Source organism: Salmo salar, chromosome 12 (assembly GCF_965601325.2).
Source record: "Salmo salar chromosome 12, fSalSal1, whole genome shotgun sequence".
In the NCBI taxonomy this organism is placed as follows: domain Eukaryota; kingdom Metazoa; phylum Chordata; class Actinopteri; order Salmoniformes; family Salmonidae; genus Salmo; species Salmo salar.
In genome coordinates this window covers 41904100-41976188 of record NC_138302.1, presented here as the reverse complement: position 1 = coordinate 41976188, position 72089 = coordinate 41904100, and the positions used below count along the sequence as shown (strand labels likewise).

Sequence of the window (72089 nt, the reverse complement as noted above, 5' to 3'; positions counted from 1 at the left end):
GGATGAATTCATGGCAGAAGTGAGGAAGTTTTTTGATTCTCCGGTGCCCAGGAGGGAGGTGGCTCAACTACTGCAGGTACATCAGAACTCCCATAGTGTGACAGACTACACAGTAGATTTTTGCACATTGGCCACTGAGAGTTCATGGAATCCGGAGGCTCTGTTTGACACCGTCCACCATGGACTGTCGGAGGGGATAAAGGATGAGCTCGCAGCTCGGGAAATATCACTGGATCTCGATTCCCTTATCACCCTTTCGATTAGGATTGATGGGCGCCTACGAGAAAGCTGGTGTGAGAGGAGGTCAGGCCTCGGGAACACTCGTTTGTCTGATGCTGGCACTCGTCCTAAGGAATCCGGAAATCCTCGAAGTGTGTATTTCCGAGGAGAGCCGAAGACACCCGAGGTTCCCCGAGAATCATCAACGACGGGTGAGTTGGATACTCCTGAGCCTATGCAACTGTGAAGAGCTAGATTATCGGTTGGGGAACGCTCACGTAGGCTGAGTTCAAACTGTTGTCTGTACTGTGGAGGGGCAGGACCTTATATAGCTACCTGCCCTGTTAGGAAACCTTTGTCTCTGGTGGGTACAAGTACTCTGGTGAGCCAGACTGGGTTCCCTAATTCCCATCACCCGCACACCTTTTTTTGTGATTTTGCTGTGGGGAGACCAGTCTAAGTCTCTCCGAGTACTCATTGACTCTGGGGCTGATAAATCTTATGGATGCCACGATAGCTTCGGAGCTTGGTATTCCCACTCAGCCTCTCTCTGTGCCCATGGATGCTAGGGCACTGGACGGCCACTCTATAGGGGAAGTCACCCATAGTACTGTGCCCGTTCAATTACGGGTTTCTGGTAACCACAGTGAGACAATACAGTTCCTCATTACATCTCCCCATGTTCTGGTTGTTTTGGGATTTTCCTGGCTTCAAAACACAATCCGACGATTGATTGGACCACAAGCTCCATCCTGGGTTGGAGCCTATTTTGCCATTCCCACTGCCTTCAAGAAGCACAGCCTTCCTCAAGTCATCTTCCTCAGGATGTTAGCAAGTGGATGTCTCTGCTATCCCCACAGAACACCTTGACCTTCTGAAAGTGTTCAGTAAAGCACGTGCTACTTCCCTTCCCCCGCACCGTCCTTATGATTGTGCCATTGATCTTCTCCCAGGCACTACACCACCTCGGGGTCAATTGTGTTCTCTGTCTGGACCAGAGACCAAAGCTATGGAGGAGTACATAGAGGAGTCTCTGGCCACTGGGGCAGTCCGTCCGTCTGCATCTCCTGCCGGCACAGGGTTTTTCTTTGTGGAGAAGAAGGACAAGACCCCACGTCCATGCATTGACTACCGGGGACTTAATGACATTACTGTCAAGAATCGCTACCCCCTACCTCTCCTCGGTGTTTGAACCTCTCCAGAGGGCTACCATATTATCCAAGTTGGACCTTCGAAATGCCTACCACCTGGTTCGGATACGTGAGGGGGATGAGTGGAAGACAGCCTTCAACACAGCCAGTGTTGAAGTACAAGGTCATGCCATTTGGACTCACCAACACCCCCGCTGTTTTCCAGGCTTTGGTCAATGATGTGCTCCGGGACATGCTAAACCGGTTTGTGTTTGTGTACCTTGACGACATCCTGTTTTTTTCCTTATCTGCACAAGAACATGTTCTTCATGTCAGACAGGTCCTTCAGCGCCTCCTGGAGAACCAACTGTTCGTGAAAGCTGAGAAGTGAGTTCCACCGCTCTACCATCACCTTTCTGGGATATGTCATTGCTGAGGGGAATGTTCAGATGGATCCTGAAAAGGTGAAAGCAGTGGTGGATTGGCCTCAACCAACATCCAGGGTGCAGTTGCAACGGATTCTTGGTTTTTGCAAACTTCTACCGCCGTTTCATTTGGGACTACAGCACCCTGGCGGCCCCCCTCTCGGCACTCACCTCTCCCAAGGTACCGTTCAAATGGTCTCCAGCTGTCGACAAAGCCTTTGTGGACCTGAAGCATCGGTTCGCAACAGCACCCATCCTCATCCATCCGGACCCCTCGTGTCAAATTGTGGTGGAAGTGGATGCTTCAGATGTTGGAGTGGGGTCCATCCTGTCCCAGCGATCTGCCCAGGACCAGAAGCTTCATCCCTGTGCCTTCCTGTCCCATCGTCTCAATCCTGCTGAAAGGAACTACGATGTTGGCAACCGAGAACCCCTGGCGGTGAAGATGGTGTAGAAGAGTGGAGGCACTGGCTGGAAGGAGCAGAACAGCCATTCCTGGTCTGGACCGACCATAAAAACCTGGCATATCTCCGTACAGCCAAGCGCCTCAACTCCAGGCAGGCCCGGTGGGCCCTCCTGTTCACCAGATTTAACTTCACCATCTCCTACCGCCCAGGGTCAAAGAATGTGAAGCCTGACTCCCTCTCCTGCCTATACAATTCCTCTGCCACACCCTCGACCTCTGAAACCATTCTCCCTACCTCATGCCTTGCTGCCACTGTGGATTGGGGTATTGAGAACCTGGACCGCGAGGCACAACGCTCCCAGCCTGAACCTGAAGGAGGCCCGGCTAACCATCTGTTTGTCCCTAATCCAGTCTGGTCCTGGAATGGGCTCATTCCTCCAGGCTGACCTGTCATCCAGGGTCCCGTCGTACACTAGCCTGCCTTAGACAATGTTTCTGGTGGCCCACAAGCTCCTTCTGGCCTCCTGCAGCCACTGGAGGCCGTCCCTGGTCTCATATATCTCTGGACTTTGTCACTGGGCTCCCTCTGTCTGGTGGCAACACTGTCATTCTGATGGGAGTCGACCGGTTCTCCAAGGCCGCCCATTTCATCCCTCTCCCCAAACTACCTTTTGCCAAGGACACGGCCCAGCTTATGGTGCAGCATGTCTTCCGGATCCATGGACTCCCAGTAGACATGGTCTCCGATTGGGGTTCTCGTCTCAGTTCTGGAAGGCATTCTGCACCCTTATTGGGTCGTCGGCCAGCCTGTCATCCGGATTCCATCCCCAAACTAACGGTCAGTCAGAGTGAGCCAACCAAGACCTCAAGACCACCTTAAGGTGCCTGGTCTCAACCAACCCAACTACCTGGAGCCGTCAACTGGTCTGGGTGGAGTATGCCCGGAACACTCTTCTCAGTTCTGCCACGGGACTCTCCCCTTTCGAGTGCTCCATGGGGTATCAGCCTCCACTCTTCCCTGAACAAAAGCAGGAGGTCAGCTTACCCTTGGCCCAGATGTTTGTCCGCCACTGTCGACGTATCTGAAGAAGAGCTAGGGCGGCTATTCTCAAGACCAACTCCAGGTATCGTCAACAAGCTGACCGTCGCCGGACCCCAGCTCCTCGCTATCGCATTGGGCAGAGGGTATGGCTGCCCACACGGGACCTGCCCCTTCGGGTAGAGTCCCGCAAACTGTCCCCTCGTTTCATTGGTCCTTTTCCCATCTCCAGAGTCCTGAGTTACACTGTCCGTCTTGTGTTGCCCCGTACCCTCCGTATTCACCCTACCTTCCATGTGTCTAAGATTAAGCCTGTGTATCACTGTTCTTTGTCTTCTGTCCCCAAAAAAGGTTTTGTAAAACAAACGTATCTTGTTTTTTAAGGCCTCTGACAACAACAGGAGTGCCACAGTCATGGAGTCATTCGAAGCAGCCATCACCAGCTACGGAGTACCATCCCAGGTGAGATGTGACCGGGTGGTGAAAACAACTGTATCTGTGCCTTCATGGAGCAGTTCAGGGGTGGTGAGAGGGGAAGTGCCCTAAGAGGAAGGAGCACTCACAACCAGAGGATAGAGCGGCTGTGGGGGGGACGTCTGGCATGGAGTCTCCAACGTTTACCATGACCTGATCACCTTCTTGGAGACGGAGCAGATCATTGACATCAACAATGAGGTGCACCTGTGGGCACTGCACTTTGTGTTCCTGCCACAGGTGAACAGAGATCTTGCTGTGTTTGCCAGTCAGTGGAACCACCATGGGCTGAGGACTGAACAACGACAGTCACCTCTGCAGTTGTTCGTCTTGGGTTCCCTGGCAATGCAAAGGGCCAATCTGACAGCAATAAGGGATTTGTTCACCCCAAATTCAACCACCATCAGCTCTCAAGCCACCACCTCAGGTCCTCCAACCACCACCTCAGCTCCCCCAACCACTGGCGCCGCAGCTCTTTATTGGTCGGAATGGGTGATTGTGCCACAAATCCAGCTCACCATCAGCAACACACAGATGGAACTGTTGCGGACAATAATTCCATTGGAAGGCCCCAGAGGCAGCCTGGGAGTTGACAATCTACATACGGTTATGGCAGTTATATCTTCAGCGCCACTCGTTCCTACTCCAACCTGACTTACTATACATACACCCCTGATACTCCCACACTGGGATGAGGGATTGGACACTATATCTTCAGTGCCACTCGTTCCTTTGAATCAGTTCATTTTTATAATACTAACATTCCCCTTCTTTCACACACTGTATGATTTGGTCTCTAGAAAGGTACGATAGACATCTTCAACTCTAAACGGATGGGGACCAGAGTTTAGACACAGGTGGCCTTAACAAAAGTTAAGTACTTCCCCATTCCAGTACGATTCTGTCTGGTCATATTTGGAGGGAGTCAGGTACTGTTAAGATATACGGCCTATGGTTATTGTATTTTGCTCTATGGCGCTTTAGCACAGCATTCCATCTGCTGACACAATATTTTTCTTCCACTCAGTACAACACGACCCAGGAGAGGCCTACTGCAAGCACTAGATTGGAGCCTTCAGAGCGTGCCTGCCGTGGGAGGACAACAGAACATTCTGAATGGACATTATTAATACAGAACTTACATAATGCCCAATTGGGATTTTTATAAATTGTTAAAATAAATAATTGTGTGGAGAACGCCCTATAGTTATAAAAAAAAAAAAAATATGACGATAATGGTCCGCCCCCGTTACATTTGATATAATTGTGATTAACAGCAACCTATTACAGTTAGTAACATAATATTGTTGACACATTGTGACAGCTCAAATTATGTGGTTGAAGATGGACTAGTGCAGGGCTCCTAACCTTGTTTGGAGAGCTAATGTCTTGTAGGTTCACTCCGACCCTAATCTAGTGCACCTGATTTTAATAATGACCTGCTTAATAAGTTAATGAGGTTAGTTACAACTGAGGTTGGATTGAAAACCTACAGGAGGGTAGCTCTCCAGGATTGGAGAGCCTAGGACTAATGGATCTAGTTCTTAGATCAATGCATTTGAAATTCAATAAGTCACTACGAAGGTGCAGTTCCCAGAAGTGGAGCTGTCACTTAATTCAGTGGATGGGAAGCCTTGTTTCATGTAGTTCTAATTAAAATGATAATGGCTGAAGTTAATTTGTTCTTAATGTAGGACATCAAATTATCAGATTTGGATGAGTTGGCTGCAATATGGCAGCAGTACTTCAGTCAATATCAGCAACGGATATTGGTTATTAGCGAAGTGTCAGTAAAGTGTTTCTAAAAAAACTAAACCTTAACACCGAGACAAGCAATATGGATTGGATAATTTAATTTTAATGATCATTAAGTGAACAATAACAGCCAATATGGAAATACAGTGCATTTGGAAAGTATTCAGACCCCTTGACTTTTTCCACATTTTGTTACATTAGAGCCGTATTCTAAAATGTATTAAATAAAAATGTAGGGTCATACCCAAGAAGACTCTATGGTGTAATCGCTGCCAAAGGTGCTTCAGAAAAGTACTGAGTAAAGGGTCATAAATGTAATATTTCATTTTTTTTATACATTTGCAAAAATGTCAACCTGTTTTTGCTTTCTCATTATCGGGTATTGTGTGTAGATTGATGAGGAAAAAATTATTGTATCCATTTTTGAATAAGGCTGTAACGTAATAAAATGTGGAAAAAGTCAAGGGGTCTTAATACATTCCGAATGCACAGTAAAAACAATACAGATGTAAGTAGATAATGCTTAAATGTTGATGTGCAGTTACATTTTCAAACACTCAATTGCTACTGTAGTTTAGTGCTACTAGATACAATTATGTATCGTAAAAATGTTTTTATGCAACACTGAAATGTGGGGAATTCACAATACCGGAGGTCATGAATTCCCTAAAGGCATTGTAGGTGCTATGAAGAGGGAGCCTTAGTGTCACAGCACACGTGTTTGCCTCTGGGTACTTTTTCTTCTGCTGCCCAGCGAGACGCCCTCGCGCTGTGTGGAGGAATTCGATGGTCGGGGTGTCCTCAAACCCAAGGGGTGGCACCACCGTTGCCCCAGTAGCAAACTCCAACACCATCGCCACTGTTAGAGGAGGACATTCTCTATCTGAGGAGTACACAGTAAAACATTTAAAATACACATTTAAATCACAAAAGTGAATAATATGCAGTTACCGATAAACTTGAACAATTTACTATTTTACCTTGCACCTCAGCCAGCCAGTTGAACCAGTTGGAAATGGTGTCGTTCTCCAAACACCGCCGGTTGCCGCCAGGTATGGAATAGGTTACTTTAAACAGGTTCCGCAGGTCCCTGGCAATGGGAGGCTTTATGGAGTCCACAAAAAGTGCTCGGAAGCTGTCTGGGTGGTTCCTCAATGCTTCGAGCAGCCCAAGAGAGTTGAGACGATATTTGAACCTGTTATGGTTTAGAGACAGTATTTATATTTAAAATAAGTGTTAAGGACAATATAGTGATGTGTATTGATTTAGGGAGGTGGACTGATTAATAATACTTATGTTAGAGGAGGTAATGACAAGTACTTCACAGATTTATGACAGTTGACTTACTGCTCCAAGGCCACCTGCATGCTTCCTTGGACAAATTGTTGAGCCACCAATTCAACCACACCATCTCTGTCCTCCAATGTCTTGACAATAATCCTTTTTTTGAAGGGGAACGAGCCTCCTGTTTGTCTTAAAGGCCTCTACATTTGGATTAATCTGGGAGAATGTTTCCCCCAAAACCTTCAAGAAGCTGCTCTACTCCTGACCATAGGGCTCTTTGATCTGCCTCACAGGATACTCTAAAGATACTGAGATATGGAAACATTTAAATCTAATAAAACAGGGAAATAGTCCATGATCTTTAAATCAGTAAAATAACCTACAATAAGTCTATGTTTAATCACAAGATAGATTCACACCTAGCTTACTTACAAAGCAAGCACTGTGCCTCATGTACTACATGGATATAGGGAAAATGTTCCTATCCTGTTCAGCTGCCGGATGGTAGGGTCAGTTATCATAGTTATCCTCATAGTTATCATCCTGCTTCTCCCGGTTTGCCGCCTTTGGACTCCAGCATTATTCCGTCTCCTGAACGATTGAAATCTGACGTGCAAACGTTATAAAAATTAGAATAATGGCACTCAGCATAATCAACGCCGCCCATACTCGCACACCCCACGGTAGCTGTTGCAATTATTAGCAAGCTAACATTACTAGGTAGTTGTGCCAGTTAATGTTGACTTTTGCCAGGTATTACATTTACATTACATTACATTTAAGTCATTTAGCAGACGCTCTTATCCAGAGCGACTTACAAAATGGTGCATTCACCTTATGATATCCAGTGGAACAACCACTTTACAATAGTGCATCTAAATCTTTTAAGGGAGGGGGGGGGGGGGGGTTAGAAGGATTACTTTATCCTATCCTAGGTATTCCTTAAAGAGGTGGGGTTTCAGGTGTCTCCGGAAGGTGGTGATTGACTCCGCTGTCCTGGCGTCGTGAGGGAGCTTGTTCCACCATTGGGGTGCCAGAGCAGCGAACAGTTTTGACTGGGCTGAGCAGGAACTGTGCTTCCTCAGAGGTAGGGGGGCCAGCAGGCCAGTGGTGGATGAACGCAGTGCCCTTGTTTGGGTGTAGGGCCTGATCAGAGCCTGAAGGTATGGAGGTGCCGTTCCCTTCACAGCTCCGTAGGCAATCACCATGGTCTTGTAGCGGATGCGAGCTTCAACTGGAAGCCAGTGGAGAGAGCGGAGGAGCGGGGTGACGTGAGAGAACTTGGGAAGGTTGAACACCAGACGGGCTGCGGCGTTCTGGATGAGTTGTAGGGGTTTAATGGCACAGGCAGGGAGCCCAGCCAACAGCGAGTTGCAGTAATCCAGACGGGAGATGACAAGTGCCTGGATTAGGACCTGCGCCGCTTCCTGTGTGAGGCAGGGTCGTACTCTGCGAATGTTGTAGAGCATGAACCTACAGGATCGGATCACCGCCTTGATGTTAGTGGAGAACGACAGGGTGTTGTCCAGGATCACGCCAAGGTTCTTAGCACTCTGGGAGGAGGACACAAGGGAGTTGTCAACCGTGATGGCGAGATCATGGAAGGGGCAGTCCTTCCCCGGGAGGAAGAGCAGCTCCGTCTTGCCGAGGTTCAGCTTGAGCTGGTGATCCGTCATCCACACTGATATGTCTGACAGACATGCAGAGATGCGATTCGCCGCCTGGTTATCAGAAGAGGGAAAGGAGAAGATTAATTGTGTGTCGTCTGCATAGCAATGATAGGAGAGACCATGTGAGGATATGACAGAGCCAAGTGACTTGGTGTATAGCGAGAATAGGAGAGGGCCTAGAACAGAGCCCTGGGGGACACCAGTGGTGAGAGCGCATGGTGCGGAGACAGATTCTCGCCACGCCACCTGGTAGGAGCGACCTGTCAGGTAGGATGCAATCCAAGCGTGGGCCGCGCCGGAGATGCCCAGCTCGGAGAGGGTGGAGAGGAGGATCTGATGGTTCACAGTATCAAAGGCAGCAGATAGGTCTAGAAGGATGAGAGCAGAGGAGAGAGAGTTAGCTTTAGCAGTGCGGAGAGCCTCCGTGACACAGAGAAGAGCAGTCTCAGTTGAATGCCCAGTCTTGAAACCTGACTGATTAGGATCAAGAAGGTCATTCTGAGAGAGATAGCAGGAGAGCTGGCCAAGGACGGCACGTTCAAGAGTTTTGGAGAGAAAAGAAAGAAGGGATACTGGTCTGTAGTTGTTGACATCGGAGGGATCGAGTGTAGGTTTTTTCAGAAGGGGTGCAACTCTCGCTCTCTTGAAGACGGAAGGGACGTAGCCAGCGGTCAAGGATGAGTTGATGAGCGAGGTGAGGAAGGGGAGAAGGTCTCCGGAAATGGTCTGGAGAAGAGAGGAGGGGATAGGGTCAAGTGGGCAGGTTGTTGGGCGGCCGGCCGTCACAAGACGCGAGATTTCATCTGGAGAGAGAGGGGAGAAAGAGGTCAAAGCACAGGGTAGGGCAGTGTGAGCAGGACCAGCGGTGTCGTTTGAATTACTATTATTACCTAACCTACCAGAATTAATCCTACCTTTGAACCACCCGATCCTCCTGGGGTGGTTGTAAAGGTGGTTGCACTTGGCTGGCAAAACTTAAAAAGCGGTCTCTCATGTTGTCAAGGTTCGACATGACTTAGTTGTTTGTTGGTGATGATGAATGAGAGGTTTTTCATATAGTGATTGGCCAACATTTGCAAATAGTTTACATATTATTTGACGCAATAGTGTTATTTGACGTGTATCTTTTGGCACGCAAAAGACCCAAATGGCGTTCCATAGGATACTACAGTTATTAAGTCTTATTGAAACATTCAGTAAAAGTTAGTAAAAAACCTCCAAATAACCTTTAAATGTCATTGAAAACACTCATAACATTTGGAGAATGTCCTCTGAAGATTATTTAATTACCTTCAAATAACTTATAATTTTCTGTCACGCCCTGACCTTAGAGAGCCTTTTCATTTCTCTATTTGGTTAGGTCAGGGTGTGATTTGGGTGGGCATTCTAGTTTTTCTATTTCTTTGTTGGCCGGGTTTGGTTCCCAATCAGAGGCAGCTGTCTATCATTGTCTGATTGGGGATCATACTTAGGCAGCCTTTTTCCCACCTTAGTTTGTGGGATCTTGTTTTTGGTACTGTGCTGTATGCCCTACTGAACGTTACGGTTTCGTTTGTGTTTTGGTGTTCATTTAATACATTTAAAATGTACGCCTACCATGCTGCACCTTGGTTCGATCCTTCCATCAACGAATGTAACATTTTCATTCTCAGAACGTTAATAAAACCTTCCAGGACAACTTTCAGGGAACCATAGTGAAATGTTATCAGAACCTCCCTGCAATCTAAAAATGTACGTTCCCAGAACAGGCAAAATGTTCACTTCTGTTCTCAGAACATTTCAAAAAAACGTTCCGTTTTACCGGTCAGGAAACATATGGCTTCGTTCCCAGAACCAATGGAAAACCAAAAACATCTGTTCCCATAATCTCCAAGGAACCAAATGTGCGAGCTAATTGGCCTACAAATGCATAGGCCTAAATCATATGCATTGTGACAGCACTGTTAAGCCATTGGCACATTGGGATTTTGTGTCCGAGAATTTCGATGGAGCCAATACATTGTCAATAGGAGTCATCCATGCTGGATGAATGACAACAGATGATGTCCGACAAAAAACTCACAACACTTGAAGATTCTAAAGTCGGATGACTTTTCAGCAAGGTAGCATGCCCAGTAAAGTCAGATCAGGGGTCCAGCTGCAGTCAGAACAGCAGCATGGGATCAGTAGCATGACCAGGTGGATTGGGGACAGGAACAGCCAGGAATCCTCAGGCTAGTTCGTTCTCAGGTTGGGCTCAAGGTGGGTTGATCGAAATGCAGGGTAGAACTCGCACGAAAAGCCAGGCCCTATAGCAGGGGTCACCAACCTTTTTGAAACTGAGAGCTACTTCATGGGTACTGAGTCATACGAAGGACTACCAGTTTGATACGCTCTTCTGAAATAACAAATTTGCTCAGTTTGCCTTTAGTTATACGTTATTAATAATGATTAATGATACTCATCTATGTGAAGACACTGATCACATTAATAATTTCTCACAATAATTATCAACAATGACAATAAGGTGGGAAACAGATATCAATATTCAGCACTTTAATCTCAGTAATTGTTAAATTTTCAGATGATCACTTACATCACTACATTTCATAGGAAAAATGTCCCATTTTCACTAGCCACTGACAAACCCTTTTAACAAATCATGAGCTATGTTGCACTATGTTTCAAAAAGTTATCAATTATGTAATGTTAGAAAAATCAACTTATTTTTAAATAAATCTTGTCACATTTTGAACTAATGACCAAATCTGCTGCATTTTTTAACACACTTTTAAATTGAACACAATTCTTCAATATTTTAATTCAACTTCGCCATGGCACTGCCATGTTGCCACTGACAACATCTGGTATCTGTTTCTTTGTTAGTGGGAAGACTGGCATTGCATGCTGTTCACCAGTGCATTGTAATCTGGTGTGTAACTTGACACTGCAATTGTGAGTGAGTCTTTCAGATGTACATCAGTGAGGCGTGTTCTGTGTTTGTTCTTGATGAAGTTCATGTCAGAAAACGCTGATTCACAGAGATAGGTTGAACCAAACAGGCTAGTAACCTTCATAGCTGCTGTGCATACTCCACTGTACTTCTCTGTGTCAACAAGGCACCAAAAGTTTTGTGCAGCCTGGTAGGCTTTGAGGTGGAGGTCATTTTGCAATGTTATGATTTCAATCTCCACCTGTCCAGCATCCAAGTTGAACGTTGCACTTAGTTGCTCAGCAAAGAATGTTGTGTCCACATTCATGAAAGGATTGGAAATGAATGACACACATGGCTCAAGCTGATGAAGGTCACAAAACCTATTCTCAAACTCTTGCCCATGCCTGTTTATGACTTCACAGTACTTTTTCTGCAACTTTGGCAAACGTCTCAGATGCAGAAGCATTGTCTTTCAGCACCGACTGCACAGAGGGAAAGTGCAGCACCTTTTTTTCTGTAAATCCACAGAGAAAATGTTCATCTTGGCTTTAAATGCATTTGAAGCACTTATCAGATCAACAACAGTCTTACCTTTGCCTTGCAGCTTGCAGTTCAAGTCGTTTAGTTTCCCAGTAATGTCCGTCAAAAATGCAAGGTCAAGTGTCCACTCTGTGTCCTCTATCAGTGAGACGTCTTCGCCTTTGGACTGCTTGAACTCTTTGACTTCACCCAAAAGTGACAAAAAACGAAGTAAAACTCGTCCTCTGCTGAGCCATCGGATTTCTGTGTGTAGCAGCAGGTCACCATATTCAGCTGACATCTACTCCAATAGCACCTTGAAAATCCTGTGCTGTTTTGCTTTGGAGCGGATGTTGTTTATGATTTTTACAACGGGAGTCATCACGTGCTCAAAGCCGATCACTTTTGCACATAACGCCTGCTGGTGAATGATGCAGTGGTAATGCAGAAATGTTGGGAAGTCTGGGTCACTTTTACAGTGAGCGATGAAACCTGTATGTCGGCCGATCATAGCAGGAGCCCCGTCTGTAGTCACCGCTACCAGCTTTTCCAATGGTACCTTTTTCTGCACGAAAAACTCCTTCACCGTGTTATAAATGTCAACTCCCCTCGTAGTTGTCTTTAAGGGCAGTAGTGCCAGGATTCTTCTCTTGTGGAGAAATCTTCAAACACCATCCGGAGTAAAAAGAATAGCAACAGAATACAATTCAATTTCAGACGCGGCTCACTAGTGAGTTGTGCTATTTTTAGACCAGGCCTGCAGGCGACTCATGTGGTCCCTGGGGGCGACCGTGTTGGTGTTGGTGACCCCTGATCTATACCATAGACATCAGTGGAGGCTGCTGAGGGGAGGACGGCTCATAATAATTGCTGGAATGGCATAATGGAATGGTATCCAAAATATCAAACATGTGGTTGATGCCATTCCATTGACTCTATCCCAGCCATTATTATATGCCGTCCTCACCTCAACAGCCTCCTCTGATAGACATTAAAACCAGTACATTTGATATTTTAGTCATTTAGCAGACACTCTTATCCAGAGCAACTTACAGTAGTGAATAGATACATTTAAGACATTTTTTCCCCCATACTGGTCCCCCGTGGGAATTGAACCCACAACCCTGGTGTTGCAAACACCATGCTCTACCAACTGAGCCACACGGGACCAGTAGTTAATGACAGCGCTGATGGGGCATGATGCAGGAAGTATTTGAATTTGAAGCGTGCCATATTGCTGAATGGAATTGAATGGCACCAAAAAATCACTAAGGATCATGGTGAAAGTGGCCGTAACTAGCAAAGGATGATGGTCGATGTAGTTATTTTCATCCTGCCTGAGCGACACGTGCAAAAAGCGTGCATGGGGGCGCAAGCCCGTGATTGGTGTGTGTCAGCACGTGGTCCTGTGTGACTAAATGTAGTAGCCAGAATGTTTCACTATTTTTTTTAAATATCTCGATTTGTAGCGAATTTTAAAATGATTCACCGTGTGGATCGAACTTGATCATAATTATTTCTTTAATTGCCCAAAATGCGTGTCATTTTTGGGGGCTTGGAATTTCTGACGATTGTAATTTACATATACTTTCTAGGGCAGAACAGGGCTTTTAGCACCGCTAGGTTGCTACGCAGTAGCCGACCAGCAAGAGCTCATGATTTCACTCTCCAGACCAGACACTGGGGGCCTGGTCTATACCAAGGGGCCAGGTTCCAGTCTAGAAGCACTTACAGTTTTGCTTCAATTTCCATAAACGGTCACATAGAGAAGTCAGATTTTAAAATTCCTAATAAGACACTTTAGTCATCAGCTTTGTCCACCAAACATCCATTGAAATATTTAAATAATTGTCGCTGAGGCCACACATTTTTTTTCATCACTCACACTGACGATATTAACATTATATATTAATCCAATATCTGACATGTTTTGGGATGACGTGATGATTACATAGCTGCTCGTGCAGCTCGCTGTGTGCACCGAGTGCTAGTGCGCATGGGATGTTGGACGGTATAAACAAGATGAAACCCGGATTTAGAAGGTCCATGAATCGACCTATGCAAATATGAGTAGATTACCTTGAAAACAAGGTCGGATCTTGGACATAGTCTCCAATTAACATTATACCTCTATGGTCTATACACCATGAGTCATTGATGCCAGTAAAAAACGTCAGCAATGACATCATCAGGTATACTGATATATTTCATGTTTTTTTTTTTAAATGTTATGTTAGTTTATTGCACCATAAAGAATATAAGTAGGAATCACTAGGGCATCTCTGATGATCATTCTTGTGCGCTGATACTTCTATCGATGGATATTTCTCGAGTCCTGGGTTTTTCCCGTAGTATTCCTTCTGCAAGATTGTCGGTCTTCACTAGTTACCACAGCCACAAAGTCATATACCCTGCATATTTCTACAATCTTCTTAAAATTTGATTTTAAACCTAACCTTAACCCTAAACTTAACCACACTGCTAACCATATGCCTAACCCTAACCTTTAAATTAAGACCAAAAAAGCTCATTTTTGTTTCCATTAATGTATCTCGTAAAAACCAAGATTGTCCCTTCGCAAGACCAATTCCTTACATCACCCGTCCCTTTCCCTTTCCTTTTGTGCCACAACGTCAAAGAGTTTCATAACTAAACCAAGATAGACCACAGCCTGTCGTTTCCAATGGGAACAGATTAGTCATAGTGGGCAGAACAAGCAAGGAGGTGGGCAGAGCCAAGCACGAGTTAGCAAGATCCTATTGGCCCGTTCTAGCATACATCTGCATATATCTATTTAGAGAACGGAAACTGTATTGAGATCAAATGTTTCATCAATGACAAAATTTGCAGAATCTAGGCCAAAATCCATCTTCTCCCACTGCCCATGGGCTTCCTCTCACTACCATATATATGAATATGAATAGGGAAGCCGACCGACCGACCTCCAGTACAGTAAGTGGCGGTGTATGCGCCTTTCAGTTGGTTGCGATCCGCCAATACAAATTTAAAGAAGAATAAATATTCCATCCTCATAAATCCGAAAGATCAACGCATCAGAGGTGCGTTAACACATTTTGGTGAAGGTCGTGAGTGCTTGTAAGTATTTAGTAAATGTGAAACATGTACAGACAATATATACTTAAAGTTGTTTAAATGTTATGATTCTCTCCATTACATGGTAAATTTGTAATTGTCGACATTACCCGTTAGTTTGTTGCTAAGTTTGCTAACCTCTCGATAGGTTCTCTTTTCAATGTTTCAGTTGTTGGTGTAGTACTTTTACTGGCAGAATACACAGATATATATATCTAGCCAATTGCAGCTAACATTTAGTTAATTATGTTGACATTCTTTTCTTTACTAAAATTAGCGGCCGACACCTACGTTAGCTAGCTAAGCTAAGGAGCTTGTTAGCATTACATTTTACATAAGTCATGACATTGATAGTTTTAATGGTTCTCAGAAAATGTCACGCTAAGGTAAGTAAGTAGGTAGGTAGGTAGGTAGGTAAACATTGGCATAACTAGCTGCCAGTAGTTAACGAAGGTAGCACTTGATTCTGTACCAGCACACACATTGGCTAGACTGATATAGCTAACCATACATTTTCTAAGGGGCTATTTCTAAATAGAGGCATTTTACATGTAATATATATGGATCATATATGGATCACATTGGCCAATGTCAATAGCATCACCAGATGGAGATATTCAACCATGTTTTTCTGAATTGCCAATCCGATTGGTGTCCTTTCTTTTGAAGGGGAATCTGCTAGCTACCACTTGGGATTGATCCAAATGTGACTTGGATGTTGGTCACACAGCTAAATGCCTGATTAAACTTCACCACACAGCAAATTCATTACAATCAACCTAAGTACGATCATAAGTACAACCAATATATTTCTTGACATAAGGACATTTCTGAAAGCAGCATTGTTGTACTTCAACCCAAGTAAATTATGTGCCATTTCTCTTCTGAACATTCCAGGAATTCCACAATGACTCTGGCTAAGCCTGCAATGCGAGGACTCCTTGGGAAGCGTCTGCGGTTCCATTTGCCCATTGCCTTCGCTCTGTCATTGGTGGCTGCAGCAGCTTTCAAGGTCAGCTGACAATCTTGTTTTTGTTTTAGGCGTCCCAGGATTTCAGCAAGGCGGCCACCTTAACATTTTCTATGTAGGAAAAGCCCTGGTGAGAGAAGTATGGAATGGTTAAAGTCCATCATGGACTTTATCACATTGAATGGATATCGTCAGCAACGGGCATGTTTTTGTATTCATAAGTAAATACTTCCTTCTGATGTAATTTTGTCTTCTCAGTACGGTGTAACAGAGCCCAGGAAACAGGCCTATGCCGATTTCTACAAACAATATGACACCACAAAGGAGTTCAACAACATGAGGGAAGCTGGTGTTTTTGAAAGTGTCAGGCCAACTGGCAAATAAACCCCTGTGAGTATTTTGCAACCAATGAGGCATCATTTTATCTATCTATTAGGCCAGTGTTCTTCACTCCTTGTCCTGGAGAGCTGCAGTGGGTGCAGGCTTTTGTCCCAGCCAGCCCCACATTGGCACACCTCGGTTGTGTTCTGTAGGCACAAATCAGAACATTTGTCAAAATGTTCAACTTGTCCTGTAAGAGTGCAAATGTTTCTAAAATGTTTCAGAACATTGTTGCCTACTGAACAAGCCCTTGAATTTGCTAAACAAGGTCTCACTGATTTGTTGAGCCAAGTTTTTTTGGTGCTAACCTTAACAAGGAGGATAAAAGAATGCTGCAATCCTCTTGGACCATGAGTGGATGGGTTTTATAATAATTTGTCAATGTTATAGCTGCAATTCTGCAATGTGTTATTTCCCTTTCTCTATTACAGCTGGTGTCCCATTGTGCATTCCTGGTCTGATGTTCCAGCTCTGTGATTTACTCATCAAACACTGCGGTTATGTTCTCAAGAATAAATGATTCTCTATGCGTGCCAGTGCCTCATTATGATTAATCTGTTATTGTGATAAACTGTTTTAAAACATTTTTGATTAAGAATGCTTTCATTCCCAAAGAATACCGGGAGTGTATTCATTACGTCTTGCAACGGAAACCATTTACGAACCAAACCGATGCAATCAGAAAGATTGAGCAAAACATTTTTTAGCAACCGAATCGGCATAAATCAAAATACACTTCAGTTGAAGTCATGCGAGTAAAGTTGTACCATAATAAAAAAATCATGACAGCTGTGATGGAAACTAGAACTTTCAATTTTATAAATGGCAACAGAATTTGATTGTTTGACATGGTGGGATGTTTTTGTGTTGGGTAAAAACAATTATGTGAGAAATGCTGGTGGGAACACCTTTATTCACAAACATTGAGAACGAAGTTAAACTTGTAGTCATGCGATAATGTGTGTGTGTGGTCCTCCCACTAAGACTCAGGGAAACCATGCTGTTTATTATTAGGCTACAGATTAAATATATGCTTCTCAGGGTGGTGAGCCTGATGCACCTTTTCAATAAATATCGAGGGTCTTATTGTGGAGACAGTATCGATGCTTGACTGCATTTTTCACAAAGTCTGCTCTTATCGATAATCTCATGTAGACTAGCCTACCCACATTGTGCTCTAGCCAACAGTTTACAGATACAAGTGCCAAACTCAGAGTAGGCATATTTGCTATTTAATGCAACAGTTTTTGTGACGACGAGGTAGAGTTGAAAATGCGATGGGAACACATTTAACTTTTTTATTTTGTACATGACAGTACATGTGTGCTATTCGTCATCACGCACTGCTTTTTATCCACAAGTCTGTTTGGTGGAGGATACACTGGTGGGAAAATGTACATTTTCTTCACACTGGTTTTATAATATTCACATGAAAGTCTGTCGCCAAATGGATGGAAACCAATTGTGTGATTTCTATAGGTCGTTATCATAAAAATGTCACAAGGTGCTGAGCGTTAGATTTGCCAGGTGTGTGGGGAGGGGACACCCAGCTCCAATAAAATCATTGACTGGAAAAAAAACGTTCATTTACAGTGTCAAGTAACACGTGAGAATATTTTTTGTGAACAAATGTTTAATTTTCGCGGTAAGGTTGGTAGCAACATGGAACATCGTTGTGGAAATCAGTTGCAACTCAAATCGACAATGAAATGCTAGCAAGCAAGCGTAGCCACACGCATGTAACGTAGCTAGTTGGCTCTAAAATCGCTTTAACAAACTGCACTATCAATGTAGGGGTCTACAATCTCACCATGTTCAACCTGCAGATCAATGCCACTCAAGAGTTGCACTCTAACATTAGCAACTGCAGGTATACTTTTGAGGAGATGGGAAACGTATCCCATTCTACGTTAATGAACCGCGCTCTCCTTCAAGTTTTGAATGAAGGTCTTTTGGGCGCTAAATCAGAAAACCAACATTAGCACGAATTTCGTCAACAAGAAGTACAACATTACAAATATTTTCCTGGATGTGAGATAATTAACTTGCTATCTGTAGTATTGTATAGCTCTGGAATCGTGACATTACATACGTTCGAGGAAAAATAGGGACGTTTCGCGACATATACACTGACTTTGAGAAGGGATTGCGTGACGATTAGTTTAAAAACTGCATGACAACGTGAACGCGATTAGGTTGACCGGCTGGATATCTCCTTTCAATAATATCGCTGGCAATGGTACCATGCAATGCACCTTGGACTAAAGAGGCATATAAATAGGAAACGTGCTAGACACACCGTTAAATTAGACATTTCTCGAGGTAGGAATGTCGAAAAAATATGATCAACGTCTCATTCGAGAGATGACATCCTCCCGATTTATGACATCGGCCATTATTGAAATCTGACATGTATGATATGCGTTTTAGGATCTAAAAGCCGAATTCCTATTAACTTAAAATGTAGTGAGAGCGACTTTTATCACGCTGCTGCTTCATACCGGCCGGATGTCTGCCTGCTTGAACGCCAATACTTCAGATATACATGAAAACATGCAATGACCCAGCGATTCGATAGAACATCACTCGGAGATGCACAACAACAGTATAACATTCAAAACGGGTGAACCATTCCTTTAAGGGATTGTTAAAACTGCAATATGTAACCTTTTGGGCGACACCACAATATTCACATATTTATAAATAAGTTATAGATCTGTCACTTATTGAAAGCAAGTCTAAGAAGAGGTAGTTCTGATCTATATGCGATATTTCTATTCTTTCCGTTGTTAAATTTCGTTTTTGCATCTTTTACTTTCTGTTTTGTACACCAGTTTAAAACAGCTGAAACTATATTTTTGGTTATGGAAAGTATATTTCACCGCGGTTTAGGTGGTATGATTATCTGCTTGTTTTGTCACAAACTGAAATTAGGCGAACTATTAGAATTTTAGCAACCAGGAAATTGAGCGATTTCTGCATAGTGCATCTTTAAATAAATGTGAATTATTTGACTGTAATATCATCACATCTTGAAGAGCATAGTCAGAACTACACATTTCCGATTATTCCATGGAATATAATTACACACATTTAGCTAAATTAAAGTTATACAGCAAGTAACTGCATGCTTTTCATGATCAGTAAACATCAATTGATCATGTAATTTCAGATATGTGAGGGTTGCCTCACGATATCTCTCAATATTGGCCACCGTTAATTTGATATTTCAGTGATATAAATGCAACATGCAACAATTTCATTGTTTTTACTGAGTTGCAGTTCATATGAGTCAATTGAAATAAATACATTAGGCCCTAATCTATGGATTTCACATGACTGGGAATACAGATAATTAAAAAATGGACCTCACAATGGGCCCCAGGATCTCGCCACAGTATTTTTGTGCATTCAAACTGCCATCGATAAAATGAAATTGTGTTTGTTGTCCGTAGCTTATGCCTGCCAATACCATAACCCCACCATCATCATGGGGCACATCAGCAAACTGCTCGCCCACACGACGCCATACATGTGATTTGTGGGTGTGAGGCTGTTTGGACCTACTAAAAATTCTCTAAAATGACATTGAAGGTGGCTTATGGTAGAGAAATTAAAATGTAATTCTCTGGCAACAGCTCTGGTAGACATTCCTGCAGTCAGCATGCCAATTGCATGCTCCCTCAAAACTTGAGACATCTGTGGCTGTAATGGGGTGCGTAACTGGTGGCAGGGAAGTCAGACGCAGGAGAGCAGAACTAGGTAATAGCCAGAGCAGTTTAATAGTAAAACCAACGGCATAAGAAATACAAAATATGGGCACAATAACCCGATGCGCACCAGTCAAACAAGTGTGCACAAGCACTTACAACAAACAATACAACACAAAGACATAGGGCGAACAGAGGGTTAAATACACAACACGTAATGAGGGAATGAAAACCAGGTGTGTGGGAAAACAAGACAAAACAAATGAAAAATGGATCGGCGATGGCTAGAAGACCTGCGACGTCGACGGCCAAACACCAACCGAACAAGGAGAGGCACCGACTTCGGCAGAAGTCGCATTGTATTGAGTGAAAACTGCACATTTTAGAGTGGCCTTTTATTGTCCCCAGCACAAGGTGCACCTGTGTAATTATCATGCTGTTTAGTCAGCTTCTTGATATTCCACACCTGTTAGATGGATGGAATATCTTGGCAAAGGAGAAATGCTCACTAACAGGGATGTAAAAAAAATATGTGCACAGAATGAGAGAAAAAAAGTTTTTGTGCATATGGAACATTTCTGGGATCTTTTATTTCAGCTCATAAAAGATGGGACCAACACTTTACATATTGCGTTTATATTTTTGTTCAGTGTATATGTGCCTGACAGGTTTGAGGGGTTTAGGTTCATTTCCCGTCCTTTGTGGGCTCTGCCTGTCAAGCAGAAGGGCGCATTTGTCGATGTATTGTCAGCTGATGTTAACTTTGCAAGCTACCGGTAGAAACTTTGTAGTTGTCTAAACATAGTGGTAAGAAGACCTAATCTACTTTTTTCTTCAACCAACATAAGCCTACCTAGTGAAGTTAGCTAACCTTATCCCCTTTTTAACATTGTTTTAAGATTGTTTAATTACGATGGCTGCTGACAGACATAATAAGCTACATTGATTGATGAACCACGTCAAATTAGCTAGCTAGCTAATAACATATTTGGTATTTTTGGTATTTTATTAGGATCCCCATTAGGTGTTACAAAAGCAGAAGCTACTCTTCCTGGGGTCCACACAAAACATGAAACATGACATAATACAGAACATTAGTAGACAAGAACAGCTCAAGGAGAGAACTATATAATATTTTTAAAAAGGCACACGTAGCCGACATATCAATGCATACACACAAACTATCTAGGTCAAATAGGGGAGATGCGTTGTGTCGTGAGGTGTTGCTTTATTTGTTTTTTGAAACCAGGTTTGCTGTTTATTTGAGCAATGTGAGATGGAAGGAAGTTCCATGCAATAAGGGCTCTATATAGTACTGTACGTTTTCTTGAATTTGTTTTGGATTTGGGAACTGTGAAAAGACACCTGGTGGCATGTCTGGTGGGGTAAGTGTGTGTGTGTCAGAGCTGTGTGTAAGGTGACTATGCAAACAATGTGGGATTTCCAACACATTAATGTTTCTTATAAAAATAAGTGATGTAGTCAGTCGCTCCTCAACTCTTAGCCAAGAGAGACTGGCATGCATAGTATTTATATCAGCCCTCTGATTTACGATGAAGAGCAAAACGTGCTGCTCTGTTCTGGGCCAGCTGCAGCTTAACTAGGTCTTTCTTGCAGCACTGGACCACATGACTGGATAATAATCAAGATTAGACAAAACTAGAGCCTGCAGAACTTGGTTTTTGGAGTGTGGTGTCGAAAAAGCAGAGCATCTCTTTTTTACGGACAGACCTCTCCCCATCTTTACAACCATTGAATCTACAGTTGAAGTCCGAAGTTTACATACACCTTAGAGCCAAATAAGAAAAAGAGAGAAAAAAAGAAGCCATATCTCAGACTGGGCAAAATAACACAGACACTGGACAGGGATATGGCTTTTTTTTTGCAACTTTGCAAGCTTAAAAGGGTGTAAACGATGCTGAATGGGTGTAGACAAAGAAAAGCTCTCCAGTAGACGCCGCACAAGTCCTCAACTGGCAGGTTCATTAAATGGTACCCACAAAACACCAGTCTCAACGTCAACAGTGAAGAGGTGACTCCGGGATGCTGGCCTTCTAGGCAGAGTTTCAAAGAAAAAGCCATATCTTAGGCCAATAGAATAAAATATTAAGATGTCCAGACACTGGACAGAGGAACTCTGCCTAGAAGGCCAGCATCCCGGAGTCGCCTCTTCACTGTTGACGTTGAGACTGGTGTTTCGCGGGTACTATTTAATGAAGCTCCCAGTTGAGGACTTGTGAGGCGTCTGTTTCTCAAACTAGACTCTCTAATGTACTTGTCCTCTTGCTCAGTTGTGCACTGGGGCCTCCCACTCCTTTTTCTATTCTGGTTAGCGCCAGTTTGCGCTGTTATGTGAAGGGAGTAGTACACAGCGTTGTACGAGATCTTCCGTTTCTTGGCAATTTCTCGCAATGAATGGCCTTCATTTCTCAGAACAAGAATAGACTGATGAGTTTCAGGCCATTTTGAGCCTGTAATCGAACCCACAAATGCTGATGCTCCAGATAGTCTAAAAAAAGCCAGTTTTATTGCTTCTTTAATCATGACAACAGTTTTCAGCTGTGCTAACAATTGCAAAAGGGTTTTCTAATGATCAATTAGCCTTTTAAAATGTATGTAGAGATCCCATTAAAAAAATCAGCCGTTTCCAGCTAGAGTAGTCATTTACAACATTAACAATGTCTACACTGTATTTCTGATCAATTTGATGTTATTTTAATGGACAACATTTTTTGCTTTTCTTTAAAAAACAAGGGCATTTCTATGTGACCCCAAACTTTTGAACGGTAGTGTACGTTTTTTCATCAGCAAACTATGATCGATAATGTCAAAAGACGCACAAAAGTCTAACAAAACAGTAAATCATAAGTCATTTGTGTAAGTGCCATGCTTGTTGAATGTCCTTCCCTATAAGCATGCTAAAAGCCTGTTGTCAATTTGTTTACAGTAAAATAACATTGTATCTGGTCAAACAACATTTCTTCAAAAAGTTTACTAAGGGTTGGTGACAGACTGATTGGTGTCTGAGAAATTCTATAGGAAGGGAGAGACTGCAGATTCTTTCAAACAACACTTTTATAAGATTAGCAAAAATGAAGCAATCAACCATAACCAAGAAGGGCTTAAAAGCTTAACAAACATAGCCGGGTCTCTGCTTTAATAGAGAAAATACAACCCCTTTCGGTATACGTGGCAGTCAGCAGAGAGTGTGTAAAAGGTAATTAGTTGTCAGTGCAGACTTAAGATAGCACGAGGTTAATAGCCCGAGGGTTCAACCATCTAACTGCATTCACAACAACAAACACTATAATGTACTCCTTTCTGCAAGTTTCCATACATGTGACTTTCTGTAGATAGTAAACCCACGGGATGTCACATACTACGGTTGCACCCAAACGGCTCTTATCTGTAAGCCCAGTCTTATGACTAAGTCACACCAAGACAAGTTTGTATCAGGTTAGAAAAAAACACTAGCATATAACAAGAGACTATTCTTTAAGCAGTAAAACACAGAATAGCATGACTAATTCTGTAATTTTCCATGACATAACCTCCCTTTTGATACTAAGTCTCAACCTAATAGAAAATGACTTAGTTTCAAAACTTTCACATAGTGCAATTTATTCTCAGAAGGGGAAAAGGAACATTTGAATTTAAACATCAGTACATACTTTATCACCACACACAAGGCAATTGCTTCGTTGAGACTGTCCATATTGCCTGTTGTCAATTTGTTTACAGTAAAATAGCATTGTATCTGGTCAAACAAATTTATTTCTAAAAGTTTACTAAGGGTTGGTGACAGGCTGATTAGGCAGCTACTTGAGCCAGTAAAGGTGGCTTTACTATTCTTAGGTAGCGGAATTACTTTTGCTTCCCTCCAGGCCTGAGGGCACACACTTTCTAGTAGGCTTAGATTGAAGATATGGCAGATAGGAGTGGCAATATCATCCGTTATTATCCTCAGTAATTTTCCATCCAAGTTGTCAGTCTCCAGTGGCTTGTCATTGTAGATAGACCAATAAAAATTCACCTCTTCCACACTCACTTTACGGAATTCAAAATTACACTGTTATCTTTCATAATTTGATTAGTTATACATGGATTTGTTGTGTCAGCATTTTTTGCTGGCATGTCATGCCTTAGTTTGTTAATCTAAAATCATTAAAGTAATATGCAATTTCAGTGGGTTTTGGGATGAATGAGCCACCTGATTCAATGAATAATGGATCTGAGTTTGCCTTTTTGCCCTTCATTTTAAGGTGCTCCAAAGCTTTTTACTATCAATCTTTATATAATTTCTTCTTGTTTCATAGTATAGTTTATTATTTCTATTCCGTTTAGTCACATAATTTCTCAATTTGCAGTATGTTTGCCAATCGGTTGTGCAGTCAGACTTATTTGACATTCCCTTTGCCGCTCAACCATACTTTTGCCGCTCAACCATACCATTTTTCAATTCCTCATCCATTCACAGGGATTTAACAGTTTTTACATACATTTTCTTAATGGGTGCATGCTTATTAGTAACTGGAATAAGCAATGTCTTAAATAAGTCAAGTGCAGCGTCTGGTTGCTCCTCAATACACACCACAGAACAACAAATATTCTTTACATCAACAACATAGGAGTCACTACAAAACTTTGTATTACCTCTTATACACTACATTAGGCCCAGACTTTGGAGCTTCGGTTTTCCTAGATATGCCTACTATATTGTGATCACTACATCCGATGGATTTGGATACTGTTTTAAAGCAAATTTCTACAGCATTAGTAAAGATGTTATCAATACATGTTGATGATTTCATTCCTGTGCTGTTTGTAACTATCCTGGTAGGTTGACTGATAACCTAAACCAGGTTGCAGGCACTAGTTACAGTTTGCAGCTTTTTCTTTAGTGAGCAGCTTGATGAAAGCCAGTCAATATTGAAATCACCCATAAAATATACCTCTCTGTTGATATCACACACATTATCAAGCATTTCACACATGTTATCCAGATACTGACTGTTATACACTTGGTGGTCTATAGCAGCTTCCCACCAGCATGGGCTTTAGGTGAGGCAGATAAACCTGTAGCCGTATTTCTTCAACAGTATTTAACATGAGATCCTCTCTAAACTTTACAGGAATGTGGTTCTGAACATACAGTAAACAGCAACATCTCCACATTGGCATTCATGTATTTTCTGTAGATGTTATAACCATGTACCACTGTATCATCAAAGGTATTATCTAAGTGGGTTTCAGAGATTGTCAGAATATGAATGTCATCTGTTACTAGCAAGTTATTCATTTCATGAACCTTGTCACTTAAGCTACATATGTTAACATGGGCTATTTTTAGCAATTTTCTGGGATGCTTGATTGTTTTCATTGCTTTACTGGGAAGCTTAGCAGAAGTAGAAATGCTCATAGGCACATGATTACTGCATAAAATAGCTGTAGGCGAAGCAGAGGCATTCAGGGCAGCTAGAGGGACATAAATTAGGTTACTTGATAAGTCATTGTCTCAATGCAGCCTTATAATGCTGTGAAAGAATCCAGGAACCCAAATGATTTGGGTAGATCCCATCCTCCTTATAAAATTAGCTTTGTTTCAAGAAGGTAACAAAATTGTCAATAAATGCTGCAATAGTCACTAAGCCAGTTACGGAGTGCTAAAAGACTGTTGAAACGTTCAATGCCACGATTTAGGGAGGGTACATGGCCAGATATTATGGGGCATTTGTTGGTGTCAAGCAGAGACCCAATCAGTTATTTATAATACATCTTCAGCTGTTCTGTGATGCCCTTCCTAATGTCATTGAATGCCACATGAACTATGATATACTATATTTCCTGATACAGGTTTAAAATGTTTGGGAGCAGCTTATTGATGTCCTATACTCATGATCCAGGATAGCACAAAATATTTGCTCCAGGGACTGAGACATTTCTCACCATTGAACTTCCCAATAAAATGGCCGGAGAAGGGAATGGAAAAATCTGCCCATTCCTACCCCTCACACAATTTGTGGAACCTTTCACAGGCCCACAAGAAGCAGGATAGCGTACGCCCGCAGCTCTCGGCAATAGGTCCAGTCCTCCCACAGCAGGCAGAGCCCCTTCAGACCCAGAGAGAGGGAAAGGAGCCAAACTCAAAGACAAAGTCGCTGTTAGAGTCATCACAGTTGGAGTCAGCACAGCTGTCGCAGACACAGGCAGTCCAAGCAAAGAAGGCGCTGGTAGATTAGGCACCAGGCCTGCAAAGTTATTCTTCATGTTGATCTGCTCCAGACCTCTCTCAGACACTCTACTCCATTTAGCAGCATGCCGCTGCCTTCGGTTTCCACGACTTGTGACATGGGACCAGCACTGATTGGAACAATCCTCTTGCTGTTCTCCGTCTACTCCACTAGAAGATGGAGGAGAAGAAGCAGATGGAGCCAACTTCCTTGGCAGACAAGTTCCAGCTAGCACAGGCCATCTGGATAGGGACATATGACAAGAAGGGGATACATCCATCAAGCCCAAGCAAAGTCCAGCCACAGGAGTTGAGAATCTTCCAGTTTGCGTTTTCCCCATAAGTTCACGCAGAATTGACTTTTGCTTGCTAAGGATAGCATCCTCATTCCTGTAATCCTCCGCAAGCAAACAATTGGCGCATTGGAACTCAATTAGCGCATTGGAACACAATATTGTCCCGGACAAGAGTGTAAATTTCGATTTTTTATTTAACCCAGTAAGTTGACTGAGAACACATTCTTATTATTTACAGTAACAACCTGGGGAATAGTTACAGGAGAGAGGAGATGAATGAGCCAATTGTAAGCTGGGGATGATTACAATTGGCTCATTCATTCAGGTGTTGGTATGAGGGCCAGATTGTGAATTTAGCCAGGACACCGGGGTTAACACCCCTACTCTTACAATAAGTGCCATGGGATCTTTAGTGACCACATAGAGTCAGGACACCCATTTAACGTCCCATCCGAAAGCCGGCACCGTACACAGGGCAATGTCCCCGATCATTGCCCTGGGGCATTGGGATATTTTTTTTTAGGCCAGAGGAAAGGGTGTCTCCTACTGGCCCTCCAACACCACTTCCAGCAGCATCTAGTCTCCCGTCCTGGGACTGACCGGGACCAACCTTGCTAAGCTTCAGAAGCAAGCCAGCAGTGGGATGCAGGGTGGTATGCTGCTGGCAATAAACATAGCTTCCACAGCGCTGGAAACGTTTGTTAGCTATTCCAGACGAAGCGGGCTCCATTGTAACTTTGACCTTCACATGCTGGAGGTAACAATACAAAAACTCAGGACTAGCTAGCTGGCTAGTAATATTGTCCTGGACATACAGTCCAAACCAGCAGGTTTTGACACAATAGCTAGTTATGGTCAGTAGTTGTGGTCAGTAGTGGTCAGTTGTTTTGGTCTGTAGTTTTGGTCTGTAATTGGTAGTTCATTGGTTGTGGTCAGCAGTTGTGTGTTTGTGGTCAGTAGTTGTGTTCAGTGGCGGTCAGTAGTTGTGGTCAATAGATTTGTGGTTGTGGTCAGTAGTCATGCTTTAGTGATTGTAATCATTTGTTGTTTTGTTTAGTTTGTTAGCTGTGGTCGGTAGTTGTGGTCAGGAGTAGTGGTCAGCAGTTGTGTGGTTGTGGTCATTAGTTATGTGGTTCAATAGTTGTGTGGTCAGTAGTTTTGTGGTCCGTAGTTGTGTGGTTGTGGTCAATAGTTGTGGTCAGTAATTGTGTGTTTGTGGTCGGAGTTGTGGTCAGTAGTTGTAGTAAGTATTTGTGGTTTAGTAGTTGTGTTCAGTAATTGTGGTTATGGTCAGTAGCTGTAGTCAGTAGTTGTGGTTAGTAGTTGTTGGCAGTAGTTTCGTAGTTGTGGTCAGTAGTTTTGGTCAGTAGTTGTGTGGTTGTGGTCATTTGTTTTGCGGTTCAGTAGATTGTAGTTCAGTAGTTGTGGGGTTGTGGTCATCAGTTGTATGGTTCAGTAGTTGTGTGATCAGTAGTTGTGGTGAGTAGTTGCGGTCAGTTATGGTCAGTAGTTGTGGCCAGTAGTTTGTAGTTGTGGTCATTAGTTGTGCTCATCAGTAGTTGTGTGGTCAGTAGTTGTGTGGTTGTGGTTAGTAGTTCTGGTGAGTATTTTGTGGTTGTGGTCAGTAGTTGACATCAATAGTTGTGTGGTTGTGGTCATTAGTTGTGTAGTTCAGCTGTTGTGTGATCAGTAGTTGTGTAGTTGTGGTCAGTACTCATCAGTAGTGTTGGTAAGTAGGTGTGTGGTCAGTAGGTAAGGTCAATAGTTTTGGTCTTGTAAGGGCTGTCTGAAGAGAGAGTGGACCAAGGTGCAGCGGAGTTAGTGTTCATCATTTAATATTTAATTGAACAACTTGAACACTATACAAAAACAAGAAAAGAGCAAACCGACAGCCAACAGTTCTGTCAGGTGCAAACACAAACAGAAACAATTACCCACAAAACCCAAAGGAAAAACATGCTCCTTATGTGTGACTCCCAATCAGCAACAACGAGCTTCAGCTGTGCCTGATTGGGAGCCACACACAGCCCAAAACAAAGAAATACAAAAACATAGAAAAAGGAACATAGAACGCCCACCCAATGTAACACCCTGGCCTAACCAAAATAAAGAACAAAAAAACCCTCTCTATGGCCAGGGCGTTACAGGTCTGTAGTTTTGGTTAGTAGTTGTGTGGTTCATTAGTTGTGGTCAGTAGTTGTGGTTAGTAGTGGTCAGTAGTTGTGGTCAGTAGTTTTGTAGTCGTGGTCAGTAGTCCAGTATTTGTAGTCAGTAGTTGTGGTTCAGTAGTTGTGGTTCAGTAGTTGTGTGGTTGTACTCCAGTATTTGTAGTCAGTAGTTTTGGTGAGTAGTTGCGGTCAGTAGTGGTCAGTTGTTTTGGTCATTAGTTGTGGTCAGTATTTGTTGTGTTCAGTAGTTGTGGTCAGTAGTTGTGTGGTTGTGGACAGTAGTTGTGGACAGTAGTTGTGGTCAGTAGTAGTCAGTAATTGTTGTCTGTAGTTGTGTGGTTGTGGTCATTAGTTGTGGTTGTTTTCATTAACAACCAGCCTTTTTGTTTCGCAACTTAAGAACCCCAGAACTAACAACTGGCCCAAGCTATATATTCTGGTGGAAGGATAAAATAAAATCGAATTTACTCATTAAAATATTGTTTTCAATGAAAACGTCATTATTCTTTAAAAAAAATATGTTGGCAACCGTTTTATAAAATCAGTAAGGCCCACCAACCCGGGAATTATCGTGTGATGACTCCCTCCTAAGGGCTGTTTCCCGGCCCTTGTCTTCACCTAGGGCCTAAAAACAAACATTATTCGGAATTTACACATGATAATCCCTGGGTCGTCATGCCTAATTGCTTAATACTACAGTATTTTTACTACAGTATTCATACTATAGTATAGTGTAAATACTACAGTATAATCTGCAAAAACACTATAGTAAATACTACAGTCCGCAAAAACATTAGTGTGCGCGCAAAAACACTACAGTTTTTAACTATAGTAATACTACAGTATTTATATTCTAGTAAACTATAGTATTTTTGCATGTGGGAGATCACAACAAGCAATCCCCATTAACATTATTCTCATATTTCTCTCTTTGGGATTCCTTTCAGACAGCATATTTCACCATCACCAAGCTGTGCGCAGCTTCTCAATTGATCTGCGATCCCCCAGTCTCCAGCCCAGAGGTACAGTTTGCTGTTTGATACGAGGGTGATGAGTTATTGGAAAAGGCCTCTGCTATAAGAGCAGACCGGCTGGACAGTAGCCTATTTTATCCTCACAGTGGAACACACAGAGCCAGGGGGCTCTGAACTTCACTGTATGGAGCAGACCTGTTGACACAGCCAGAAGAATCCTCCAGGGGCTTTATCACTGGCTCAACACTGCAGGATAATACACGCACGCTGGGCTTGATGACTTGTTTTTATGAGGACGAAATGGACTTCTCGGGTTCCTTGAAGACCCGTTTTATAAAATAGGAGGGGGAAAGATAGAATGGGGGAGTGGGGTCTTTCTAGAAATAATGGGGCCAATGTGTAACATTCGGATCAACATTTGAAACAAAAATACAAATTATTTTCATCCACATGTAAGGAATAAAAGTGAATATATGCAGATTAACCTATAACTCCACCTACACAAAAACATATGAAAACATGAGCACATTACCTTGATGCTTTCTCTGCTAAATCTAACAAGCCCCTGCTGCAAATCAAGCACACAACAACAGATGATCAACCTCAATTCACTATGGATACTAGATCCAACGTGGATCCAGGCACAACTGTCTTCACTGGTGAAACGAATGAGACACCAAAATATTCTGGACATTTGTCACAAACACCTTTGTTCCAGCACTTGGGCTGTTGTTGCATTACATGCGGTATCACAACAGCTGTTTGTCACTTGACTGTCATTCGTAAAATTCCTTTCTGGATCAGATGAGGATGTGTGGAAATCACGGCTGTCACGTCCTGACCCTTGTAAGAGGTCATTTTCTATAGTAGAGTGGTCAGGGCGTGACAGGGGGGTGTTTTGGGTGGTTTTTCTATGTTGTCTATTTCTATGTTTAAGTTCTAGTTTGTCTATTTCTATGTTGGGGTTGATCTCGAATTGGAGGCAGCTGATCCTCGTTACCTCTAATTGGAGGTCATATTTATGTTGATGTCTGTCCCACCTGTTTTTGTGGGTGATAATGTTTTGAGTAGTGTGTTTTCCTCTCTGCGTCACGGTTTGTTGTTTTTGTGTTTCAAGTATTTAGTGTATTGCATTTAGTTTCACGGAATAAATAAATATGTGGAACTACGAAGACGCTGCATTTTGGTCCGATCCTTTGAACAGCCGTGACAGAATCACCCACCAAAATTGACCAAGCAGCGTGCCCAGGAGGAGCAGGGATCCTGGGCCAGGGAAAGGAGAGAATGGAGGACGTCCTGGACATGGGAGGAGGTAATGGCAGGGGACAAGACCCTGCCATGGAAGCAGGTGGAGGCAGCAAGGGAGGAACGGCGACATAACGAGGAGCTAGCCCAACGAAGGAAGCATGAGAGGCATCCTCAAATTTCTTTTGGGGGGGGCACACGAAGTTTGGCAGAGTCAGGGTGGAGACCTGAGCCAACTCCCCGTGCTTACTGTGGGGAGCGGGTGATGAGGAAAGCACTGAGCTATGCGGTGATGAACACTGTATCGCCAGTGTGCATTCACAGGCCGGTGCGATCCGTGCCCGCACCCTGCATTAGTCGAGCTAGGTTGAGCATCCAGCCAGAACGGGTTGTGCCAGCTCTACGCTCGAGAGCTCCAGTGCGCCTTCACGCCCCAGTATATCCTATGCCAGCCCCACACATCAGGCCTCCACTGCGCCTGCCCAGTCCGGGGTGTCCTGTTCCTGCTCCCCGCACTCACCCTGAGGTGCGTGTTACTAGTCTGGCGCCTCCTATGCCAGCCCCACGCATCAGGCCTCCAGTGTGCATCCTCAGTCCGGAGCCTCCAGCGACGCTCACCAGTCCGGAGCCTCCAGCGACGCTCACCAGTCCGGAGCCTCCAGCGACGCTCACCAGTCCGGAGCCTCCAGCGACGCTCACCAGTCCGGAGCCTCCAGCGACGCTCACCAGTCCGGAGCCTCCAGCGGCGCTCACCAGTCCGGAGCCTCCAGCGGCGCTCACCAGTCCGGAGCCTCCAGCGGCGCTCACCAGTCCGGAGCCTCCAGCGGCGCTCACCAGTCCGGAGCCTCCAGCGGCGCTCACCAGTCCGGAGCCTTCAGCGGCGCTCACCAGTCCGGAGCCTCCAGCGGCGCTCCGCAGCCCGGAGCCTCCAGCGGCGGCCTGCAGCCCGGAGCCTCCAGCGGCGGCCTGCAGCCCGGAACTTCCAGCGGCGGCCCGGAGCTTCCGGTAATGATCTACAGTCCGATTCCTCTGATAATGATCCACAGGCCGGTGTTACAGAAGCGGAGGGATCTGCGGGCGGAATGGGGGTTACGCCCTGAGCCGGAGCCACCTCCAATGCTGGAGGATCGGAGGGAGAGGAGGGTTCTGGGTGTAGCACTAGAGCCGCCATAGACTTTTGTCACCCTCCCTACCCTCCCTTTGTGTTTTGTGGTTGTTTTGTTGGGTTTTGTTTGTGTGCAGTCAGGGTCTGCACCTTTGGGGGGGGGGTACTGTCACGTCCTGACCCTTGTAAGAGGTAATTTTCTATAGTAGAGTGGTTAGGGCGTGACAGGGGGGGTGTTTTTTCTATGTTGTCTATTTCTATGTTTAAGTTCTAGTTTGTCTATTTCTATGTTGGGGTTGTTTGGGTTCATCTCCAGTTGGAGGCAGCTGATCCTCATTACCTCTAATTGGAGGTCATATTTATGTTGATGTTTGTCCCACCTATTTTTGTGGGTGATAATGTTTTGAGTAGTGTGTTTTCCTCTCTGCGTCACGGTTTGTTGTTTTTGTGTTTCAAGTATTTAGTGTATTGCATTTAGTTTCACGGAATAAATAAATATGTGGAACTACGAAGACGCTGCATTTTGGTCCGATCCTTTGAACAGCCGTGACAACGACGTAACTAATCAGCTGGACACCAAATGCGCCTCCATTAGTATTATACATAATTATTGAAGAACCACGTTTAATGACAGTATCAATTTAGGTTTTAACCATCAAGGTAAGGTGACTCTTTTGGTTAGAAGCATTCCATTTTGCCATCACATTTATTATTTGGGATTTATGTGCCCATGAAAACTGTTTTCATCGCGTAACATAAGGAGACATGAATATTATAGTTACACTGCATTTCTGAGATCGCTATACAAAATTTTTTTCAGACAGCTAGATCCAGGATTCTTACAGGGTTGAAGTTCAATGTCTAATTTAACTGATTAATGCTTAATATATGATATAACAACAACTTACACTGCCATAAATGCAAGGACAGTAAAGTACTGTTTAATGTCAAATGATTTAAAGGGTTAAACATATGTTTTAAATACATTTTATTGAAAATAGCTATGATTCCCCCTCATATCCTAATGGAACGACATGAAAAAATTGGCTGATTATTATCAATGACTTATCAACAGTTGTAACAAGTTGTCCAGTGTAAGAAATCCTCACTGGTACCCTAGTTTATAGAAAGACCCAAGTGCAAGAACGGGCCCTTTCATGTTGCGGGTTTGAGGAGTTCTTTATTCTTCAACACATTAAACAGTTTAGGGGGACCACAGCCAGTTGGCCTCCTCTCACGCATGTTTGTCTTGTTAATGACGAAAGGAAGAGAGGCACATCTCTTTTCCCTCCAGACAATCACACGTAATTTTGGAGTTCCTATAGAGCCTACACCGGTAGCACTTTCTAATAACTCCACGTAATAAAGCATTCATAATGGATACGTCGTTTTTTTTTTAGCATTTGTTAATCATTACTCCATTCATACAATGTTTAATATGGGTCCTTATAAACAATTTACTAAATAATTAGTTAAGTCTTGCGTGGCCTAATCTAGTGTGGGCTATTTATACTTTACAAATACTTTATAAAATGTTTTGAGTGACCAGTGTTATTTCTCACAAAAGATGGGCATGCCATTGGTAGACATTGTCTCCTAGAACATATCAATAAGCATGCAATACAAAGGATGTTTAAATATATTAAACATTTTATTCCAAAACAGTCAAACTGTTGGAATAGCGTGATGTGTAACATCAGACACACTCTAGGCTGAGTAAAATAACGTTTTTCACCCGAAAATGCTAACATTAGTGTTTCTTGGCAGTGACTTCAGTCAAAACCAAAGTGTGGATTGCTGTCACTAATTAGACAAGTTCACAGACTGCTTACGAGGTAAGGAAACAAATATCTGAGCACATAATTTCGCTGAACTATCCCATTATGTTTAAAGAGTTACTACCTTTAAAGGTCCAGTAAAAGTGCAGCTAAATAAAGCCATGTGTGAAAATTGTCTGAAGAACTGGAATCATTTAAAGGTTACAATTTACATCTAACATTTCTATCTCAATCACATATCGGTAGTAATGAAGGAATAAAAATCCACTAAGGAAAACTTTCTGGTCCAGCCAGCTGTTGTGTGTAGGCTACATTTCCCTGTTTTATCATTAGTTTGCATTCACAAGGTTAGCAAAACCTTCACATTTAAACTCTTCTGCAGGTCCTAACAACAGTGGTTTTACAACAGATTTTGTGAATACAAACTACCAAAAATGTTCTGGTAGTATCAATATCACTGAACACATCACATCATAGATGATTTGCCCAGAGTGACACACACTGCCTGGTTAGTGTGTGACACAAGGCTGTATTGTTCTCGTTCTCAGGCCTGACAGACAGATTATTTCTGTCCCTCAATTCCAGTGGGTCAGAAGTTTACATACACTAAGTTGACTGTGCCTTTAAATAGCTTGGAAAATTCCAGAAAATGATGGCATGGCTTTAGAAGCTTCTGATAGGCTAATTGACATAATTTGAGTCAATTAGAGGTGTACCTGTGGATGTATTTCAAGGCTTACCTTCAAACTCAGTACCTCTTTGCTTGACATCATGGGGGAAAAAAAAGAATCAGCCAAGACCTCAGAAAAATAAATGTAGACCTCCACAAGTCTCGTTCATGCTTTCCTTGTCAAAAGGTTAATTAAGAAAGATTACTATAAAATGTCTATTACAGCGACAGGGTTGATCATGAAAGGGTTGTGGATTTCATCTTGAATCAGCAATATCTCCCCTTGTGAGAGGGGGAATGGGAGCTTTTGTGTGCGGGGGGGGGGGGGGGGGGGGCAATTTTATGTAACCTTAACAAAAATGCTTACTTGTTAATACATTTCTATCTATGGATAACAGGGTTGATGTGTTAGGCTCAACGTGCTTAGTTTTCCAATACAAAATACCAGGAAATGTCCAAAAAGAGTAGAACCAGCTCACCTGAGGGACACATGCACATTAATTACTAACCACATTATATAAGTACAAAATCGTTCGAAATTTCTTTCCCAAAGCAACAAAATAACTAGGGCTTCAAAATGATAGTAAAAACTTGGTGAAATCTTGGGGTTAAGTGGGTTAACTTCTTCCTAGAAGTTGGACGTACATGACGTGGGACATGCCAAAATGGGGATTTACAGAGAAAACAAATAACTTATTTTAATGAAAACAGTAGTAACTTAACTGCATTGATGTATTCATTTTTTTAAATGTATCCTTTATTTAACTAGGCAAGTCAGTTAAGAACAAATTCTTATTTGCAATGACAGCCTACCCCGGCGAAACCCTAACCCAGATGACGCTGGGCACATTGTGCGCCGCCCTATGGGACTCCCAATCACAGCCGGTTGTGATACAGCCTGGAATTGAACCAGGGTCTGTAGTGACACCTCTAACACTGAGATGCAGTGCCTTAGAGAGCTGTGCCACTCGGGAGCCTCGGGAGCACTATGTATGCATGTGATCCAACTGTTCAATTGAGTGTTTAGCAAAATGTACATACATAATTCCTGAGGGACATAAAAAGCACTCTATTTGTGAAACAACCCTACTGTGGGGGAAAAAAAGAAGGGAAAAAAAGGAATGAGCTGCTCTCAGGAATATGGTGGAAACATGCTTGCTCCAATCCAATGCTTTTAAATGCAGGAGGGGGAGTGAATGAGTGCACACCTCAGGAGAAGGGTAAAGAATCGTAATGCAGCCCAGCTCTACTAGCTAGTTCTGCATGAACAAGTGGAAGTTGGTGCGTGTGAACTCTTGGTGGATGAAGTCTATGAGAGTGTCAGACTCTGGGGCATTTTGCAGTGCCCCTCTGGCCTGCGGGGGGGTGTTGTGTTCAGGGGTGTAGGTGAAGCTGAAGGTGCTCCTGTAGATCAGACCGTCCAGACGGATGAGGGACAGAGGTACGGTGATGGGGTGCCGCAGCCATCTCCACTCCCCACTGAACACGGACACGTCTGGAACCACACACAGCATGGACTTTGGTGACCTGCAGTGACACAATAGAGAGGTGAGTCGGGCAGCTCTTGCTGTAGATTCCAGGCCTGATCGCTTATTGCTAAATAAGTTGTGGTTTAAGTTAGAATTAATGCAGAGTTGTTTAGAAGAAAATCTGAAAGTTTTTTGGATTAAACTGGTTAATCAAAATGTGCTTCTTTTGAAGGAATAGACTGTTTATGGTCTCCCCAATACTAGATTAGACAGGGTTTTAGGCCAGGATTCAAAGACAGAGAAACAATGGACTGCAGCGATTTCAGCTTGAGCTGACATCTACAGGACCCACAGGGAATGCGCACATTGTTGCAATTGAATACATCACTGACAATCTGAAATGATCCCCCACACAGACAGTGTGGTGAAGAAGAAGCAACAGTGCCTCTTCAACCTCAGGAGGCTGAAGAAATTTGGCTTGACCCCTAAGACCAAGGTGGTTGAGGTGATTGCGGCGCATGAATGGCACGACAATTGTCCTCAAGATCTTGTCACAGTATCTCTATGCATTCAGACTTCCATCGACAAAATACAAATGTGTTAGTTGTCCGTAGCTTATGCCTGCTCATACCATAACCCAACCGCCACCACGGGGCACTCTGTTCGCAACGTTGACCTCAGCAAACTGCTCGACCACACGGCGCCAAACACATTGTCTGCCATCTGCCCGGTACAGTTGAAACCGGGATTCATCCGTGAAGAGCACACTTCTCCAGCGTGCCAGTAGCCATCGAAGGTCAGCATTTGCCCACTGATGTCAGTTATGATGCAGAACTGCAGTCAGGTCAAGACCCTGGTGAGGACTGGCACGTAGATGAGCTTCCCTGAGACGGTTTCTGACAGTTTGTGCAGAAATTCTTTGGTTGTGCAAACCCAGTTTCATCAGCTGTCCAGGTGGCTCTAAGATGATCCTGCAGGTGAAGAAGCCGGATGTGGAGGTCCGGGGCTGGCGTGGTTACACTTGGTCTGCGGTTGTGAGGCTGGTTGGACGTACTACCAAATTCTCTAAAACAACGTTGGAGGTGGCTTATGGTAGAGAAATTAACATTCAATTCTCTGGCAACAGCTCTGGGGGACATTCCTGCAGTCAGCATGCCAAATGCATGCTCCCTCAAAACCTGAGACATCTGCAGCATTGTGCTGTGACAAAACTGCACATTTTAGAGTTGCCTTATATTTTCCCCAGCACACGATGCACCTGTGTAATTATCATGCTGTTTAATTAATCATCTTCTTGATATGCCACACCTGTCAGGTGGATGGACTATCTTGGCAAAGGAGAAATGCTCACTAACAAGGATGTAAACACATTTGTGCACAACATTTGAGAGAAAAAAGCTTTTGTGGGATATATTGTTTCAGCTCATGAAACAATGGACCAACACTTTACATGTTGCATTGATATATCTGGTCAGTATAGAATGTGGTGACATAAAACTAGTTATTGGTAAGTAGTTACCCCATCAATTGCCAAACTTAAAAAAGTGATTTAGCTATATGACAGTCTGTTAATACAAATCAGTCTGAAAGTACTTTGACAGAATTTCTATCTAAAGGAAGTATGGTTTGAAGTCACTGAAATGATTCAGAAAGATATTGGAAAGTGATAAGAAGATCACCAGGCAATAATTGTGTATGATCTTCTGTGTAGAAAATAACATTATTGCGGTGCTTTTCCCCCAGTCTGATTATGCCTGGTCCTGTCCACTCTCTTCTCTAACAAGTTCTACACAGCTTGTGTTCCTAAGAATCTTAGGTTTCACAGGAATGGGGTCATAATAAACTTATAGCTCCAACTGTTAAAAAATTAGAGCCATATTTGCAGGACAAAAACAAAAAGCCCTCTGTTTATCACAACCAAATTCTATTAACGGCTGTATTAAATTAGGGACACATTTTTATTTTATAAATGTTCAAATCTGTCGAAGCATTTGGGAAAGGCGGCAATGACAGTCGGGTTGCCACCCACAATGTAAACTGTAACATTTCCAGCCTACACTTTCCATGGGGATCCAGTTAGCAAGGTAGCTAGCTAGCTTCGACCGTAGGATACTGACATGACGTTCCTTTACTTAGGTACCTGTACATAATGAAGCAATGTCAGAATCGCTAATATAGCAAAATGTCTCGTCAGTATCCTAGTGTTATTGTATAAGTTAGCTAACGCACTTTTGTACATCATGCTGTTACGTACATTTGACCTTATTTTAGCGCCCCAAAAACATAATACTTCCAGGTAAACTTTAATATGAATACCATTGTAAAGCACAATTTCTCCCCTTGCCAGCAAAATCAATGACAAGACCTTCATCTCTGCATGATTGAAGAAGGCAATGGAGCTCCGCCGGGTCTTTTTAAAATGGTGGGTGGGGAAGCGAAAGCTACTGCGTAATAGTGCAAGGGGGAGATATGTTGTGTGGGAAAACTTCTTTTTTCACCTGATTTGTCCAACTTATCACCTCTAAAATGTAAATAAAACACTATATAATGTCTCATTACATACCTATTTGAAGGTTTGTGTCGAATTTGAACAGGGTTTTTAGGCCAGCGCTAAATGTATCTTCACAATTAAACTGCTGCTGACACAGTTTTAGAGTCATGATGTGATTACACAAAAAAAGAACAACTTGATTGATTGATGAACTCACAACAAGTAATTCACTTTACAATCACCATTACACTCACCATTGATCGTTTCTTGTTTTTAGTCTGCGAGAAGCACTACACCTGGTGGAAAGAGGCTGTATGGCACAGAATGAGTTTCATAATGCATGCCGTACATTACGTTGTGACACGTCACAATTAAACGTACAGCGTCATAGGGGTCAGTTTTTTCAACTTTTCTCCAATACTATTGTTCCATTACCATGTCAATCAACGCTTGAATAGAAACATAGTTCACACCCCGCATTTTGATGCCAATGCAGTCGCTACATTAGTTTTCACTGCAGCCTCGTTTGAATGCCGCAGTTGCGCAAATGTGAACGAATCGGTGTTAGTCACGTTACCTAACTAACCATCTTCCTACAAGCTAACGTTAGCAAGCTGAATCCCAGACATAGGGGAAAAGTGTAGCTGGCTATTTGGGAACATTGTTTACATTGTGGGAGGCAATGTCTGACTTGTTTCCGACATTACTTTTTATGTAGCTAGCTACAGGTACCTATGTCAGTAGATACTTAGCCATCCTAGTTGCGGTCAAGGCTAGTAGTTAGCTAGCTAGCCTGTTGGGGCTTGGGGGCAGTATTGAGAATTTTGAAAAAAATATGTGCCCATTTTTAACTGCCTCCTACACCAACTCAGAAGCTAGAATATGCATATTATTGTTCAGGTTTGGATAGAAAACACTCTGAATTTTCTAAAACTGTTTGAATGGTGTCTGTAAGTATAACAGAACTCATATGGCAGTCAAAACCCTGAGACAAATTCTGACAGGAAGTGGATACCTGATGTGTTGAATTACCTTTAAGCCTATGCCATTGAAACACACAGGGGCATATTAATCGTTGAGCACTTCCTATGGCTTCCACTAGATGTCACCAGTCTTTACAAAGTGTTTTGAGTCTTATACTGTGAGATCTGACAGAACAAGAGCCTTGGAACGGTGGTGGCCGATTAGACTCTGGCGCGCGAGTTCATGTTGGGTACTCTCGTTCCAATACGTTTTAAAAGAGAATGCAATCGTCCGCCTTGAATATTATTCATGTTCTGGTTAAAAAAGGCACTAATGATTTATGCTATACAACGTTTGACATGTTTGAACGAACGTAAATATTTTTTTCCCCCTCGTTCATGAAGAGAAGTCCGGCGGGCATAGATCATGTGCTAACAACACGGAGCTTTTTGGGCATAAATTATTAGCTTTTTCGAACAAAACTACATTTGTTATGGACCTGGGATTCCTGGAAGTGACATCTGATGAAGAGAATCAAAGGTAATGGATTATTTACATAGTATTTTCGATTTTAGATCTCTCCAACATGGCGGTTAGTCTGTATCGCAAAGCGTATTTTTCTGGGCGCAGTGCTCAGATTATTGCAAAGTGTGATTTCCCAGTAAGGTTATTTTTAAATCTGGCAATCCGGTTGCGTTCAAGAGATGTAAATCTATAACTCTTTGAATGACAATATAATATTTTACCAATGTTTTCGAATAGTAATTATTTAATTTGTTGTGCTGGTTGACTGGCGGTTATTGGAGGGAAACGATTTCCTCAACATCAACGCCATAGTAAAACGCTGTTTTTGGATATAAATATGAACTTGATAGAACAAAAAATGCATGTATTGTCTAACATAATGTCCTAGGAGTGTCATCTGATGGAGATTGTCAAAGGTTAGTGCATAATTTTAGCTGGTTTTCTGCTTTTGGTGACGCCTGTCTTTGAATTGACAAAACATTACACACAGCTATTGTCAATGTACTCTCCTAACATAATCTAACTTTATGCTTTCGCCGTAAAGCCTTTTTGAAATCGGACAACGTGGTTAGATTAAGGAGATGTTTATCTTTCAAAGGGTGTAAGATAATTGTATGTTTGAGAAATTTGAATTATGACATTTAATTGTTTTCAAATTTGGCGCTCTTGATATTTCACCTGTTGTTGATAGGGTGTACCAGGGGTGGGACGCTTGCGTCCCACATAGCCCATAGAGGCTAGAACTACAATATCATGTTCTTTACTTTTAATAATAATAAGTAGGTAGAAGAAGAACTATTTAGAGACTTACTTCTTGCAAGGTTGCTCCCGGCTGCCACCTGCCGGATGCTAGATGTATGGGACAGAACCTTGATGGACGATGACAGCTGTAAATTCACTGGCTGGTGTAAGTGTAGCTAGCTAGCTAACTTGTTGAAGTTTGCTGTGCATATGCCAAATCAGACAAAGTGATTGTTCTGATGGAAGACAAACAAGTGGAAGTGCAAACAAACAATTGCTGCCTTGTAGCCAACAACTACTGTACAATCTCTAAATGCTTTTAGCCATGCTTAACTACCTACCTCTCTCCTGTGCATGTCAACATGAGAAGTACCAATTTGATTGTGTGGGACCGGTAATGGGAGAAACGCAAATCAAAGATGAACTAAAATTCCTGGCATTTTTTTCCCCCCAACTGCTCTTAAGCAAAAAGAGCTTGTGTGGCTCAGTGTGTGTGTGAGGGTAGAGCACGGTCCCGTGTGGCTCAGTTGGTAGAGCATGGTGTTTGCAACGCAAAGGTTGTGGGTTCGATTCCCATGGGGGACCAGTTCGGGAAAAAAATGTATGAAATGTATGCATTCACTATTGTAAGTCGCTCTGGATAAGAGTCTGCTAAATGACTAAAATGTAAACGTAATAAAGGCATGTTCGCAATTTCAGAGTGTAATTTTGACCTCATAGTGTGGAAATGAAAAAATACATTTTTACCGCACTGCCCCTTTAAAGACCCTTCTGTTCACCTGAATACCTATGTACATCACAAAATGGCTACTTTCATATTTGGGTCAAGCATCTGGGGCAGCATTGTAATCCTATGGCCAAGCCCCATGGGAAAATGTCCTCCAAATGTACATTTCAGAAATGTTTTATTACAAACCAAGCTCTAACGGCCTTGTTTAAATGTAACTCAAAGTCCTGTATACTTGTGCTGTCCCATGTACCACCTGGAGTTCATGTGGTAAAATTAATGAGAGCGGAAGTCTTAAATAAGACTGGGGACTCTCCAAGTGTTCTTTGGCATGCTTGTAATCCTCAGGAACAGTCTACGTTCACCTGGAAGTGGCCATAAAAAGCAACTAAGCAATACAAACTAAAGTAGGCCAGAGGGCCATTATTAAGCCTATATCCCTGGTAACTACAACAATTACATAGGTATTAGTAAATTGAAACAAGTTTGCACTGTGCATTTTATATGTGTCCTCCTTTGCACCTTTGTAAGGACACCACACTGGTCTGGTTGAGGCATTGCATTTACTTGATTATGGAACAAGAACAGTTACTTGTGAGATTTAAAATGTACCTTAACATAGTTTCTGCCTCCACATTTCCAAACCAAACTTTCAGATGGGGACCAAAGTTTTCTCCATTTACTTCTAGCATGGCTACATGTCCTCCACCATTCACCTAAAAGGACACATTCAACATTAATTCAATCCAACCATCATATCAACATTAAACTTATTTTACTACCCTCACACACACACTTCTTATTCTGTAAACTGGAATGATCTACCTACAAGGGGAGTCTACCAATAGTAGTAGTTTTATCACTGTATTATTTAGGTACTGTATTGTACAGTGCTCTTACAGTACTCATTTCCACCCATCCACATCTCTTAAATGTTACTGTGTGCAATTTACATAAAAAAAACAATCTGTCTTACTGACAGGAACAGAAAACAAGGCTGATTTGCAGCCTTGAATCACTGCAGGTCTTTATTCCTCAATGGATTTTTTTTGTCAGCTTCAGTAGTGTTAAGACCGCACCTCCAGTCCTGTGATGACAGGTATTGGGCTGACGGAGCCCTGAACGCAGGCCAAGCCCTCACAGAACGTATACTCCACTGCCTCTGTACCGATGATGGTCCAACATGATCCATCGTTCAGCACCTCTCTGCTCTGCTCCCTCAGACTGGATGAAACCTGGGAAGACCCAAGTTAAAAAAGTTAACTTCTCCATGCCCCATTCCCATCGAACCCCCCCATTCCACAACTGTCTCACTGCTCGTGAACCCAGGGCCTGAGGAATAGGTTCAGTGACACTATCCCTTAGCTACTAATTTAGGTATGTGACCTAATTCTGGGCTAAATAATGATTGCAAGTGCTAGCGAATGTTATAGCATGGACATGTATCATCATGTCCCACAAGTGACATTTTACCTCTCATGGGGGTTTCTTACACTACTGAGTCAAACCAAGCAAAGCCAAACCAAACTGTACTAAGCTGGTCTGGTTACCCAATACCACCCACTATTGCAAGAACCGTGTTGAAAAGCATAATGAGAAGAGAAAATATCAGAGCAAGCGCAGGTTTGGGTCGGCACAATCGTGTGAATAGGGTAATATTAACCTGGTACTGTATGATTCTCTCGTTAGACAGACAGAGGTACATCTGGCTGTTGTCCTTGAACTGGAAGGCACACTTGTGAAGCTGGGAGACGGGCTCATCCACATCCAGGATGGCGTGCTGCTTGTTCACTTTGCGGATCACCTGGAGGGAATCCAAAAACAACAAGGATCTAACGGAATCCATCATCCTTTTGACACATCGTTGGCCTCCTCTCTATAAAAAAAATAAACAGCGACAATAAGAAATATATGTACTAGTATGATAGGAATCTAATGGAATCTATATTCGAATATGACAAATCATTGGCTTACTCTCTTTTTAAAATAAACTGGACCTCTATTAAATCTATGTACGACATGATAGCTTTGTTAATAACATGACTTAGATGGGCTTAGATGATGTTATGTCTGGAGGAGGCCCCTGAATAAGATTGTGTCTTCCTTTCCACAGAGGGTTCAACATGGAACCCAAAGGGTTCTACCTGGAACCAAAAAAGGTTCTTCAAAGGAGAACTATGTGGACAGCCAAATAACCCTTTTGGAACCATTTTGTCTAAGAGTGTACCAGAGAGAGCATCACTGGGGTTGCGGTCTCAGCACGACAGTGGGCTAGCACTATTTCATTTCCCTCCAAAGGCCTGAGCTGAACCAAACTGTAAGCAAACACAGTAAATGTGGTGGAGAGCACTCTAGAGTTTAAATAGGAAAATATACAAGCATCTCCCAACAACAACAAAAAATGTCAGCAAATTGCCTCAACTTAAATAAAATGTATATGTGTACAATGTAGGTGAATGTTACTCTAAACCATCAGCTGTATTATTCAAACACCAATTTGGGGGTACATGAAAGGGGTCTGATCAGCGAATTGCCATGAAGGGTTGCCTAAAAATAATCCCATCCTATGAACATGAGTAAGACAATAATAACAATAGAATCCTGCTGTACAGCAAACCATATAACATCTGCTCAGAGTTCTTATGAGGAGGAAAAACTATAACACATTATTATATACCCCAATTATGAAATACAGTGGAATTAAGGTGGTCAGACTACAGACTACTGCAGCTATCAAGGTCTCCAGTATAATGGTACCATTGAGGTGATATCCGATTATATTGCATGTGTGTGTTTACCATGGGGGGCAGGGCCACCCCGGAGTCAGTGCAGACCAGCTGAACCACACAGCCGTAGCAGATGAATCCCTCACACACCGTGAACTCCTCTGAGTCAGCATGCTGGTCCTCCACTGCGCAGACAGACAGACAGACAGACAAGAAGTTAAAACAATGTAAGTGAATGAATAGCAGTAGGATGAAAACATGAAAAACAGATGAGTCTATTGAGTCTACTTCTGAGGTGAGCTTGATCTTAGTTTTTGGGATCTGACTCCAATCAGAGAAAGGTTGAAAATCCATCTTGGAATGTATTAGCAGATGTTTTTTTATTTCATGATGGAAAACAAATATTGTCCCAGCATTACCACCAGCTAGAAGATTTACTTCTTCCTTTCATAAGGGCTCTGACAACCCATTCTGCCCACAGCAGTAAAGAGAGAGAGAGAGAGAGAGTGGGTAGATGGAGGACTGAGAGACAGTGGTTCAGACAACCGTTCATACCTAGAGTGACTGTAAATGCAGTCCACTGTCTGGCGCTGGCTACAAAGGCCCCTCGTTCTACGGCCAGGTAACGTGTGCTGACCGTTTGTGACCGCAAGCGGTTGAACAGAGCCACCCTCGACCCCGTGGAAATACACACTGCAAATGGACACACACGCAAACATACAGACGTGTGTACACACATGCATGCGCACACAAACACACAGCCGTAGTATGCAGCATGACAAATACATTTCGTTTTCACATGTTGTGTACATGACACATTTCCCTACCTTAAATACAGAAATATACACCACAAATAAGCCCATAAATAAGCATACACCATTCTCATTAATGACTGATGCAGCATGACAATTGCAGGTATTTCCTTTCGCACACAGTGCACTGTGACACATTCTCCTATGGCAAGGTGAGAAATTCAATGTCACCCCACTTTTGATCTCAGCTGTCAAACCTCTCTGGGGCCTTTCCTTTTTATCTCGCAAGGGGTAGGAGCCTATGTCAATACAACTGGACTCGTAGTGTGTGCTCCTGGATCAAAAGGACAAATGTCTGGCCTAATTAGAAGTGGCAATCTGCACCTCCACTCTAGCCTTACCGTGACCCTGGGGATTGTGGCACCTTAGGATCACCTTTCACTCACAGTCAGCATTCTTCATAGACTGCCTCTTCTGGGACGGTTTGGAGATAACTTTGATCAGCTTACTGAGGAAGGAGCCAATCTCCTGCCCGTTACCAAGAAAGAGCTTGAGGACCAGGCGAAAGTGCTTCCTTTTGTCTGTGTCAGAGATGTACAGGGACTTGGCGCAGGCAAACATCTGTTAAAAAAGAAAGCAAACATTCAGAAGAGCCTCATTCGCTGTGTTTGCTCTGTTAACGGTCTCTTGTAATAAAATGTTTTGAAACCTCGTCTGGGTCAATATAGTGGCAGGGTAGGTTACTTACTTCAAATGTTGTACCCCATCAGAACCCAAAATAGAACACAAGCTTGTTTTACTCCAATGTTTGTAACAAAATAAATGTAATTAAACACTATATAACCAAAACATGGTTAAAACTATAATTATTATATCATGGATAGTCAGTCCTTGCATCCATAGCTCTGTCTATGAATTTGAGAGTGGTTAAAAATGTAATATGTAACTTTTTGGGCGACCCAATCAAATTGAAATAGAAATGTGTCTTATAGATCTGTCATTGAAAGCAAGTCTAAGAAGCTGACTTTGAAAAGGCTTTTGATAAAGTATGACTGGAATTTATATATACATGCCTGGAATATCTCAATTTTGGAGAATTTATTATACAATGGGTTAAAGTTATGTAAGTAACCCTAGGTGTAAAATAGTAAATAATGGCTACTTCTCAGAAAGTATTGTCAAGAGGAGTAAAACAAGGTTGTCCACTACTGGCATATCATATTATGGCCATCGAAATGTTAGCTATTAAAATCAGATCCAACAATAATATCAAGGGGCTAGAAATCCAGGGCTTAAATAGAAAAGGCGTCATTGTACGCTGATGATTCATGTTCTTTTAAATCCACAATTTGGATCCCTCCACAGCCTCATAGAGGATCTAGATAATTGTTCTAACCTCTCTGGATTACAAGAAAATTATAATAAGTGTACTATATTACGCATTGGATCACTAAAGAAAATAGAACTTTCACATTATCGTGTAGTTTATCAATAAAATGGTCTGATGGTGAACTGGACATACTCGGCATTCATATCCCAGAAGAAATACATTCTCACTACTATACATTTTAATATAAAGTTAGCAAAAATGATTTAGATCTTTCTACCATGTAAGGAAAATAGCTGTCTATTTGTAGAAAAATCACCCTGATTAACTCATATCCTAGTTTAGCTATTTGCTTATGGCCCTGTGTACACCTAAAAACTATTTTTTTAATTATATGAGCAAAAAATATTCAATTTTATTTGTAATGGCAAGATAGACAAAATTAAACAGAGCTATTTATATAATGAATATGAATTCGGAGGGCAGAAATGATTAAATATTAAAGTATTAGACCTCTCACTAAAGGCTTCAGTCATACAAAATCTATACTTAAATGCAAAAATGGTTCTCTAATAGATTAGTAAGAATGGCTCCCCCTGTGCTCATGAATGGACTTTTTCTCTTTATTCAGATTTCAACCTCTCACTTTGAAATCATTTCCAAAATATCGCTATTTTTAAAACAAGCCACAGAAAGTTGGTTGCAATTTTAGTTTAATCAACCAGAAAAGATGGAACAAATTTGAAAAAAAATATTATGGTTAAACTCAAATAAAGTAATTGCAAAAAAATATTTTGGGAATAAATGTTTAAAAACGGTATAATATTTGTAAATGATATCATAAATAGGACTGGTGGAGTTATGTCACACATGCAGCTAACACAAATCTATGGAAATGTCTGCTCTATCCAAAACGAATTGCAGCATTACTGCAAAAATGGAAGAGGCCAGTGGAAGGGGAGAAAGTAAGGAACTTGTCTGTCATCCCTGCTTTAAAGACCAAAATTGGTTAAAGAAAATTGTGATAAATAAAAAAGTATACAAGTTTCATTTAAGGACCAAAAAAAAAACAGCTGTGCCATACACATTGCAAAATAGTTGGGAAGAGATTTTCGATGTACCAATTATATATATGAATCCGGTGTTGTTTTGTGTATCAGCTTATATACACTGCTCAAAAAAATAAAGGGAACACTTAAACAACACAATGTAACTCCAAGTCAATCACACTTCTGTGAAATCAAACTGTCCACTTAGGAAGCAACACTGATTGACAATAAATTTCACATGCTGTTGTGCAAATGGAATAGACAACAGGTGGAAATTATAGGCAATTAGCAAGACACCCCCAATAAAGGAGTGGTTCTGCAGGTGGTGACCACAGACCACTTCTCAGTTCCTATGCTTCCTGGCTGATGTTTTGGTCACTTTTGAATGCTGGCGGTGCTTTCAATATAGTGGTAGCATAAGACGGAGTCTACAACCCACACAAGTGGCTCAGGTAGTGCAGCTCATCCAGGATGGCACATCAATGCGAGCTGTGGCAAGAAGGTTTGCTGTGTCTGTCAGCGTAGTGTCCAGAGCATGGAGGCGCTACCAGGAGACAGGCCAGTACATCAGGAGACGTGGAGGAGGCCGTAGGAGGGCAACAACCCAGCAGTAGGACCGCTACCTCCACCTTTGTGCAAGGAGGAGCAGGAGGAGCACTGTCAGAGCCCTGCAAAATTACCTCCAACAGGTCACAAATGTGCATGTGTCTGCTCAAACGGTCAGAAACAGACTCCATGGCGGTAGTATGAGGGCCCGACGTCCACAGGTGGGGGTTGTGCTTACAGCCCAACACCGTGCAGGATGTTTGGCATTTGCCAGAGAACACCAAGATTGGCAAATTCGCCACTGGCGCCCTGTGCTCTTCACAGATGAAAGCAGGTTCACACTGAGCAAACGTGACAGAGTCTGGAGACGCCGTGGAGAACGTTCTGCTGCCTGCAACATCCTCCAGCATGACCGGTTTGGCGGTGGGTCAGTCATGGTGTGGGGTGGCATTTCTTTGGGGGGCCGCACAGCCCTCCATGTGCTCGCCAGAGGTAGCCTGACTGCCATTAGGTACCGAGATGAGATCCTCAGACCCCTTGTGAGACCATATGCTGGTGCGGTTGGCCCTGTGTTCCTCATAATGCAAGACAATGCTAGACCTCATGTGGCTGGAGTGTGTCAGCAGTTCCTGCAAGAGGAAGGCACTGATGCTATGGACTGGCCCGCCCGTTCCCCAGACCTGAATCCAATTGAGCACATCTGGGACATCATGTCTCGCTCCATCCACCAACGCCACGTTGCACCACAGACTGTCCATGAGTTGGCGGATGCTTTAGTCCAGGTCTGGGAGGAGATCCCTCAGGAGAACATCCGCCACCTCATCAGGAGCATGCCCAGGCATTGTAGGGAGGTCATACAGGCACGTGGAGGCCACACATACTACTGAGCCTCATTTTGACTTGTTTTAAGGACATGACAAAGTTGGATCAGCCTGTAGTGTGGTTTTCCACTTTAATTTTGAGTGTGACTCCAAATCCAGACCTCCATGGGTTGATAAATTGGATTTCCATTGATTATTTTTGTGTGATTTTGTTGTCAGCACATTCAACTATGTAAAGAAAAAAGTATTTAATAAGATTATTTCATTCATTCAGATCTATGATGTGTTATTTTAGTATTCCCTTTATTTTTTTGAGCAGTGTATATATTTTTTTTAAATAATTTCTCTCTATATATATATATACACACATACACAAATCACTACAAATCATTAAAATCCAGACAGAAAATATTTACACAAGAAGCAACTTAATATCACACAGTCAACCTATATACACAGTTGAAGTTGGAAGTTTACATACACCTTAGCCAAATACATTTAAACTCAGTTTTTCACAATTCCTGACATTTAATCCTAGTAAACATTCCCTGTCTTAGGACAGTTAGGATCACCACTTTATTTTAAGAATGTGAAATGTCATAATAATAGTAGAGAGAATTATTTATTTCAGCTTTTATTTCTTTCATCACATTCCCAGTGGGTCAGACGTTTACATACACTCAATTAGTATTTTGGTAGCATTGTCTTTAAATTGTTTAACTTGGGTAAAACGTTTTGGCTAGCCTTCGACAAGCTTCCAACAATAAGTTGGGTGAATTTTGGCCCATTCCTCCTGACAGAGCGGGTGTAACTGAGTCAGGTTTGTAGGCCTCCTTGCTCACATGCGCTTTTTCAGTTCTGCCCACAAATTTTCTATGGGATTGAGGTCAGGGCTTTGTGATGGCCACTCCAATACCTTGACTTTGTTGTCCGTATACCCTTTTGCCACAACTTTGGAAGTATGCTTGGGGTTATTGTCCATTTGGAAGACCCATTTGAAACCAAGCTTTAACTTCTTGACTGATGTCTTGAGATGTTGCTTCAATATATCCACATCATTTTCCTCCTCATGATGCCATCTATTTTGTGAAGCGCACCAGTCCCTCCTTCAGCAAAGCACCCCCACAACATGATGCTGCCACCCCCGTGCTTCACAGTTGGGATGTTGTTCGTTTGGCTTGCAAGCCTCCCCCTTTTTCCTCCAAACATAACGATGGTCATTATGGACAAATAGTTCTATTTTTGTTTCATCAGACCAGAGGACATTTCTCCAAAATGTACGATCTTTGTCCCCATGTGCAGTTGCAATCCATAGTCTGGCTTTTTAATGGTGGTTTTGGAGCAGTGGCTTCTTCCTTCCTGAGCGGCCTTTCAGGTTGTGTTGATATAGGACTCGTTTTACTGTGGATATAGAGACTTTTGTACCTGTTTTCTCCAGTATCTTCACAAGGTCCTTTGCTTTTGTTCTGGGATTGATTTGCACTTTTCGCACCAAAGTACGTTCATCTCTAGGAGACAGAACACGTCTCCTTCCTGAGTGGTATGACGGCTGCGTGGTGTTTATACTTGTGTACTATTGTTTGTACAGATGAACGTGGTACCTTCAGGCATTTGGAAATTGCTCCCAAGCTCTTTAAAAGGCACAGTCAACTTAATGTATGTAAACTTCTGACCCACTGGAATTGTGATACATTGAATTCTAAGTGAAATATTCTGTCTGTAAACAATTGTTGGAAAAATTACAAAGTAGATGTCCTAACCGACTTGCCAAACTAGAGTTTATTAACAAGAAATTTGTGGAGTGGTTGAAAAACGAGTTTTAATGACTCCAACCTAAGTCTATGTAAATGTCAGACTTCAACTGTATATACACACCAGTAACAGTCAAAGTTTGGACACACCTACTTATTACATTTTTTGTATTTTGTTTTTACTATTTTCTACATTGTAGATTATTAGTGAAGACTTCAAAATTATGAAATAATACATATGGAATCATGTAGTAACCAAAAAAGTTTTAAACAAATCAAAATATATCCCGATTACAGTTACAGGTTTTTTGTAATCAGATTACATGTAATCAGTTACTCCCCAGCCCTGTATATCGGTCAGTCTTGAGGTTGGGCTGGAAACACAGGACGCCATGTGTTTGTCATAAAACGGGAGACCATTTTCACCTTGATACATTTTGATTTTGATTCCCCCTCTCACCCTGGCATCAGGCTGGTCCTCGAAGGCTAGTTTGGAGGTGTCTGCCTGGGCCACACAGGAGCTGTCCAGGCCCATATAACCATAGAGTCTGTAGCAGGAGTCCCCTGCACCAGTCGCTGGGTAGGATAACAGAGCTTAAGTCAGATCATGTAGTACAGTACTTTAATTGCTTACTGGATAAATAAATGCCAAATGTGTGGGAGAACATGTATCCTCGGGCTCACCATTCAAAAGGTCTTGTTTCAGTTTCCATCCTGAGCCACTGATGTAAACACAAGGAGGAGGGCAGAAGAACCTATTGTATGTAGACACACAATGTTCCTTCATACCATACAAAAAGCAACTGCAATCTGGCTAAGGCTAGTTTGCCAACAATCTAACCCAATAAACTCCCTGCATGTATCACCGACATCAGTGTGCTAGCTTAGCATATAGCGCTGCCTCCCTAAACATTCCTCTGACTGAGCTTGAACAAGGGTCCTTTACCTCGTAAAACACACGTGACCACCCGCTTTTCAACGTGCAAATAACGTGTGGATAGCTCCATTGGCGACATTTCAAGTTAGCAGTGGAGAGAGGTTACGTTACATTCTTAACTCCATTACACATGTGTCATGATGACATGACCATGTTAAGTCTATTGGGTCTTGTCGACTTACCGTTTCTCGTTGCCATATGATTTCTGGGCGACCTTTGCATGGAGTATTCGCACAGATTGGTCAGGGGGAAACTGCAGATACTGTCTCACTGACTCCCTGGTCACTCTGGGCAGTGGAGAGAAACTTTGGTCCAATCTGCTGAATGAATAGAAAATCAATTAAAAAGAGACACACTACATTGTTGTTCCTCTTTTAGATGAGTGACGTTATGAAAAGGGTTGACACTTCTTAAAATGTAGAGTACTATTCAGAATTCAAGATTTTGCCATAATATCCCGATCATTTCAACAGCTATACAATCCCATAATTGATTTAGGTGAACATATTAAAGTAAAAGAACAAATTAGCCTACCATTATAAAAAAGTGTTATTGCTTTCTTGATTGCCATTGACGGGAAATGTGGGTTTAAAGGGATATTGCAACATTTTGGCAATTTTGGCCCTTTTTTACTCACCCAGAGTCAGATGAACTCATGGGTACCATTTTTATGTACCTGTGTGCAGTTTGAAGGAAGTTGAAGGTAGTTTCGCAAGTCATTGCTAACTAGCATTAGCGCAATGACTGGAAGTCTACTAGAACAGATAGCATGTTGACTCTGGGTAAGTAGAAAAAAAGCTTAATAGGCAAAATGTTGCACTATCCCTTTAATTGACATGCCTTCACTCCGAGATATTCTGAACCCACTATGCTATAAAGCATATTCCCAAAGGAGTAATACAGGTACCTGGCAAAGAAATAAGGTTACAATGTATACAACAAAATGCTGAAGATAGTTTCCACTATGATGTTAGGTGTGCATACGGTTAGAAAAGAGAAAGTGGATGTTTTAATTCCTGAACAATGCAGTGGCAGGAAACCTCTTCTCTACTAGACTAAGGGATACGGTTCACACACACACACACACACACACACACACACACACACACACACACACACACACACACACACACACACACACACACACACACACACACACACACACACACACACACACACACACACACACACACACACACACACACACACACACACACACACACACACACACACACACACACACACACACACACACACACACACACACACACACACACGATCCTCTTGCTCAGACATAATTGCATTCCTTTCGCTACACAGTCCATGGAGTGATCAAATCAAATAACATTTTATTTGTCACATGCGCCGAATACAACAGTGAAATGCTTACTTACAAGCCCTTAACCAAAAATGCAGTTAAGAAAAAATAAGTGTTAAGAAAAAATACAAAATAACAGTAACAAATAATTAAAGAGCAGCAGTAAAATAGCAATAGCGAGGATATATACAGGGGTACCGGTACAGAGTCAATGTGCGGGGGCATCGGTTGGTCGAGGTAATTTAGGTAATATGTACACTACCGTTCAAAAGTTTGGGGTCACTTAAAAATGTCCTTGTTTTTGAAGGAAAAGCAATTGTTTTGTCCATTAAAATAACATCAAGTTGATCAGAAATACAGTGTAGACATTGTTAATGGTGTAAATGACTATTGTAGCAGGAAACGGCTGATTTTTACTGGAATATCTACATAGGCGTACAGAGGTCCATTATTAGCAACCATCACTCCTGTGTTCCAATGGCACGTTGTGTTAGCTAATCCAAGTTTATCATTTTAAAAGGCGAATTGATCATTAGAAAACCCTTTTGCAACTATGTTAGCACAGCTGAAAACTGTTGTCTTGATTAAAGAAGCAATAAAACTTGCCTTCTTCAGACTAGTTGAGTATCTGGAGCGTCAGCATTTGTGGGTTCGATTACAGGCTCAAAATGTCCAGAAACAAAGTCTTTCTTCTGAAAGTCATCAGTCTATTCTTGTTCTGAGAAATGATGGCTATTCCATGTGAGAAATTGCCAAGAAATTGAAGATCTCGTACAACGCTGTGTACTACTCCCTTCACAGAACAGCGCAAACTGGCTCTAACCAGAATATAAATCATCTGCAATATATTCTGTTCTTATGAAAGACACATTATGCTTGATTAAATCTTCCTTCACCCATAAGGTGATGAGATAGAAAACACTTGTTTTTACAAAATTTCCAAAATGTTCTTGTTTAATTAACAAATTAACAACATGTTGCCATCAGAACAAAGACTAACTAAATAGCACTGCACAGCTCTCTGAACAAAGATTTGAGAATTCTCTTTCCAATAATCATCGCCAGCTTCCAATTGGCTCATTCCCCCTGCTCTCTCCTATAACTATTCCCCAGGTCGTTGCTGTGAATGAGAATGTGTTCTCAGTAAATTGACCTGGTAAAATAAGGGTTAAATAAACAATAAAATAAAACAAAATATTCTAAGGAATAATGAGAGAGAGAGAGAGAGAGAGAAAGAGCTATTTTCTTATTAACCACAGGGCTAGGGCCATAGAATGTGCCTTTTATAATTTGGTGTGTTGAAAAGGTTATCTGATACGAGTGGTAGGGTGAACATAGAGACGGGAAAGAGGGAAAATAAACCAAGGATACTGTTGTGAAGATGGAGGACCCATAATTGGTACTGACACACTCTTGCTGTGGCTATTGTGCAGACGACCTAGGTAAACGAGTTCCTCGTAAATTCCCAGAGGTCAAACTAGACAACCAAAGACACTGTGAGAGAACTCCAAGATGAGTGCTTAGATAGCAGATCAGTATAATACAATTGGGACATGAACACACTGGACAACAACTGTCAATCACAGGCAAACCCACAAGCCAAACACATCATAACAATACAATAAAAACATCCAAGTTTTCCCACTGACTTTATGTACCAGTGGAATATGTTCAGTTTTATATACTGGCCTCAGTTTCTATTGACATAGCTATTGATGTTAAAATGTCTCATAGAATTGTCACACTATAACTTCACTGTCATTTTCCCCTCGTATAGACTTTAAAGGGCCAATCTACAGTTGCGATATCCCTTTTTGGACATTCATTAATCATTTGTACCCATTGATTCTTAAAATATAACCTATAAAACCTATACATAACTGTCATTCCCCATCAGAATCCAAAGTAAAAGTAAATGTAAACAAACACTGTATAGCCTCAAAACATGGTTAAAATTATACTTTTGATATCATGGATGGTCAGTCTTGGCATCCATATATAAATTTGAGAGTGGTTACTTTTCTCCAGCCTCATCCCTCAGCTTTTTATCAAAACAGTGGGGGAGGGGGTGCTTTGTTATTGTTTCAACAGCGGATAACCCCTATAAGAGGTGACTGGGGCTCTTATTTGACCCTGGCTTCACTGTGTCAGGAGTTTAAAATGAGACATTCTCCACATTGTCAGGAGCACAGACGTAGTGGTATTTCACACCATGGCCAAATAAGGCTGAAATACACTCCAGCAGTTACACAACTAAGCCAAATCTATGCAAAATTACTTTTATTGTTGTTATTGTTAAGTTGTTGATACAGTTTTAACATTTGCCATTAGAAAAAGCACAATGGGTAGCCTATTATTACAACTTTAGAAATGCCATAAATGCTACACATTTTATTAATGCTAAATGCAGTGGTGTAAAGTACTTAAGTAAAAATACTTTCACTTTTGATACTTAAGTATATTTTAAATCAAATACTTTTAGACTTTTACTCAAGTAGTATTTTACTGGGTTAATTTCACTTTTACTTGGGTCATTTTCTATTAACGTATCTTTACTTTTACTCAAGTATGACAATTTGGTACTTTTTCCAACACTGGCTAAATGTACCCAACTTTTATTTACTAACGTAATAAGCTCAAATTTATTGTAGCCTATTCTACACTGTACAAAAGGCACAAGAGCATCCCAGTCCTGGCATGCGCCCCCAGCTGTTCCTATTTCTAAGGTGGGTGGGGTCTACACTTCAACTCTCATTCCCTGGTTTTTAATACCTGCACGAGCCTCCGCTTCTTCATTCCATGACAAAATAATTATTGAGACAAGGCTAAACAACCGCACAACATAAAAGGACGATCTTTCCATTCACTTTTTGCAGAGGAAATCAAATCTTTCCCAGCTTGGTGACTTTGGAGAGGCTTGGATACCACTGCTTTTGCATGGACATTTTGTGAGTCACAGCGGGAGTTTTGTGTGTGTGGAAGTCACATTTACCGCAGTACCTGTTCCATTCCAACAGCCGAGGTTCTGTCCTACCCAGCGCCGTCTCCAGGTGAGTTACCGAATCCCAGGGTTGGTACGTGTGGGCGGTGTCCAAGGAATCCGTTATCTGCAATGATGCTGAAAATTTAATGGAGAGAGTGCGTTTGTGTCATTTGTCAGTATTCACTGAGTCTGACTCCGTCTCTATAGGTCAGTGTATATTTCAAATAAGAAAACAAACATGTGTTTTGTTTTGCTACTCGTCTATAGGCTAATAAATAGTTTGGTTAACCAGGCAACATGACCCAGTGACGAAATGCCTGTCTGATCCTTCATTAGTGCTGCTGTGGGATTGTTTTAGGTGTTCTGATGACATTTCTGATTTTGCCACCATAGGGTAGTAATAAGAGTTGGCAAAATGCAGTCTAGACCTGAGGTGTAGCTAATTTATACAGAGCCATACACTCTTAGGAAAAAAGGTGCTAAGGTGCTTCTTTGCCTGTCCCCAACACCTTTGAAGAACCCTTTTTGGTTCCAGGTAGAACCCTTTCCACAGAGGGTTCTACATGGAACGCAAACTAGTTCTACTTGGAACCCAAAAGGGTTCTCCTATGGAGACAGCCGAAGAACCCCTTTGGAACCCTTTTTTCTAAGAGTGTATTATGAAAGTCAAACTTAATTGATATGACTAAAGTTTGATTTGATTTACTAATACTACAACTTATATTGTTTTATAGTAGTAGAAATAGTAGCAGTAGTTGCTGGTAGCCTATATCTGTTTGTGCTGGACTAGATGGTTGTCTTTTGGAGAGTTCCTGGGGATGGTATAGAATTAGAAAAATCTGTATTTGCCAATCTAATTTGATGAAATGCTATTATTAAATTGAAACGTATACCTTAAACAACACTTGGCTTACACTATATTATTTAGTTTTGAAATATTGCATTCTACTATCATCAAACAGGATAGTATACAACAAACCCACATCTCAAAACATGCCTTCTTTACCACCTGGCAACCAACTCAACATTGTGTACTGTAGCGTGAGAGTATGTGGAGGGTGCTGACTGGCTGTATTTGCTTGGTGCACAGTGGTTGCCTGGAGGTGAGGAGGTTAGGAGACAGGAGAAACTGCTAACAGTAGCAAAGTCCACATCTGCTTCCAATCGAGCAAGAACAAGAAGCTGCTGTGTCTTAATCTGAATATGGGCTCAAGCTGTCACTCAACTCCCTACCAGCCACATAACTGCTCTCTTCACTCATTCCAAATGTGTCGCTCACTTTCCCGGTCTCTCCCTCCCTCTCTCCCCATTCCTCTCCCACCTCTCTCTTCCCCCTACCTCTCACTTCCTCCTTTGCTTTCTATCAGCCTCCCCCTTGTGCCTGAGCCCCCTGTCAAACTCAAACTGAAGAATGCTTTAACTGTCAGGACTTACCCCTTGGAGATCCTTCGGGTTAAGCAGATTTTTTATGTAGAGCATAAACAGATATCCCATAGTGAAATGTAGGCCTTCAGCTAACTTGCAGCATGCACACTCTCTTCCTCCCTATCCCCTCCTTATTTCCCCCTTCTCATCTCCCCTAGCCCCAGGTAGACGTTGCTCTTAGGCACAGATCTAGAGATAGCTCAGTCTTCACAAATCCTGATCTTGATGATTACAGGGAAAATGCAAACAATGACCTTCATTTATTTTATTTTTTGGGCAACCCATCTGGCTTATCCATTCCTCCTTCTATGTGGCTTATTCTGGAGCTGGTTCACTTACCTTCTTGCCTCTCTTCCCCAGTTTCTGCCTCCCTGATGAGGCTCTGCATGGTCTGGTAGCAGTGCTAAATCTGAAAAGAGGAAGTCCTTTTGTAGCTACACCATGCATGTCCCAACAACAGGGGTTCTGCTGCTACTGTGCTTTACTTCCTCAGAGAAGCCACTCCGCTCCATTCAATACAGCTCTGCCTGTGAATTCACTGTGACTCACTAATATGGATACTGTGTGTTAGCGCTAATGTTAGTGTATTACTGTTACCCCCACCCCTTTCTCCATTCCGGATCTCTTATTCCAGTGGCAGTGTGTGTGTGTCTCCATTTGTTTGTATTGAGAGATAGTCACCTGTTTCTCAGGTGCAGGGTTCTCACAGCCCTCTTGCTTCTGCAAACACTGCAGGAGATAGCAAGAGAATGCCCAAAGAGTGACGTCCAACCAGACAGTGAGTGCTTGTCTAACAGCTATGCAGTAGCTTCTAATTGCATTAAGAATTGAGTGGTGTGTCTCTGAAAATAAATGGCGAGAATAAGACACCTGTGTTTTATATCAAGTAGGAAACCAGAATAAAAGTAATCTGCACTTCCAGGGAGCCACAACCCACACAGTAGAACTGATAGTTTACTGTGAACTCAGGGCATATGGGGGCCGGTGTAAGGGAAGTATGGAAGTTGCATTAGTGGCATTGCTCCCCAAGGGTGAGCACTGACATCTAAGCCTGTTATTTTAGACTCGTCAGCAATATATGCTACATGGTTTTTGAAAAGTTTCACAGAAGAGCTGTAGAAAGCTGCAGAAAGAATGTACAGTTGAAGTCAGAAGTTTACATACACTTAGGTTGGAGTCTTTCAAACTCGTTTTACAATCACTCTACAAATGTCTTGTTAACAAACTATAGTTTTGGCAAGTCGGTTAGGACATCTACTTTGTGCATGACACAAGTAATTATTCCAACAATTGTTTACAGACAGATTATTTCACTTATAATTAATTGTATCACAATCCCAGTGGGTCAGAAGTTTACATACACTAAGTTGACTGTGCCTTTAAACAGCTTGGAAAAGTCCAGAAAACGATGTCATGGCTTTAGAAACTTCTGATAGGCTAATAGACATAATTTGAGTAAATTGGAGGTGTACCTGTGGATGTATTTCAAGGCTTACCTTCAAACTCAGTGCCTCTTTGCTTGACATCATGGGAAAATCAAGAGAAATCAGCCATGACCTCAGAAAAAAATCCTCCACAAGTCTGGTTCATCCTTGGGAACAATTTCCAAACGCCTGAGGTACCACGTTCATCTGTACAAACAATAGTACGCAAGTATAAACACCATGGGACCACACAGCAAAGGACCTTGTGAAGATGCGAGTTAACAGGTACAAAAGTATCTATATCCACAGTAAAACGAGTCCTATATCGACATAACCTGAAAGGCCGCTCAGCAAGGAAGAAGTCACTGCTCCAAAACCGCCATAAAAAGCCAGACTACGGTTTGCAACTGCACATGGGGACAAAGATCATACTTTTTGGAGAAATGTCCTCTGATCTAATGAACAAAATATTGAACTGTTTGGCCATAATGACCATCGTTATGTTTGGAGGAAATCCTGTAGAAAATTTGTGGGCAGAACTGAAAAAGCGCATGCGAGCAAGGAGGCCTACAAAACCTGACTCGGTTACATCAGCTGTCAGGAGGAATGGGCCAAAATTCACCCAACTTATTGTGGGAAGCTTGTGGAAGACTAGCCAAAAGGTTTAACCCAAGTTAAACAATTTAAAGGCAATGCTACCAAATACTAATTGATTGTATGCACATTTCTGACCCACTGGGAATGTGATGAAAGAAATAAAAGCTGAAATAAATCATTCTCTCTACTATTATTCTGACATTTCACATTCTTTAAATAAAGTGGTGATCCTAACTGACCTAAGACAGGGAATTTTTACTAGGATTAAATGTCAGGAATTGTGAAAAGCTGAGTTTAAATGTATTTGACTGAGGTGTATGTAAACTTCCGACTTCAACTGTACATATCTTCTTCCATTCTACTTTAGCTACTCCCATGTGATGAAGAATCATATGCAGAGTTCAATCTGTTCATTTTCATACTTACACTGAACAAAAATATAAATGCAACATTTTCTATACGCACAAAAGGTTATTTCTCTCAAATGTTGTAAACATATTTGTGCACATCCCTGTTAGTGAGTATTTCTCTTTTTCCAAGATAATCCATCCACCTGACAGGTGTGGCATATCAAGAAGCTGAATAAACAGCATGATCATTACACAGGTGCACCTTGTGCTGGGGACAATAAAAGGCCAATCTAAAATCTGCAGTTTTGTCACACAACACAATGCCACGGATGTCTCCAGTTGAGGGAGCTTGCAATTCGCATGCTGGCTGCAGGAATGTCCACCAGAGCTTTGCAGACCATGTGCATGGCGTCGTGTGGGCGAGCGGTTTGCTGATGTCAACGTTGTGAACCAGAGTGCCCAATGGTGGTGGTGGGGTTATGGTACGGATAGGCATAAGCTACGGACAACACACACAATTGCATTTTATCGACAGCAATTTGAATGCACAAAAATACCGTGATGAAATCCTCAAGTGAAGTACATTTTTTTTAAAGGTATCTGTGACCAACAGATGCATATCTGTATTCCCAGTCATGTGAAATCCATAGATTCGGGCCTAATTAATTCATTTCAATTGATTGATTTCTTCATATGAACTGTAACTAAATTGTTGCATGTTGCATTCATATTTTCATTCAGAATAGTAGGCTAGGCTAGGTCTTCTTTTGTCAATTGAGCTATAATTGCTTGATTACTGCTCCAGTATTTAGCATCCAATTACGTATTATACTGTATGCAATTCACAACTCATACCATTACATAATGTAGAATTCCACCACCCGTATAGACACTGTATCAGTCCATTCAGTGCAGTGGATTAACAGGGGAATAGTAAAGTGCACTGAATGTTTTTCTTAATGCATAATTATAGTGTATTTGTTGTGGTGTGACCTGTGAGAATAGGGGCCCTGGTAGTATCAAATCAAATCAAATGTATTTGTCACATAGCAGGTGTTAGCAGGTGTCACATAGCAGGGGTTAGCAGGTGTTAATGCAAGTGTAGCGAAATGCTTGAGCTTCTAGTTCCGACCATGCAGTAATATCTAACAAGTAATTTAACCTAACAATTTCACAACAACTACCTTATACACACAAGTGTAAAGGAATGAATACGAATATGTACATAAAAATATATAAATGAGTGACGGCCGAACGGCATAGGCAAGATGCAGTAGATGGTATAGAGTACAGTATTTACATATGAGATGAGCAATGCAGGGTATGAAAACATTATATGAAGTGACATTGTTTAAAGTGGCTAGTGATACATTACATCAAGATGGCAAGATGCAGTAGATGGTATAGCGTACAGTATATACATAAGAGATGAGTAGTGTAAGTAAACATTATATAATATAAAGTGGCTAGTGATAAATTTATTACATCAATTTTACCATTATTAAAGTGGGTGGAGTTGAGTCAGTATGTTGGCAGCAGCCACTCAATGTTAGTGATGGCTGTTTAACAGTCTGATGGCCTTGAGATAGAGACTGAAAAACAGCTTCTCGGTCCCCGCTTTGATGCACCTGTACTGACCTCGCCTTCTGGGTGATAGCAGGGTGAACAGGCAGTGGCTCGGGTGGTTGCTGTCCTTGATGATCTTTTTGGCCTTCCTGTGACATTGGGTGGTGTAGGTGTCCTGGAGGGCAGGTAGTTTGCACCCGGTGATGCGTTGTGCAGACCTCACTACCCTCTGGAGAACCTTCCGGTTATGGGCGGAGCAGCTGCCGTACCAGGCGGTGATACAGCCCGACAGGATGCTCTCGATTGTGCATCTGTGAGTGTTTTTGGTGACGAGACGAATTTCTTCAGCCTCCTGAGGTTGAAGAGGCACTGCTGCGCCTTCTTCACCACGCTGTCTGTGTGGGTGGACCATTTCAGTTTGTCCGTGATGTGTACACCGAGGAACTTAAAACTCTCCACCCTCTCCACTACTGTCCCGTCAATGTAGATAGGGGGCTGCTCCCTCTGCTGTTTCCTGAAGTCCACAATCATCTCTTTTGTTTTGTTGACATTGAGTGTGAGGTTATTTTCCTGACACCACACTCTGAGAGCCCTCACCCTGTAGGCCGTCTTGTCGTTGTTGGTAATCAAGACTACCACTGTAGTGTCGTCTGCAAACTTGATGATTGAGTTGGAGGCGTGCATGGCCACGTAGTCATGGGTGAACAGGGAGTACAGTAGAGGGCTGAGAACGCACCCTTGTGGGGACCCAGTGTAGAGGATCAGCGGGGTGGAGATGTTGTTACCTACCCTCACCACCTGGGGGCAGCCCGTCAGGAAGTTCAGGACCCAGTTGCACAGGGCGGGGTCGAGACCCCGTATGGGCACTGCTGTGTTAGTTAGGAAGTAGTGGGGCACACTGAGGCATCTTTGTACCTGCACACATTCACTTTTTTATTTATTTCACCTTTATTTAACCAGGTAGGCAAGTTGAGAACAAGTTCTCATTTACAATTGCGACCTGGCCAAGATAAAGCAAAGCAGTTTGACACATACAACACAGAGTTACACATGGAGTAAAACAAACATACAGTCAATAATACAGTAGAAAAATAAGTCTATATACAATGTGAGCAAATGAGGTGAGATAAGGGAGGTAAAGGCAAAAAAGCCATGGTGGCAAAGTAAATACAATATAGCAAGTAAAACACTGGAATGGTAGATTTGTAGTGGAAGAAAGTGCAAAGTAGAAATAGAAATAATGGGGTGCAAAGGAGCAAAATAAATAAATAAATAAATGTAGTTCTACTTGTGTTTAAGAGCAGTTGGAGGCTACGGATGGAGAGTTGTATGGCATTAATGCTCGTCTGGAGGGTTGTTAACACAGTGTCTAAAGAAGGGCCAGAAGTATACAGAATGGTGTCGTCTGCATAGAGGTGGATCAGAGACTCACCAGCAGCAAGAGCGACATCATTGATGTATACAGAGAAAAGAGTTGGCCCAAGAATTGAACCCTGTGGCACCCCCATAGAGACTACCAGAGGTCCGGACAACAGGCCCTCTGATTTGACACACTGAACTCTATCAGAGAAGTAGTTGGTGAACCAGGCGAGGCAATCATTTGAGAAACCAAGGCTATTGAGTCTGCCGATGAGGATGTGGTGATTGACAGAGTCGAAAGCCTTGGCCAGGTCAATGAATACGGAAGCACAGTATTGTTTCTTATCGATGGCGGTTACGATATCGTTTAGGACCTTGAGCGTGGCTGAGGTGCACCCATGACCAGCTCTGAAACCAGATTGCATAGCGAAGAAGGTGCGGTGGGATTCGAAATGGTCGGTAATATGTTTGTTGACTTGGCTTTCGAAGACCTTAGAAAGGCAGGGTAGGATAGATATAGGTCTGTAGCAGTTTGGGGTCAAGAGTGTCCCCTCCTTTGAAGAGGGGGATGACAGCAGCTGCTTTCCAATCTTTTGGAATCTCAGACGACACGAAAGGGTGCTTGAGCAGGCTAGTAATAGGGGTTGCAACAATTTCGGCAGATCATTTTAGAAAGAAAGGGTCCAGATTGTCTAGCCCGGCTGATTTGTAGGGGTCCAGATTTTGCAGCTCTTTCAGAACATCAGCTGACTGGATTTGGGAGAAGGAGAAATGGGGAAGGCTTGGGTGAGTAGCTGTGGGGGGTGCAGTGCTATTGACTGCGGTAGGGATAGCCATGTGGAAAGCATGGCCAGCCGTAGAAAAATGCTTATTGAAATTCTCAATGATAGTGGATTTATCGGAGTTGACAGAGTTTCCTATCCTCAGTGCAGTGGGCAGCTGGGAGGAGGTGTTCTTATTCTCCATGGAATTTACTGTGTCCCAGAACTTTTTCGAGTTTGTGTTGCAGGAAGCAAATTTCTGCTTGAAAAAGCTAGCCTTGGCTTTTCTAACTGCCTGTGTATATTGGTTTCTAACTTCCCTGAAAAGTTGCATATCACGGGGGCTGTTCGATGCTAATGCAGAACGCCACAGGATGTTTTTGTGTTGGTTAAGGGCAGTCAGGTCTGGGGAGAACCAAGGGCTATATCTGTTCCTGGTTCTAAATTTCTTGAAAGGGGCATGCTTATTTAAGATGGTGAGGAAGGCATTTAAAAAAAATAACCAGGCATCCTCTACTGATGGGATGAGGTCAATATCCTTCCAGGATACCCGGGCCAGGTCGATTAGAAAGGCTTGCTAGTTGAAATGTTTCAGGGAGCGTTTGACAGTGATGAGTGGAGGTCGTTTGACCGCTGACCCATTACGGATGCAGGCAATGAGGCAGTGATCGCTGAGATCTTGGTTGAAAACAGCAGAGGTATATTTAGAGGGCAAGTTGGTTAGGTTGATATTTATGAGGGTGCCCGTCTTTATGGCTTTGGGGTGGTACATGGTAGGTATATTAATAATTTGTGTGAGATTGAGAGCATCAAGCTTAGATTGTAGGATGGCTGGGGTGTTAAGCATGTTCCAGTTTAGGTCACCTAGCAGCATGAGCTCTGAAGATAGATGGGGGGGCAATGAGTTCACATATGGTGTCCAGAGCACAGCTGGGGGCACCTACTCAACAGCCAGTGTAATCCCGTGGCGCGATATTCAAATACCTCAAAAATGCAAAAACTTCAATTTTTCAAACATATGACTATTTTACACCATTTTAAAGACAAGACTCTCATTAATCTAACCACACTGTCCGATTTCAAAAAGGCTTTACAACGAAAGCAAAACATTAGATTATGTCAGCAGAGTACCCAGCCAGAAATAATCAGACACCCATTTTTGAAGCTAGCATATAATGTCACATAAACCCAAACCACAGCTAAATGCAGCACTAACCTTTGATGATCTTCATCAAATGACAACCCTAGGACATTATGTTATACAATACATGCATGTTTTGTTCAATCAAGTTCATATTTATATCAAAAACCAGCTTTTTACATTAGCATGTGACTAGCATGTGACTAGCATTCCCACCGAACACTGCCGGTGAATTTACTAAATTACTCACGATAAACGTTCACAAAAAACATTACAATTATTTTAAGAATTATAGATACAGAACTCCTCTATGCACTCGATATGTCCGATTTTAAAATAGCTTTTCGGTGAAAGCACATTTTGCAATATTCTAAGTAGATAGCCCGGCATCACAGGGCTAGCTATTTAGACACCCAGCAAGTTTAGCACTCACCAAAGTCAGATTTACTATAAGAAAAATGTTATTACCTTTGCTGTTCTTCGTCAGAATGCACTCCCAGGACTTCTACTTCAATAACAAATGTTGGTTTGGTCCCAAATAATCCATTGTTATATCCAAATAGTGACGTTTTGTTCGTGCGTTCAAGACACTATCCGAAAGGGTAAATAAGGGTGACGAGCATGGCGCATTTCGTGACAAAAAATGTCTAAATATTCCATTACCGTACTGCGAAGCATGTCAACCGCTGTTTAAAATTAATTTTTTTATGCAATTTTTCTCGTAAAAAAGTGATAATATTCCGACCGGGAAATCGTTTTTTTATTACAAAGAGAGTGAAAGTAAAAGCATGCTATCCCCTCATGCACGAGCCTCAGTCTAATGGCCCTCTGATAGAGCACTTGCCAAACGCGCTAATGTGTTTCAGCCTGGGGATGGAATTACATCGTTCAGCTTTTTCCCGCCTTCTGAGAGCCCATGGGAGCCGTAGGAAGTGTCACGTCATGCCAGAGATCCCCTGTATTTGTTAGAGATGATCAAGGAGGGCAAGAAATGGTCAGACAGGCCACTTCCTGTAAGGAATCTTCTCAGGTTTTGGCCTGCCAAATGAGTTCTGTCATACTCACAGACACCATTCAAACAGTTTTAGAAACTTTAGGGTATTTTCTATCCAAAGCCAATAATTATATGCATATTCTAGTTACTGGGCAGGAGTAGTAACCAGATTAAATCGGGTACGTTTTTTATCCGGCCGTGCAAATACTGCCCCCTAGCCCCAACTGGTTAATAAACCTCTGTCTGTCTACCCCTTAATTTGCTCTAACTATATCAAATCAAATTTTATTTGTCACATGCGCCGAATACAGGTGTAGACCATACAGTGAAATGCTTACTAAACCAACAATGCAGTTAAGTAAAAACTTGAAAAAGAACAAATAATTAAATAAGAGGCTATTTACAGGGGGTTAGTCAAGGTAATATGTACACTATCATTCAAAAGTTTGGGGTCACTTAGAAATGTCCTTGTTTTTGAAAGAAAAGCACATTTTCTGATTTGATTTGCTGATCACCATTTGATTAGCTGTTCAGTAGTCTTATAGCTTGGGGGTAGAAGCTGTTAAGAAGCCTTTTGGACATAGACTTGGCGCTCCGGTACCGCTTGCCGTGCGGTAGCAGAGAGAACAGTCTATGACTAGGTTGGCTGGAGTCATTGACAATTTTTAGGGCCTTCCTCTGACACCGCCTGGTATGGAGATCCTGGATGGCAGGATACTTGGCCCTAATGATGTACTGGGCCGTATGCACTACCCTCTGTAGAGCCTTGTGGTCGGAGGCCAAGCAGTTGCCATACCAGGCAGTGATGCAACCAGTCAGGATGCTCTCGATGGTGCAGCTGTAGAACTTTTTGAGGATCTGAGGACCCATGCCAAATCCTTTCGGTCTCCTGAGGGGGAATAGGCTTTGTCGTACTCTGTCGGGTCCTCTTCACGACTGTCTAGCTAGGTTTCCATCCAATTGGTGACAGATTTTCATGTAAACATTCTACATTTTGTGCAAATATTCAGCGCCTCATCTGTAGCCAAATAAACTGCATGCTTTCTTGACGAGTCGTAGTGGGAGGACCACACAACATATCAAGTGACTAAGTTTACTCGATATGATGGTTATATCAATATTTGTGCATAAAAGCGTTTCCACCAACATTTCTCGCATAATTCATTTTACCGACAAAAAGATCCCACCTTGTCTAGCGTCTTTTTGTTTTGTCGACATTTGAAAAAATTAGAGTAGGATGGAAACCTGATTACTTTCCATCTCACTTTATTCTGCTGTATCCGTCTTTTCTTTCTATCGCTTTCTTGCTATCTATGAAATTAGTCTGTTGGCTTTGACATCCATTTTCATATCAGAGAGCTTGCCGGCTCATGTCAATTGGCATTGGTTTAATGTTTCCTTCACTCAAACTTCACTGCCAAGTAGGCAAAGCACATGGCACAGTTGTCTTTGATGTGATGTCTGTCTACGCGCTCTGAGGAAGTTGTTCCCATTGGGCATTCACAAATTGACCAAAATGAGGCCAATGAATGACTAATATTCAAGGTACAAATTATCTGAGCGATAACGATACATTTCACCTGGACACCTCTCTCAGGACTGAAGAAGAGAAGTTTATTTTATAATGCCTGTTTTGAATTGACAGCATGCCTTTCGCAGATTAGTCCTGTGTGCAGCCGTCTATTAGGGTAGGAATTACTCCTCTGTACCTCCGCCATCTGATTGGTATCAAGGTTTTTATCGCAGGAATGTGCTGGTGGTAAAGTACTCTAGATTACCTGTTTTGTTCTGTGTTCTCTCGTTGCGGTGCAGTGTGAAGCCTGCCCAAACTCAGCCCCGAGAGGTCCGGCTCCCAGACCAGCACCCTTTACATGAGACAGCTGTGTGTCTGTGTGTCTGTCCTGCTAGCCTTGGCCACCATGGCTGTAGCTAGGTCTAAAGCAGGTTAGCCAAGTCCAACTGAAGTAATAAAAAGACCATGAATGGATTGCAGTTCAGCCCACATTCAATTGCTTCTTGCATTTTATATTTTATTCCAAGATTACATCAAAATGAGAACTGGCTTTGCAAGGAAGTTAATGAAATTAATACAAAACTACTGTTTAATTATCTGCTTATGCCGTAGCTAATGTGATATTCATGATTTCCCACTCTGGCTTCACACTTTCTCACATCGCCTAAACCAGGACCAGAGCAGAAGTGCAAGTCCTGCCCAGTGGACCTCATGTTCATTATTGACAGCTCTCGAAGTGTGCGGCCCCACGAGTTTGAGACCATGCGCAAGTTCATGATTGACATCATCCACACACTGGACATGGAGGCAAATGCCACCCGAGTGGGCGTGGTGCAGTACTCCAGCCAGGTAAACAACCTCTTGTCAACTTCACAATTTATCCTTTTGTTTATACACATTAGTGAAGAACTACGCTTGGAAAGGGAAGATCATTCTTGATGAATTCTTAGCTTGGCTTCCCTTTCCAATTGTAGTTCTTGTAAAGGCTAAATGCCACTGGTGAAGACTCAGTTTCACCTAAATAGAGAGCTAGACATGCAAACCCTGCATATGAAGAGGTGACTGATTCTTTGCATGTTTCAATGACTCTAGGTCCAGAATGAATTCTCTCTCAAGACCCACAGCAAGCTGCAGGGCATGGTGAAAGGCATCAATGAGATCCTCCCCCTGGCGCAGGGCACCATAACTGGCCTGGCCATCAAGTATGTTATGAACCATGCCTTCACGGCAGCCGAGGGCGACCGACCCAAGGTGCCCAATGTGGCCATCATCGTAACAGACGGGCGGCCCCAGGACCGCGTGGCGGAGGTAGCAGCCGAGGCTCGAGACAAAGGAATCGAGATCTATGCGGTGGGTGTCGCCCGGGCGGATATGACCTCGCTGCGTGCTATGGTGTCACCGCCCATCGAGGACCATGTCTTCCTGGTGGAGTCTTTTGACCTGATCTACCAGTTTGGCCTGCAGTTCCAGGACAAGCTCTGCGGTAGGTTGGGTCGATAAGCGATGTTATCGAATTATTGTAAAAAGTTTGGACACACCTTCTCATTCAAGGGTTTTTCTTTATTTGTACTATTTTCGACATTGTATAAAAATAGTGAAGAAATCAAAACTATGAAATAATGTAGTAACCAATAAAGTGTTCAACAAAACAAAATATATTTTAGATTTTAGATTCTTCAAAGCAGCCACCCTTTACCTTGATGACAGCTTTGCACACTCTTGGCATTCTCTCAACCAGCTTCTTGAGGAATGCTTTTCCAACAGTCTTGAAGGCTGACCCACATGCTGAGCACTTGTTGGCTGCTTTTCCTTCACTCAACAGTCCAACTCATCCCAAACCATCTAAATTGGGTTGCGCTTGGGTGATTGTGGAGGCCAGGTCATCTGATGCAGCACTCCATCACTCTCAGTCTTGGTCAAATAGCCCTTACACAGCCTGGAGGGGTGTTCGATCACTGTCCTGTTGAAAAAGAAATGATAGTCCCACTAAGCCCAAACCAGATGGGATGGCGTATCGCTGCAGAATGCTGTCGTAGCCATGCTGGTTAAGTGTGCCTTGAATTCTAAATAAATCACTGACAGTGTCACCAGCAAAGCACCCCCACACCATCACACCTCCTCCTCCATGCTTCACGGTGGGATCCACATATGCGGAGATCATCCGTTCACCTACTCTGCGTCTCACAAAGACACAGCGGTTGGAACCAAAAATCTAAAATTTGGACTCATTGGATCAAAGGACACATTTCCATTGCTCGTGTTTCTTGGCCCAAGCAAGTCTCTTCTTCTTATTGGTGTCCTTTAGTAGTGGTTTTATTGCAGCAATTCGACCATGAAGGCCTGATTCACGCAGTCTCCTCTGAACAGTTGATGTTGAGATGTGTCTGTTACTTGAACTCTGTGAAGCATTTATTTGGGTTGCAATATGAGGTGAGCTGTTCTTGCAATAATATAGACTTAGCCCTATTTGGTAAAAGACCATCTTCTGTATACCACCCCTACCTTGCCACAACACAAATGATTGGCTCAAACACATTAAGATGGAAAGAAATTCCACAAATTTACTTTTAACAAGGCACACCTGTTAATTGAAATGCATTCCAGGTGACTACCTCATGAAGCTGGTTGAGAGAATGCCAAGAGTGTGCAATGCTGTCGCAAAGGGTGGCTACTTTGAAGAATCTGAAATCTAAAATATATTTTAATTTGTTAAAAAAAAATTATATTACTGCATGATTCGATGTGTTGTTTTGATGTCTTCACTATTATTCTACTATGTAGAAAATAGTAAAAATAAAAGAAATCCTTGAATGAGTCGGTGTGACAAAACTTTTGACTGGTACTGTGTATGTTCAGCGATATGCGCAATATAAACATTACTCCGTTTCCATGATAAATCAAAGTTATTGTTCCAACTGTAGTATCCCACTTTACAAATCCCACTTTACTGTTGCTGAAGTGAGTCAAGATCGCCAGTGTCCACAAAGGTTTGTATTCGTACTAGAGACTTTCAAAGCTTGTAAAATGTTCCCGAGTGGCGCAGCAGTTTAAGGCATCGCATCTCAGTGCTAGAGGCATCACTACAGACCCTGGTTCAAATCCAGGCTGTATCACAACTGGCCGTGATTGGGAGTCCCATAGGGCGGTGCACAATTGACCCAGCGTTGTTAGGGTTTGGCTGGAGTAGGCCGTCATTATAAATAAGAATTTGTTCTTTATTTAACTAGGTAAGTCAGTTAAGGTTACATAAATTAAATAAAAAATATACTCAACTCAGAATAAAGCTCTGTGGGATTTTTAGCTCTCGCTATTAGTTGCATCCTTGGCAGCACAATATCAAGCATCTAATTCTCACAAGAGCATCACTAGCTTTTGGGAACTTGACAGTCTTTCAAAACAGTATGAGGAAATCCTTATATTTCCTAATGCCAATATTATCAGAGTGATTAAAGGTTGAATTGTTGTTTGTCTGCTGGGGTTCCAGGGATGGATCTGTGCCTGGAGTCGGACCATGGCTGTGTGCACCTCTGTGAGAGCTCCCCTGGTTCTTTCCACTGCCTGTGTCTGCCAGGGTACACTCTCAACGAGGATGGCAAAACCTGTAAAGGTATAGGCTGTCGATGGGGCTAGAAATGAGCCAACTTAATCATTTTGTATTATTATTAATGAACTATACACTGAATATACCTAATATTGAGTTGCACTCCTCCCACACACACACTTTTGCCCTTAGAACAGCCTACATTTTTGGGGGCATGGACTCTACAAGGTGTCGAAGCGTTCCAAAGGGATTCTGGCACATGTTGACTCCAATGCTTCCCACAGTTGAGTCAAGTTGGCTGGATGTCCTTTGGGTGGTGGACCATTCTTCATACACACGGGAAACTGTTGAGCAAACCAGCAGCATTGCAGTTCTTGGCACAAACCGGTGCGCCTGGCACCTACTACCACACCCTGTTCAATGGCACTTAAATATTTTGTCTTGCCCATTCACCCTTTGAATGGCACACATACCCAATCCATGTCTCAATTGTCTCAAGACTTAAATCCTTCTTTAACCTGTCTCCTCCCCTTCAGCTACAATGTTTGAAGTGGATTTAGTAAGTGACATCAATAAGGGATCATAGCTTTCACCTGGTCAGTCTATGTCATTAAAAGAGCAGGTGTTGTTCATATTTTGTATACTCAGTATATATGTCAGTCAAGTGCATGCATAGCATGACACACAATTAATCTTCTCCTTTCCCCCTTCTGACAACCAGGTGGCGAATCGCATCTCTGCATGTCTGGCAGACATATCAGTGTGGATGACGGATCACCACCTCAAGCTGAACCTCGGCAAGACGGAGCTGCTCTTCCTCCCGGGGAAGGACTGCCCGTTCCATGATCTCGCCATCACGGTTGACAACTCCCTTGTGTCCTCCTCCCAGAGTGCTAAGAGCCTTGGCGTGACCCTGGACAACACCCTGTCGTTCTCCACCAACATCAAGGCGGTGACCCGATCCTGTAGGTTCATGCTCTACAACATTCGCAGAGTACGACCCTGCCTCACACAGGAAGCGGCGCAGGTCCTAATCCAGGCCCTTGTCATCTCCCGTCTGGATTATTGCAACTCGCTGTTGGCTGGGCTCCCTGCCTGTGCCATTAAACCCCTACAACTCATCCAGAACGCCGCAGCCCGTCTGGTGTTCAACCTTCCCAAGTTCTCTCACGTCACCCCGCTCCTCCGCTCTCTCCACTGGCTTCCAGTCGAAGCTCGCATCCGCTACAAGACCATGGTGCTTGCCTACGGAGCTGTGAGGGGAACGGCACCTCCATACCTTCAGGCTCTGATCAGGCCCTACACCCAAACAAGGGCACTCCGTTCATCCACATCTGGCCTGCTCGCCTCCCTACCTCTGAGGAAGCACAGTTCCCGCTCAGCCCAGTCAAAACTGTTCGCTGCTCTGGCACCCCAATGGTGGAACAAGCTCCCTCACGACGCCAGGACAGCGGAGTCAATCACCACCTTCCGGAGACACCTGAATCCCCACCTCTTCAAGGAATACCTGGGATAGGATAAAGTAATCCTTCTAACCCCCCCCTTAAAAGATTTAGATGCACTATTGTAAAGTGGTTGTTCCACTGGATATTATAGGTGAATGCACCAATTTGTAAGTCGCTCTGGATAAGAGCGTCTGCTAAATGACTAAAATGTAAAATGTAAATGTCTGTAACTGGGTCTGGTTCTTGAGAACCATGAGCCAGAAATGAGTCAGAAATTGTGAGCATGTAGGAAAGGTCAAGTTAAAATTCAGCAGTTACTGACTTAACAGCAACAGTGATTTTTGTCTCTTTGTATGATACAGTCATAGACCCGTGTGCTGAGGGGAAGCATGA

General features: G+C 42.6%; 3 protein-coding genes across 8 annotated transcripts; 2 read left to right on the top strand and 1 right to left on the bottom strand.

Moving 5' to 3' along the window:
* The first annotated feature begins 14667 nt into the window (after positions 1-14667).
* LOC106565035 (cytochrome c oxidase subunit 6C-1) lies at positions 14668-16812 on the top strand. Of its 3 annotated transcripts, XM_014131620.3 has the most exons (5): positions 14793-14931; positions 15598-15711; positions 15826-15940; positions 16157-16288; positions 16711-16812. In XM_014131620.3, exons 3-4 carry the CDS (start codon positions 15836-15838, stop codon positions 16280-16282), a joined length of 231 nt encoding a protein of 76 aa, XP_013987095.1. In that variant the 5' UTR covers positions 14793-14931; positions 15598-15711; positions 15826-15835; the 3' UTR covers positions 16283-16288; positions 16711-16812. The 3 variants fall into 3 exon arrangements, with proteins under 3 accessions (XP_013987094.1, XP_013987095.1, XP_013987096.1); XM_014131619.3 differs by lacking the exon at positions 15598-15711 and having other exon boundaries at positions 14668-14931; XM_014131621.3 differs by lacking the exon at positions 15598-15711 and having other exon boundaries at positions 14804-14894.
* An 18377-nt stretch (positions 16813-35189) lies between these two features.
* rbpjl (recombination signal binding protein for immunoglobulin kappa J region-like) lies at positions 35190-62401 on the bottom strand. Of its 4 annotated transcripts, none has more exons than XM_014131613.3 (12): positions 57345-62401; positions 55598-55704; positions 51462-51596; positions 51027-51097; positions 50803-50918; positions 45295-45469; positions 44652-44789; positions 44169-44281; positions 43034-43174; positions 42450-42605; positions 41983-42086; positions 35190-35981 (listed from the first exon to the last, which is right to left on the bottom strand). In XM_014131613.3, exons 1-12 carry the CDS (start codon positions 57450-57452, stop codon positions 35708-35710), a joined length of 1638 nt encoding a protein of 545 aa, XP_013987088.1. In that variant the 5' UTR covers positions 57453-62401; the 3' UTR covers positions 35190-35707. The 4 variants fall into 4 exon arrangements, with proteins under 4 accessions (XP_013987088.1, XP_013987087.1, XP_045547324.1 ...); XM_014131612.3 differs by having other exon boundaries at positions 51462-51599; positions 57345-62399; XM_045691368.2 differs by having other exon boundaries at positions 55598-55715; positions 57345-62394.
* On the top strand, positions 55368-69279 carry LOC106565053 (matrilin-4). Its single transcript, XM_014131677.3, has 4 exons — positions 55368-55647; positions 67010-67141; positions 67384-67559; positions 67803-69279. Exons 2-4 carry the CDS (start codon positions 67069-67071, stop codon positions 68208-68210), a joined length of 657 nt encoding a protein of 218 aa, XP_013987152.3. The 5' UTR covers positions 55368-55647; positions 67010-67068; the 3' UTR covers positions 68211-69279.
* Positions 69280-72089: the final 2810 nt, after the last annotated feature.

Bases quoted from the DNA above. Each gene is read 5' to 3' on its own strand.
- rbpjl (XM_014131612.3), bottom strand. From the start codon at position 57,452: ATGCATGGTGTAGCTACAAAAGGACTTCCTCTTTTCAGATTTAGCACT. The intron at 44,282-44,651 runs GTATGAACGGTT...CTGTCTGCGCAG, and splicing joins TGCATTTACAGTCACTCTAG to TGGAGGACCAGCATGCTGAC. The intron at 43,175-44,168 runs GTAAACACACAC...GATTCCCTCCAG, and splicing joins GGGTGGCCCTGCCCCCCATG to GTGATCCGCAAAGTGAACAA.
- LOC106565053 (XM_014131677.3), top strand. From the start codon at position 67,069: ATGAGACAGCTGTGTGTCTGTGTGTCTGTCCTGCTAGCCTTGGCCACC. The intron at 67,142-67,383 runs GTTAGCCAAGTC...CGCCTAAACCAG, and splicing joins TGTAGCTAGGTCTAAAGCAG to GACCAGAGCAGAAGTGCAAG. The intron at 67,560-67,802 runs GTAAACAACCTC...CAATGACTCTAG, and splicing joins TGGTGCAGTACTCCAGCCAG to GTCCAGAATGAATTCTCTCT.
- LOC106565035 (XM_014131619.3), top strand. From the start codon at position 15,836: ATGACTCTGGCTAAGCCTGCAATGCGAGGACTCCTTGGGAAGCGTCTG. The intron at 15,941-16,156 runs GTCAGCTGACAA...TTGTCTTCTCAG, and splicing joins TGGCTGCAGCAGCTTTCAAG to TACGGTGTAACAGAGCCCAG.